Below are 72,089 nucleotides of genomic sequence, written 5' to 3'. Positions count from 1 at the left end.
TTCTCTTTCCTTTTATTTACAAATTTACCACCTCCTTTTGGTTAATTACAAAATTGGTCATTGTCACACAATAAGGCTTGTCACACCATAAGAAATGTGTCACACCTGATCTCTCATATATATGAATCTCAAAAGCACATCATCTAGGTGCCTCATCGACCTTCACACCACCGCCTCACTAACAATAAGGTAACTTTCTCCTTTTAAGGACATATTTACATTCTCTTACAATAATTTTTCTTATAATGATACTGACTATAGCATCGGAATGTACCCTAGGGCCCATCCTAGTGCAAGTCAACCTCTTTAGATCAAGTCAACAATCGAGCACTTGGGCTAGACCAACATTTGGTGCGGTGAGCCTGGATCCTACTTAGACAACCTTCATGCCCTTTCTCTTAGATTGACCACTCGAGAAACCCCCTTGCAGAAGGTCCTCGTAGGACATGGCGAGATTACCAGCCCAAACATCTCAACAGGGATCTGGAAAACACCCCAAAAGCAGTTGTAGGTGCCGCGCCCTCGCCCGGAAGACCCGGGGGGTGGACACCGTTGACGACAGATGCTATGATTGGCGCCGAAAGCAACCAATCATGGAATCAAGCTGCTCGGCAGGGCCAGAGCTCGGAGTATGGAAGAGTCGCCACCCACGAATGGGCCTTGGTAGTTAGCAAACTATTCGAGCTCGGATTGGTGAAAGCTCGATCAAAGCTCGACTCGCGTTTAGGATCGGCTCGAGTACTAACAAGCTGAGTCCGACTTTCCTCAGGTTCGGCTTGAAAGCTCGCGAGCAGGCTCGATTATTTTTAATTACTATATTATTTCATTATATATATATATATATTTCATTGGTTATTATTAGTTTTCATCATAATTCATAAGATTTAACCCATAAAAAAATGATACAAAAAAACTTAAATATGCGAGTCTTTAGTTAGGCAATTAGGTTTTGATAAGGAACAAAATACATTACAAACTTTAATATATATTTCATTATTTGAAAAATTTCTCCGAGTTTGTGTTTTCCGACAACAAGTATCATCTACTATTCTGGAATCTCGATAATAGCATGATTGTTTTTCTTTATAAATATTTTAAACTCATATGAAGTATGTTATAAAGCCTTTTTGTTTTCTACGCTACTTATTCTATGCATGTATGATGAATTTGGTTAAAGCTCGTTAGAATCTCGGCTCGGTCAAAGCTCGTCAAAGCTCGGTTCGAGAGGGCTCGACTCTAGATATTAACGAGCCAATACCGAACCTACCTAAGGTTCGGTTCGGCTCATTTACACCCCTACATGTGAGGTTACAACCCCCAAACTATCGAGCCGGTACTCGACTTCCTTGCCATAGACCAGTGTGCGCTGAAAATTGGTACCCAGCTCTTAGTTGAGTTGGAAGCCTCCATCGAAGACGTCCTGAGCGAGAATGCAGGGGCGTTAATATGGAGCAGATATAACAGGAGTTTCCCCCGAGCATGCCACCCACCAACTATATATCGACTCAGCTCATACCGCAGTCAAACAAACGAAGCAGCTTTACGCCAAGGACAAGCAATAGGCAATCAAGACGGAGATCAGCAAGCTCCTATAAGTTAAGTTTATTAGAGAAGTACACTATCAGGATTGACACTCTAATGTAGTACTTGTAAAAAAAAGCAACATAAACTATTGAATGTGTGTCGACTTCACAAATGTTAATAAAAGCTTGCTCGAAAGGTTGTTATTCTCTGCTAAATATCGATTAGCTCGCCGACTAGACAGTTGGTCAAAAAAATTGTCTCAATTTGATGCCATCGCGGGTTTCCAACAAATCCCCATGGACCTAGCCAATGTAGAAAAAACTTCTTTTATCACTCATGAAGGCTCATCAATACACCCAAGTCTATACCCATGGAGCAGACTCGATCCAATCAGACAATTCTATATAAAGACCTTCAATTTCCAATAAGAAGGTCTGCTTACTTTCTCTCTCCCCACTTAAGACTCTCTCTTTCTAGAATCAATACTAACTTGGACTTCAAAATGTTCATATGGATCGTTCCCTGCACATGCGACGTCCGATCTTCGAAGGTCAACACAAATTCTCACATCTCCATTAAAAGGTATGTACCATTCCAAATCACGGACAATCGATAGCTGAAAATGGGCATACAACTTCCCAATTCCTTGAAAGAAGTCATATATATAACCCTACTGAGTTTTGAGGATGTGTTCTCATGGAACTCCATGGAGGATTAAAAATAAATAATTAGAAATTCCAAATAAAAAATCAAGCACTTAATAAAAAAATGAAAGATGAGGAACTTAATTAGGGGTGTTAATATGGGTTCGCGGGTCGTAAACAGGTCATATCGACCTACTCAGATGACCCGTTTAGGTTAACCCTAACACGACCCGTTTAATAAACGGGTTGACACGATATGATCCGTTTATTAAACGGGTTTGACCTAGATAACTTCTTTACGTAAACAAATAAAATATGACTAAAAAATTAACATAACTCGTTTGGCCTATTAACATATTATATATCAAAATCTCTTAAATGTGTTGTATGACTCGTTAACCCATTATAACAAAAATCCAATACATAAACATAAAATGTTAATTAAAATGTATAATATTCAACAAATATCAAAATAAACTCAAACACAAGTAAAAAAAAAATCTTAAAATAAAGCCAGATTGTATCTTGTCCATAATAATATATAATATTTACAAGCATATACGGGTTAAACGAGTTATATGGGTTGGGTTAAATGAGTTCTCGGGTTGGATCGACACGACCCACCAATACGGTTAAAATTACACGGGTTACAATTAATTCGCAAGTCAACCCGCAACCCGACATGTTTCATAAACGAATTAAGTGAGTCTACCCATTTGACCCGTTTATCACTCAAATCCATTAAGACTCAATCCTAATTCGTTTAAGTTGCGGGCTACGCGACCCATCAATCCTAATTCATTTAAGTTGCGGGTTACGTGGGTCGTATTAGCAAGTCATGACCCATATTGACATTGATGTTTTTTTCCTTTATATTTTTGTTTTAATTAATAGATCTTTGCCCCCGAAGCCCAGCACGTGCACTAAATAATACCGATTTTCTGGTACGTCGGACCCAACAAACCCAGACCGACGGGTAAAGACAATCAAAGACAAAGATCAACGGGAAGGCAGAAAAGATAAGAATCCTGCAAATTCAAAATCAATATAAAAATTATCCCTAGTTTTTACTCGATTGGAGCTCCCAATCCTCACACTGTGTGATCATTGCCCGAAAGCAGTTCATCTTTGCCAATTAAGCGGTAAGGTCTTCAATTTACCAATTTCCTTTTACTGCTAGGCTCCTATTCTGGGTAAAGAATCAACTCTGCTTGAAATCTAGGGTTTCATTGCTTAATAATGAAACCCTAGGCCTTTAATATGCGTGCTTCGATTTTTTTGGATGCTTAGCGGTATTGATATTGTGAATTGTTGAGAATTCGTGGAGTGAATTTTCGGAGATGAAGTTGTTCCGTAGCTTGTACAGTTCTAAAAATTCCCAATTGAAAGGGGTTTTTAATGGAGTATGTAGTATTATCCTATTGTTTTTATTCTATAACCGGTTAGATATCTCTAGAGACCCTTATGCTGCTCAAAATTCAACCCTGGGAGCTGCTTTTGATAACGGGTCAAGCCGTGTTACTGCAATTCATAGGCAAATGATGGAATTCGTTGCTAATTCATCATCTTCAGCCAATGCGACTACTGATCAAAACGATGCGAGGGTGCAAAATCCTGCAATTTGTGGTAATTTGATTGATCATAAGGGTTATGCTAACTCATGCGAGTACTTGAAAGCAAACCCAGCCTGTTCATCTGGTGGATTCTTTGATTATATCAAATTTTTATACTGCGATTTTGGTGATTTTAAAGTATTGGCCTGTTTAATATTGGGTATTTGGCTCCTGGCTTTGTTTTATTTATTGGGGAATACTGCGGCAGACTACTTTTGTTGCTCATTGGAGAAGTTGTCTAATCTTTTGAAGCTGCCTCCTTCCGTGGCTGGTGTTGCCCTCCTTCCTCTCGGAAATGGAGCACCAGATGTCTTCGCTAGCATCGCTGCCTTTGTTGGCAAGGATGCAGGAGATGTGGGTCTTAATAGTGTGTTGGGTGGTGCAGTTTTTGTTACGTGCATTGTTGTTGGGGCGGTTTCATTATGTGTAGCAGAGAAGGGAGTTCAGGTTGATAAGAAATGCTTCATTAGAGATATCTGTTTCTTTCTCTTTACGATATTGTCTTTGGCGGTGATTTTGATGATTGGAAAGGTGAGCGTTGGAGGGGCAATTGCATTTGTCTTGATTTATGTAGTTTATGGGATTTCTGTTGCTGCTGGTGAGATCTTTAGGAAACATAAACGTATGTTTAAACTGGATGTTATAACGCCATTGATTCCTGTACGAGGAAGTTACGGAGATGATTCGAATGTTTACAGTTCTCTGCTAGATGTTGAGAGTGACAGTGATGTACCGCATCTACCTGCTTCCTTACCATCATGGATGTGGGCATCAAATGTGGCAATATACTCCAATCACTCATCTAAAGCCAATTCGCAAGATGACGAACGGCCTCCTTGGGGCTGGATTGATGGGGAATTCGATGTGAATAGCCCGTCGTTCTCATATTCCCAATTGTTTTCACTAATTGAGATGCCATTGACAATACCAAGAAGGTTAACAATCCCATTAGTTGATGAAGAAACATGGTCAAAACCATATGCTGTAGCCAGTGCTGCAATCTCGCCTATTCTCTTGGCATTTCTGTGGAACGGCCAGGACGACGTGGGACCTCAAAGTAGAATTGCAGTGTATTTTCTGGGGGTCATTGTTGGTTGCACACTTGGTTTTCTTGCATACCGCTATACGTTGCCTAATCACCCACCTCAAAAATTCTTGGTGGCCTGGGTTTTGGGGGGATTTGTGATGAGTATTGTGTGGTTCTACATGATAGCTAACGAGCTCGTTGCTTTACTAGTAGCATTTGGCGTGGTCTTGGGTATTAATCCATCAATCCTCGGATTAACTGTATTAGCATGGGGAAACTCGATGGGTGATTTAGTGTCGAACATTGCACTCGCGATTAATGGTGGTGACAGTTTGCAGATTGCCTTCTCCGGATGTTATGCAGGTCCTATGTTCAACACACTTGTCGGATTGGGGATCTCAATGCTTCTCGGAGCCTGGTCAGAAAGCAATGGTGTATACATAGTTCCCAAAGACAGTAGCTTGTTTTACACTATGGGGTTTCTCACAGCTGGATTAATCTGGGCACTCGTTATGCTTCCTCATAAAGATATGCGCCCGAGCAAGACATTAGGTGTCGGTCTTATAACCTTATACTTTATTTTTCTTTCACTAAGGATGACAATTGCCATGGGATATGTATGAAATTGATAAATTGGATATGGTTATGATCAAATGCATCTGTAAAGTTAGTCTTTCCGAACTGCTATTCTCCGCCTACCGTGCATTCGATTGTTAAAAAAATGGCGGTTTTATAGTACTGTATTGTTAGGATTGTTTTAGTAGTTAGATATTGAGGATTGATTCCCAGAAGAACAAGGCTTATACTAATGACATAATTGTCATCAATCATGGTAAAAAGATGATTCTTACTGTTCGATGTTTGCAGAAATTACATACCAGAAAGTTAAACATGATTATGGATTTGTGGTGTTTGAAATATTGCAACTCTGGTTTCCTTTTGTGAGTTCTCTGCAATCTGCTAGTAAAATTGGTGCTCTGTTAATGGAGTTGCTAGCTAGAATGCTTATTTTGCCAAATGGGTTGTGGAATAATGGCAGCTTCTGCTTAAAGGTCACAAACACGAATTTACGGTGAGGGTGACAATTCGGGTTATTATGTTAGAATTGTGTTTGTGTTATCTATATGTTTGTTAGTTATGACTATATATGGTATAAATTTAAGAAAAACAATAGTTGTGTTAAACGTGTCAATCAGATTAAATCATGTTATTGTATAGAAAATGGTCAACTTATAACTTGCAAAAATTGTTAGATTGTTTATTATTGGGCATTACATCCATTTGAGTCTCCAAACTAAAGCTTCAAAGTTAATTACGGTCCTAAACTATCAAAATAATCAATCAGATCCCTGAACTAAGCAAAAATCATCAAGTAAGTCTCTATCATATCCTAAAATCAGAAACTGTGATTTTGATATAGACTATAATAATATATGTGTTGGTTAAAAATGGGTTTGGGAAAAGAGGGTTTGAAACTATTCAACCGAATGAAGTTTGGCGAGGCCTCAATTGATGATTTTTGTTTAGAATAAGGATTCAATTGATGATTTTTGTTTAGTTTAAGGATCTGATTGATGATTTTGATAGTTTAAGGTCCTGATTGACTTTAGAGCTTTAGTTTGGAGAGCCAAATGGGTATTATACCTTTATTATTAGAAAGACCTTGGGCTATATTGCCTATAAATTTTTTTTTTTTTTTTTTTTTTTAGAAAATGGAAAATTTTACTCTTTAAAATTTTCAACATGGAGTAACATAATCTAAACCACTTCTTATAGGGTTGTTGGAAACTGGATGATTCAGCATCTTTGTTTTGTATTTTTTTTTTCCTTAATACATCACGAGTTTCATGTGTCTAAAATAGTAGATTGACTCTTTAAACTTTATAAGTGTCTCACCAGCTCTTTAAATTTGCTTATTTCGTATCACCAGCTCCCTAAACTTGTCCACAAAAATAGATTAGCTCCTTAAACTTTGCAAGTGTTCCAAACTTGCTTATTCTGTAACAATTAAATACAAAAACCATAATACTAACTCTCGATCCTCATCAATTCAATCTCTCGAACCTGCAACACTAAATCTTATAATAGGTTGAAAGGTAGGAGAAGCGAAAAAATTACCTCTCGAATGGATGAAGACATATTTTTAGAATTTAGATTTAATAATATTTTGTATTTAGTTGTTACAGAATAAGCAAGTTTAGGGAATTGGTGAGACACTTGCAAAGTTCGGAGCTAATCTATTTTTATGGACAAGTTTAAGGAGGTGGTGATACGCAATAAGCAAATTTAAGGAGCTTATGAGATATCTGCAAAGTCCAAAGAATCAATTTACTATTTTAGACAAGTTCAAAAAACTTATAATGTATTATGTTTTTTTTTTCAAAAGAAAAAGGGCTTAGTTATGATTTGTGCTGGAGCAAAATTTTGTTTTTCATATGGACTGGGTCTATTTTTAGCACTGAAATAGTTTTTTTTTTTTTCCTATAAAAGCCCTGAAAGTAGTTAAAGACTAAGACCCTGTTTGATAACAATAAAAATCATTTAAATTAATAGGTTAAGCACTTTTTTTAATTTAAATGTGTTTGATAATGATTTTTTATTAACCACTTAAATTATTCAATTAAGCTACATATCACTTATTCTGTTAAGTCAAAATATTTAACTTAAAATTTTAAGTTAAGCATTATCAACTAATATTTTAATATTCATCACTTATTTTTAATATTTATCACACTTATATCATTTAATAATTTCAGCACTTATAATATTCAACACTTAAAATTCAGTACTTATTTTTTCAGCACTTAATTTTCAGTTTTATTAAACGACACTTAACTTCAGCACCGTAAAATATTGTGAACAAAACTTTATCATTTTCTATGTTAGAAAATGCCTAAAATTGTCGGGTGAATTTAGATTTTGAAATTCATGTGAAGTTGAAACTTAAAATTAATTAATGTGTAGGGCCAACCCAAACAGATATTAGTAAAAGATATCGAACGGACTCTTATTGGGCCAAATTCAGACAAGGAAAATTACATAGAAATTCATCTTTGAAAAACTATTTACAACTATATCAAATCATAATTTTGGATTATGTCAAACTAGTAAAATCAGTACTTTTAATATACTTTAAGGATTTTAATTTATAAATTAGAAGTCTAAAATATATTTTTTAGGATTTATGATTTATGAATTTGAGTCTAGAATTTTTAAATTATGGTGTAAAATCATAATATATAGAGAATAATGACATATTAAGAATTAAGTTTGGTGATATGACTTAGTTGTAATTTTATACTTAATTATGATATTCATGTATTTGACCCATTTTTTAATTCGTAAAATGGGATGTTGGGCTTTGTTGAAGTTTGAAAATAGACTGTCTATTTATTTGCTTCGGCTGTTAGTTGATAATTGTTATAGTTTACTATTATTGTTAGTTTTATTAACTGATTAATTATTAGTACTTGATAAAAAAATACGATTAGTTGTTACCGTTATTTAGTATGTAAAATGTCTAATAGGATATATTTTAAATTAATTAATAAATAAATTATAAAAATAGAAAAGGTCAATAGGATATATATATATATATTTTTTTACAAAAAGAGGATTGGGGTGCATTTTCATTAGGAGAAAGAAAGCGCATATTTAGATAGAAAAAACTCTAAAAATTATAAATTTTGAAAATAAAAAATGTAGTTCCATAGTAAATATAATACTAAACAAATTTAATTTTTAGAATTTCCTAATTTGAGGTTTATTAACGGTCAAAATTGATGGTGTCAACTTAAAAAAAATTCAGTTTGCTGACCTTAGTCCTCTTTTAGCAATAAAAATACCACAAACACCATTTGTAAATTGGTGAAACCACATGATTATATTTGGAATTTACTTAATAAAAGAACAATGCAAATTATTAAAAAACAGATCAAATAACTAAATAATAATTTTATTGAATAAGGGTAGAAGGATAATTTTTGGAAACATCAAATATATACAAACTTTTTATAAAAAAGATTATATTTTGAGTTTTTTTTGTGAAAATTCCAAAACGCTGAAGTTTCTACAAAAAAAAAAAAGTTAAACGTTGCTGTTATATAAATCTAACCAAACACTGTATTTCCTGCGGTTTGGAGTGAAATGTTAAACACTGCTTCAAAAAGTTAAAACAAACACCCCTAAATGCATGGTTGTAATTTTTTTTAAACACTGCTTTGAAATGTCAAGCGGACATGAGATTAATCAGGGATTAGTCGGAATTAATCGGAGATTAATCAGATTTGTGTTTTTGTATTTTTTATTTGTTGATCAATAAATTATTATATAAATTCAATTAAAATATGTATTATACTATCTAAAAATAATAATATAAAATTATTTAATATAAAAAACATGTATATTTGTAACACATATCTTTAAAAATGTGCAAATATCAACATTTCAACAACTTAAAATTAAATTATAATAAATAAAAAAAATTCACAATAAAAAATACTTTTATTTATTGTCGCTTAGGCGGTGCCTAGGCAGTCTAGGCGGAGGCAAAATGACTAAAAATCATCTAGGAGTAAATAAAACGCATAAAGGGACTAATTGGAGAAAATCGCGACGGATTCTCAATTTCGAGTGCCTAAACGGAACCTAGACTGTCCAGACAGCCTACGTTTCGAACCATGCCTAAATGTCTAAAGCTTTATATATACCTTCTAGAGTCTTATACAGGGTAAAAAAAATGTTTAAAAATATCACATAGAAAACTTATTAAGAAAGGTTTATAAGTTGATGTCTCATACTCTTGGAGTTGTTGAAGAGAGAAGGCTGATATGATGTTGACCACCATACACGGTCGGTCGCAGTAGCGGAACCATAAATTTATATTGGGGGGCTAATTTTAGCCATACGGTTGGGGTAAATTTTTAAAAAGCAAATTTTTTTTAGCCTTCAGTACGATAAAACTTCTTCGTTTGGTGTGTTGGTTAAAAAATTAAAAGTGTCAAACGTGAAAAAAATTGAATATATTTAATTTTCTATAAGTTCAACGCTAATTTTTTAAAAATTATAGCATTTTTACTCCAAGAGTATGAGACATCAAGGAGTAAATAAAACGCATAAAGGGACTAATTGGAGAAAATCGCGACGGATTCTCAATTTCGAGTGCCTAAACGGAACCTAGACTGTCCAGACAGCCTACGTTTCGAACCATGCCTAAATGTCTAAAGCTTTATATATACCTTCTAGAGTCTTATACAGGGTAAAAAAAATGTTTAAAAATATCACATAGAAAACTTATTAAGAAAGGTTTATAAGTTGATGTCTCATACTCTTGGAGTTGTTGAAGAGAGAAGGCTGATATGATGTTGACCACCATACACGGTCGGTCGCAGTAGCGGAACCATAAATTTATATTGGGGGGCTAATTTTAGCCATACGGTTGGGGTAAATTTTTAAAAAGCAAATTTTTTTTAGCCTTCAGTACGATAAAACTTCTTCGTTTGGTGTGTTGGTTAAAAAATTAAAAGTGTCAAACGTGAAAAAAATTGAATATATTTAATTTTCTATAAGTTCAACGCTAATTTTTTAAAAATTATAGCATTTTTACATTTTTTTTTAATTTTCATAAATTAAGTTATTTAAGTCTCAAAAGTAAATATTTGATTTTTTTATGAAAAAAATGATATAATAAAAATGAGAATATTTGGTTAGATCGGGTTATAAAGTTGCTTGTCGTGCAATGACCTATATTTCAAATTTGGCTGCACCTAATGCTCCAGCAAAATTCATTCACACTGTTTGGAATGCGGCTAACAACATTCTATCAAGTTTTAATAATCTTTTTATGAAAGGAATTAATTTGGATGGTCGTTGCTGTTTTTGTGAATCACATTCAGAAACTTTGATTCACCTGTTTAAATTTTGCCCAGATACAAGATCATATCGGAGGTAGTCCAATCTGGTTTATCCTGTTTATAAACTTACGGGGTTGGATTGTTTTGAATGGTTTATTTATGTCTTATCTAAGCAGGAATTTGCTTTCTTTTACGGAAAGATTAATTTCATTTGGTTTGAAAGAAACCAAATTATTCACAGTCAAAAGCGGCTTAGAGTGGTAGAATCAGTAGAAGGAGTATGGGATTCAGTTATTGGGTTTGCAAGGGGTGTTTTTAAATATTTTATATTGCTAGGTAATTATTTTTGAACCAATCTTCAAATAACAAGAATTTTCACATGCACCTTAATAAGCAAGTGAATTTGCTCCTTCACCGTTAGATATAAGCTTATTAAATCTAAGTCTTAGGATGCTTTGAATCTCCACCTTAGGATTCTAATAAGCTTAGATCTAACGGTGAATGAGCAAATTCTACATGCTCATTAAAGTACATGCTCATAATTGGTTTGAACTAGTTTTTTTTTTTTTTTTGTTTTTTTTTTTTTAACAAATTGCACTTTTCTCTAACCTGCACGATTTAATCTTCTCTACATGTTGCTCTCTCACTTTTTCTCTTCCATAAAGACACTAAATTCTGCAAAGAAAATAGTGATAACAAAATTGAGAGCAGTTTCATTTTTAATTAGGATTATTAGAACGATTCTAAATCGTGTATATCATAATGGAACGATAGTGTTCAATTCTATTTTATTCGAAAGACGATCAACTGATTATCTGCTTTCACAGATTTGACTCAGTACCACAAATATCTTAAAGAGTACAACCTCGTCCGTGACTTACCCATGTTGTTTGAATTACTTTGATTCAATAAGATCAGGTGTTTAATATGATGAGATAAAAAAGATTAGGGTCAATTCCATAAATTATGATAAGTAGAGAGGCTGAAACCACCTTTTTATACTTTATGAACTGGTTGAACAGGTGAAGTCTGGTATACCTGAAAACAAGAAGATATAGGAACAGAACCTTTCCCATCCAATAAACAAGTGCCGAGAAAAACAAATCCAGCACAAAATTATATAATTTAGAGTTCCGATTTCTACCAAATCTATTTATTCAAGATTCGAATTATTCAGAATTTAAAAATTAATAGGAATCTCATTTTTTTTATTCAATCACTTTTCTGTCATTCAGATTCATAACTTATTAGTATTATATAATTAGTTAACAATTAATTTTTGCAATACTGGATCGAATAAAATAAAAAAAATACTATTGTTTATTGGTTCAACTATATAATTATTTCAATGAAACTATAGATCATATTTATATATGAATATTGAAGGTTCAGATTTTCTTAGGCTTTGCTGTATATTCCTAGGGAATAATAATAATTTTTTTTTTTTTGAAAAAGGGGAAAAATTGGTATACAATGACTTGTAAATTGATAGGTGAATTTACTTAGTAATAAATGGTTACTTGATATTGCTTACGTGTCCATACCGTTGGAGTAATCCAACGTCGTAAACCTGTAAAATAAAACATAGGTCAGACGGAACTAGAGCCCGCTCTGATGCCTAAGTCAGTTTATGACTACATCAAGGGTATGAACTAGTTGTGAATAGTAGTTAATGTACCGTAACTTGTACATGTTTGTTTATTTATAGGGTTTTTTAGGTTTAAAGTTGCCACATTTTTAGAAATCGTTATGGGACTAGGATTCTTTATGCTTCAAGGAGTCCAAATCCTAAGAGAAATCTTTTATTTCATAAGATTCCGGAAGATTTTTTGTGAACAGGGGTTAGAATCCCACTTGCCGGATTTGGGCCTCATAGATGTCTTTGGACTATCATCGTTGAACTTGAGTTGCTGTCGTTTAGACTTGGACCGCTAGTTCCGCATGTGGCCTTTTAATTCCAAGTAGGGTGGAAATGACATCATGCACATGATGTCAATTTACATGATATCACATAGCTTCAATACCGAAGAATATGGAGTATATTGTGTTCATTTCCTTCATTTCTAAAACAAAACATGAACATGAGAACTATGTTTTTCATCATTTTCTATTTTATCATTCGGATTTGAGAAAAGATGTGACGCTCTCTCCTAGCAATCAAATGTTATAGAATATTCAAAATTAATATTTCGTAACAACTTCTTTTACCATATAAAACTCGATTATAAGACTATTTTTAAATAACAATCATAACATTCAACTAATCAGATGCGTCATATGGACTAATCACACCTTCTCAATAAGAACAATGATGGAGAAGTAATTACATGGAATTAACGTGGACTATAGCCACATTGATCCCTGAAAGCTAATATTTCGATTTGCGTGTTTTGTAGTTAGTATAGGCCAAACCGAGATGGCCCCATTAGGCAACATGCTTCCAATACCATCACTACATATGTCCCAATATTTTCTAAAATTATCACTAAAACCTTATAAATAGAAAATGAAGTTGTGCAATCAAGGTTTCACATTATTAAACCCTAGAAATATAATAGTCTCATATCTTCTTCCTCAAAAACTATGCTAATTTACGCATTAGAGTGAAGTTGTTAGATCTCGACCCCATCATTTGACCAATTTATGTCTTATTTAAATCAGTGACTATGAGATCCATCCTAAGTTTTTCCACATCAAACAGGTGTGGTGACCATGGTTCGAATGCAACATCCATGACTCACCTCAAAGATACAACAACCCCTGCTAGCTCTTCATTTACCTTAATCCCCAACAAAGACCCTTATTCTAAATTCTAAATCTCCGTAAGAGCCTATAATGCTGCTGAATCTAATGGGAGGGTTATCCATTTTTAAGTCATAATCCTTGAGTTAGATCAACAAATGAATGAATGTTTAGGCTAACTTCATATAAAAAGAAGAAAGTTCTTCAAAGGCATTACCAAATAGCCAGGGAACCATCAACAAGTTAAGAGGGGAACATGTTGTCGAGATGCAACAAGTACAAGCCTAGCTTCAGGCAGTAGAGGTAGCCATTAACCTTTCAAGCCATGACGGGTTTACAACATGTTCTATCGGACACCATGTCATCTGTGATTTTCATGAACTCGAGGAGGTCTTACACACATCGAAGCATGCTGACCTTAAGAAATGGTCTAGGGAGCGAGAGCGTAGAACTCATAAATGTCGATATTAGTACTATAAATCGTATACTCTCTAGTGAAAGCAGGTGGAAAGAGTCATCCGAGGAAGTTCGCTCTTCCCGAGAAAGGTGTACCCATCACAAAGTATTGGTGGAGTCCGAATCTCACTAAAGTTGCTCCTCGAGGTCATTCTTCCCATAAGAAGACTCTACTTAAAGTAAATAAACTCTCAAATCTCGATGGACAAATAGGATATGGTCAACCTAATTAGTGATGGATGCAGGGATTAATGCTCAGATCTTGGAGGTTACAGATTCCATTTCCCCCCTATGTGCATGTATCTTGGAAGAACCAATGCCCCACAACTTCAAGTATCCATTGGTCAAGGAGGATAATGGATTTGGGATCTGATAGTCCATATCAAGAATTTTCGAAGGTCACTAAAAACTACTAGGACCACAAATGTCATCATGTGCATGATATTTCCCACCATACTAAAGGAAGAAACGACTTATTGGTATGAATATCTCCCCACGGGATCATCCGGAGCTTCAACCAGATGTCCACTAAGTTTATTAATCATTTCATAACTTCTATACTAGAGTATAAGACCATGTAGGATCTCTACTATTTGGTCAAAGATCAAACTAAACTCATCCATGAGTGGGTGGAAAGCTTTCGTGCGATTTCCATCCAAGTACAATACCTTAACATTGATGTGTTAGTTGATGTGATTGTTGCTAATTGTAGAAGCAAAAATCTATCCAAAGAGCTCATTACTGAACGACCCCGGTCATTCCTAAAACTCATTGAATAGGCTAGGACTTCGTGAAATGGGATGAGCATCATCTTAACCCACTACTTAAGGACAAGACAACGGAACTAGGCACAAAGCATCAACACCATATAGAGAAGGAGAAAGATAGATAAAACCACAGAACATCCAAAATAGGACTTTGCACTAGTCAGCGATCCATAGAAAAAGGTCGAATATTGGGTTTAAAAAGTGTGGAAACATATCGAATATGCCCTAAACCTCTAATGTATCGGAGAACAAAGTAATGACACCTATCCTGAGTTCCACAAAAGTGAACGACATGATACAAAAGATTGCAGATAGTTGGTCCTAGAATTATAAAAGATGGCTGAAAAGGGATGGCATCATTGCATGATTGCTTTGTCAAAAAAATGGCAAAAGAATTTGTACAAGACTAGAGAGACTTGCAGCCTTCGACTCGACCTCTCGTAGAGGTAATCAACATTATTTTTGGAAGACCTACTAAATATAGAAGGGCAAAGAGAAAGAGTAGCCTCGAAGATAGAGATAAGGTGTGTAAATACAGGTCGAAATATTCCTTCCACGACTTGAAAAAGCCCCTAGACAAACACATATGGATGCCTTGATAGTGCGGATGCAAATAAAGAATTTACGATTCGGTTGGTAATTGTTGACACATGAAGCTTAGCTAATATAATCACCCAAAAGGCCTATGAAGCACTTCGAGTGGATCTAGAGAGGATAATTCCCGTCTTAGCCATGCTAATGGGAATCAACAGACACAACATCCCAATCATATGGAGCATCATAATGAAGGTTGGTAGAGGATGAACACTAGAGTGCTGAGCTTGATAGTTGACACTACATTTTTTTATAATGTTATTGTAGGCCGATATCTTCTATTTGAATCAGTTAAAGACTTATGCATGTACCACTTAGCCTGGTAGATGTCTACGTAAATATATAATATGCAAACTGAAAAGATATATAAATTTTCTACGAGAAATTTTATGGTGGATCGGATGTAATGAGTCCAACCAATAAAAACTGAGATACATATTATTTCATTAAAAATAATTGACGCAAATTAAAGTTGTACACATTTTTATTTATTAATAAGTTCATTGTACCAAGATTACATGACAATTTCACATTTTGTACAAAGTCCTTTTTATTATTTTATATTTTCTAATATAATTTTTTATAATATTATAAATATTGATACTTTATACTCTTCAAAGTATTATATTATATCTATATAAAAGTAGAATTATCTAAATCTTTTAACATGTTGTCACATTAGAAATCAATGATATGATAAGTTATAAATTTTTCACTATTTTTCCACTACTCTCCCCAGAATTCGTTCATTCACTCTATTTATTATGTTATTATGTATTTAAATTAACTTTCACCAACTCTAGTGATTAATAGAGAATTAAATCTTATTAATTGAATTAAATGAAATAATAATTTTGTAAAAGGTTTTAATAGTTACACTAATTACATTTAAATTTTGAACTATAATAAATAATGTACATTATTCTACTAATAAATAAATAAATAAATAATGTACATTAAATCGATTGTGATAGCTCAATACAATTAAATACAAACACAAAATTAAAGAATTGAATATATGTACAAAAAAAGTACTAATAATTTAATATCAATGTTTACAATAAATGGAAGGTTTATAAAAAAGAGAGAGAAATAGATATAAAGAGAAAAGCTATAAAACCAGTGGGCCAAATAATGATATTATTGAGATAAATTCTAAATTTGTTGTTACATGCTTGAGAAAGTACAAATATACTTTCAATAAAAAAAAATGACAAAATTTTGTTTTTAGTGTTTATAATTTGGAATAATTTTAAATTTAGATAATGATATACAAAATAATTTTAGACTTAAATAATAAAATTTACAAAATACATTTTTGCTCTTCTTCGTATTGAGTAAATTTTTGGATTTTGTATATTTAGGTACTGTTTGATAAAACTGAAAATTAAATGTTGAAAAAATAAGTATCAAATTTTAAGTGCTGAATATTATAAATGCTGAAAATATTGAATGATTTAATTTTAAAAAAAATATTAGTTGATAATGTTTAACTTAAAATGATAAGTTAAATATTTTGACTTATCAAAATAAGTGATTTTAAACTTAATTAACTAATTTAAGTGATGGAAAAACAATCGTTATCAAACGCACTTAAATTAAATAAGTGCTTAACATTTTAATTTAAGCAATTAAGTGGTTTATCAAACAAGACCTTCGTAAGATCTTTTTTTTATCTGTAGTTTATTTATTTGTTTTTTTATGAGTAGTTATAACATGTCTTTCTATATGAATGGTCATGTTTTCCTTTTTATACGAACATTAACATGTTTTTTTTTATATAAAAAAGGTTTTGTTTATTATCATATTCATATAGAAAAAATTAAGCCATAAGGCTTTCTAAACTAAGGCTTTAAAGTTAATTGAGAATTTAAACTATCAAAATCATCAATAAGGTTCATGAACTAAACAAAAATCATCAATTGAGCTCATATTCTAAACAAAAATCATTAATTAAGCCCTCATCAAAATTCATTCGGTTGAACAGTTTTAGACTATATTCCCCAAACTCATTTTGAATCAACACAAAGATTATAGTCTATGTCAAATAGTCATATTTTCTGATTTTAAGATATGATAGAGACTTAATTGATAATTTTTGCTTAGTTCAGAGACCTGATTAATGATTTTGATAGTTTAAGATCTTAATTGACTTTGAAGCTTTAGTTTATAGATCAAATAAATGTAATACCTAAAATCAATACAGATATTTATTATATATATTTTTTGGCACTTTATTCTAATAAAATTTGACCATTTATTACATAATATAAAAAACGATATATTATATCTATTTAGCTCCATAAACTAATGTTTCAAAATCAATTAGAACTTTAAACTATCAAAATAATTAACCTGATGCCTAAACTAATAAAAAATCATCAACTGAGTCTACATTCTAAATAAAAATTATTAATTGAGACCTTATTGAAAATCATTCAGTTGAACAGTTTTAATAACCTCTTCCATAAATCCACTTTGAACCGATACAGAATTATTACCGATTATATCAAATAGTTATAGTTTCTGATTTTATGGTAAAATAGAGATTCAATTGATAATTGTTACTGGTGGTTCGTAACTTCATTAATCATTTTAATAATTTAAAGTTTAAAGTTTTAATTTAGGAACTTAAAATGGATGTAATGGCTGTAAAAAAGAGTGAGCAAAATTGAAAAGGAATAGGTTAAAAAGGGGGGAAAGGGTAGGTGAGGTGGCAATAAAAAAGAGCATGTGTAGTAATTACAAAAGCAACAGAAACAAATGGAAACAATGTGTGGTAATTGACAGTCACGTGTGGTCTGCCATCTCCCACGTTCCCAATTTTTTCAGTAAGACAAAACTTCCTTTCTCTTTACAAACAAAACCCAGTGACAGCAATGTTTTCTTTTCTTAAATTAAATCGAATGACTTCCTTATGTTTGTTTCATTTGTTGTTCATTTGAGGACGAGGATGACGATGGATGCTTCGTTAAAGTCTTGTTCATGTTCTTCTAATTCATCCTGTGGCTCTTCTTCCTCTTCTCTGTCTCCTACGCCGCCGTTTTGCCGGCCGAAGTCTCCACCTGCTGCCAGTGGTTTGGATTTGTATGGGAAGAGAAGACAGCTTGTTAAGATACAGATTTTGGAGAGAGAAATTGGGTTGCTTCAGGTTTCATCTCTTTCCATACTCATTTCTTTATGTTTCACCTTTTTAATGGATCAAAACTTTACTGTCTCCCAAAACAAGAATTTTAACGTGCACCTTAATAAGCAGTGAATTTGATCATTCACCGTTAGATATATACTTATTAAATCTAAGTCTCAGATGCTTTGAATCTTCACCTTAAAATTCTAATAAGCCTAAATTTAACGATAAATAAATAAATTCTACATGCTCGTTAAGATGAATGTGTTCAAGACTGTTCATCAAAACTCACAATTTTTTTTTTTCAAATCTAATTAATCAGTTTAAGATTTAATATTTGTTTTTTTTGGCAAGCTCTCTTCTAATTGCATTATTAATGAGATTCAAGATTTAGATGAAGGTGAAATTTCCATTAATAATGTAATATTATAATAAAGTTTGCAAAAACCTACTCCTTCAGTTTGTAAATTCAATGTCATTAATGAAAAACCTGTCTTTAGCTATTTTTTACTCCAAATTAAATTTTTATTTTTCCTGTCAAAATTTATTGGCCCTGTTTGGGAACTAACTGTTAGTTAATTACATTAGTTGATTTGACTAGCTGTTTGTGTAGACTTGTTTGGTAAAAATTAGCTGATTGATAATAGCGGTTTGTGCAAAAAAAAAAACAAATAAGGGCATTTTTTTAATACATAAAAGTACATTTAAAATAATTAGGGTTAAAAAAGTCCATTAATTTTAATATTGCAAAATGCTAATTGAAAAAACTTATAAAAAGAGTCTTTTCTAAATTAGCGTTTTCATCCCAAAACTCTCTCCCAAACCCCTTTCCACCAAACACTCAGCGTTTTTAGTGATCAAACCGCTAAAGTTGATCAAAACCGCTCTTTTTATCCCAAAACGCTCTTTACCAAACATGGTCATTAATTAAAACTATTTATATTTATATTTATTTGATTTTGATAAAATTATTTAAAAAAATATATATATAATTGTTTTAATATTATTCCGATCTTTTTAATACAATTGATAAAAAATAAACGTTTTTTTCCGATTTAATAAGTTATTATTACTCTATTATTTAGTTATTTTAGACTACTTTTTATTAACTTTGTATTATATTTTTACTTTTATAAATTATTCATTCTTTAATTTAAAATATGTTTATATTTAGGATAAGTAATCCGGGAGTGACATACCGAATCGATTAATTACCACTACATGCATATAATTTTTTATTTGTACCAATCATTTCCAATGTAATAAGTACTATGTAAAATCATTTTCATTAATAAAGTGTATTACTCGTGTAGTATCTTAAAATTTCTTTTACCCTTAAAGTTTGGATTAAAAATCTACTAAAAAAGACTCTTAGGGGGTGTTTGATAGCTACTTTTTGATCTCTTGTTTGCCTTTTCACTTTAAAAAGTAGAGTTTAAGGTGTTTGGTTAGACACCTCCTGTTTGCCTTTTGTAGCCGAAAAGTAGCTTTTTATAAAAGCAGGCAATCACTGCTTTTTGGAACAGCAGCCTTTTCAAACATCAAACAGCAAACCGTAACAGAAAACAGCAAACAGCAACAGCAAACAACAGATAAAACAAACGGACCCTTAATCTCTCTCTGCTCCTGGTTTACTCTTTATTCATTTTTTTTATTGATAATTCTCTTATATAACTATTGCTAAATATCTTAAATAATTAAGAGCCAATTGTTTAATGTTGCTCTAACAATTTGAACCAAATTAAATGTCCATTCGTTTTACATACTGTTTGCTGTTTGCTCTTTGAAAAGATTGATTTTCCAAGAAGACGAGATTCCTTACTTTTATAAAAAGTTACTTTTCAGTTACAAAAGACAATCAGAGATGTCTAACCAAACAACTAAAAGCAAACAAAAGATTAAAAAGCAGCAACCAAACACACCTAAGTAGTAAACTTTTTTATTTTATTTTATTTCAATGTATCATATTTATTATCATTTATTTTTTTTCCTTGATGCCACATTTATATTTTGATTGGTTAGGTGCATTAAAAGTAAAAAATTTTTACAATACTTATCAAATTAGTTAGTTGTTACTCATTTTATCTAGTTCGAGTTGTATTTTTTACAGTTTTAATTAACGCTTCATAAATCTATTAGCTTAATTGAAGATTTCATTGATGTGAACAGGAAGAGTTAAAATCTGTTGATGAACTTCAACCTGCTTCCAGATGTTGCAAAGAGTATGGTTTCTTTTACTACATTTATTTACTTTCATCGCTAATTCTTTTTCATAATTCCGTTATTTCCAGAATCCGTGACAAATTTGACGTCACTGGCGGAATTGGTGAAAATTTCCGTCGAATGTTTAATAATTTAAACATATAATTAGCAGGGTTGATGATTTTGTAGGAGCTAAAGTGGATCCTTTCATGGCACTGTATGTACTCTCTTTTTTGGCAAATTATTAGAAGGAACAGGTTTTCTATGTCAAATAAAAAACCTTCCATATATATTATGACACGTGTAATATAGACCCATAGATTTTTGAGTTCTTATATTAAGCACCGGGTCTTCTATGTCACTCGGAGGATCCACAATTCATATTTAGACACGTGTATTGTGACCCCACGTAATAATTAAAATAGTGGGGCCCCTTATAATATGTGTAGGTCCATATTACACGTGTCAAAATATGTATGAAAGGTCCTGCATTTAACATGAAGAACCGGGTGCTTCTAATAATTTGTCCAGATTTTAATGTAAATGTTTGTTTTGTCATAAAGCTTCAATTACTTTTAATTTCTTTGATGCAGAAACGACAAAAGCCATAAATCCAATCCTTGCTGGAAGAACCTCTGGTACTCTTTTCGGCCACCTTTATACGTGTTTTGTCTCGGTAAATTGCATGATGGTCAATTTTATAAAATTCACTTAATTTTATTTTATGCTAATAAAGTTATTCCAACATTTTAGAGATAAAAATTATTGGAATAGTAATATGCGACTGATTTATTTTTAAATATAACATGATAACTACGATTGTGACGTGAAATATGTTGATATGATTGTCATGTTATATTTAAAAAAAAAATTTAATATATTGGCTGAATTTGTTAAAAAGCTTGATTGATCCTTTTGAACTTTCAATCTGTTTCAATACTCATCAATTTGCATAAAATGTTTACTTAGCTTCTGAATTTGCATAAAATGTAATCAATTGATAACTCGATTGTAAAAAACTAAGTTAAATGCAGAAGATGTATTGCAGGTGTTTTAAAAAAGGCTTAATACATCACCGGCTCCCTGAACTCGTCCAAAATAATAGATTGACTCCCTGAACTTTGCAAGTATCTCACTTGCTCCCTAAACTTGTTTATTTCGTATCACCAGCTCCCTAAATTTGTCCATAAAAGTAGATTAGATCCCTGAACTTTGCAAGTGTCTCACCAACTCTCCAAATTTGCTTATTTTGTAACAACTAAATACAAAAACCATAATTGTTTAACTCTCAATCCTTATTCATTCAATCTCTCAAACCTGCAATACTAACATTTATAATAGGTTAAAAGTTAATAGAAGCGAAAAAATTACCTCTCAAATAGATGAAGACGTATTTTTAGAATTTAGATTTAATAAGTTTTTGCATTTAGTTGTTACAAAATAAACGAGTAAATTACACCAATAGTATCTAAACTTTATCCTAATTCACACTTTGGTACCTAGATTACATTTTGTCCCGAAAATATACCTAAACTAATGATGACCGGACAATTTAGTACATTTTACCGGTCAATGCGGGTTTGATGAGTAAATTACACTAATGGTACCTAAACTTTATCATAATTCACACTTTGATACCTAAATTTCATTTTGTCAAAAAAATACCCTTCAAGTAAAGATGAATCAATAATTTAGTATATTTGACCAGTCAACGTGAGTTTGACCATTTTAAATTAGAAATTTAGACTCATCATACACTCAATTAACATATGCAATACTACCCTTTAGCTCTTAGTATTATAATTTTATGTTAATTGAATGTATTGTAGGTCCTAATTTTTAATTCAAAATGGTCAAACTCTCGTTGATTGGTCACTAACCGATCAGATGTACTAAATTATCCGGTCACCTTCACTTGAGTTTTATTTTTAGGACAAAAAAATCCAGGTACCAAAGTGTGAATTAGGAAAAGTTCAGATACTATTAATGTAATTTACTCAGATAAACCTGCATTGAACGGTCATTTATCTGTAAAATTTACTAAATTGTCCGGTAATCGTTACTTCGGGTATTGTTTTGGGACAAAATGTAATCTAGGTACCAAAGTGTAAAATAGGTAAAGTTCAGGTACTATTGGTGTAATTTATCCAAAATAAGCAAGTTTAAGGAGTTGGTGAGACACTTGAAAAGTTCATGGAGCTAAGCTACTTTTTATGGACAAGTTTAGAGAGCTGGTGATACGAAATAAGCAAATTTAAGGAGCTGGTGAGACACTTGCAAAGTTCAGGGAGCCAATCTACTATTTTGGACAAGTTTAGGGAGCTGATGATGTATTAGGCCTTTAAAAAAAGTAAAATGTTTATGTTCGGGGTATGTGATTCTAATATTAGAGAAGATAAGTTTTATAGTTGAGTAAGTAAAAACGTTATTTTTTTTTATCTATTTTGTGAATCATGTAATAACATTATAAGACACGTGCAATACATCTTCTGCACTTAACTTACTTTTTTACATCCGAATGATCAATTGATTATATTTTATGTAAGTTCAGATGGTTAACTGAACTTTTATGTAAGTTGAAGGGCCATCGAAATATTTTAAAACTTTAAGGGATCAATCAAACTTTTTAGACAAATTTAGCAACAAATAATGTATTAAAAATAACATAAGCTTTTTCAATGCGGTGGCCACATTTATTATTCCAATATTTTTATTTCCTGTGAAATGATTCAAAAAAGAAAAGAAAATTTAAAATATGCTAACATTTTTAAAATATATGCAAAACTTCACTAACCATTATGAAATTTACACCATTTTGTCTCATATATGATTTTAGTAACAGTCTATTTTTGTAAAACAACCATTTGAACCAAAAATTACCTTAATTCTTGATTTTCTACATATATATTTGCACGTTGGATAGTAACAGATATAAAATATATTTAAATTTGAGCATAATACATTAATTCATATCTACTGAATTACAATGGTATTGAAATCATATGCCCTTAAACTTCATTTTATTTGTGAAATAAAAGACTTTGAACAAATCTAACCTTAACGTTTTAAAAGAACCGTAAATTTAGTCTTAACGTATAAAATTGAGTAAATTTAACCCTAACATTTCTAAGTGAGATCAATTTTGGCTCTATATTATCACAAATTAGAAAAAACTGTTTGATTGGTATTTAACTGTTACTTCAGACTTTCCAAATATAATCATGTCTAAGATATTTAGTATATTACCAATAAAATTATAATTTTTTTTGTTAAAATGCTTAAAACTAAATCTGCTACATATATATTAATCGGATTTTTTTTTTGTCAAACTGTCTAAATAGTTACAAAAAAATGAACAAAATTGCTTCAATTTATTGACAAATCTGTTTGGAAACTCCGATGTGATAGCAAAATAACAGTCAAACTAGTTTTTTTTTTTTCAATTTTTTCGATAGTACATGGCTAAAATTGGTTTTGCTTAGAAACGCTAGAGTTAAATTTACACAATTTCACACGTTAGGGTTGAATCTATATTTCACTTGAAATATCAGAGTTAAATTTGATACTTATCCCTGTTAACATTAAAGAAAAATCTGTTAAAAAAACATTAAAGAAATTTCGTTAAAAAACTTAAAAACTAATGACATGCAATTAAGTATTTGACCATAATTTATTGTGACACATAAAAATAATAATGATATAGTCAAAATTGTTTAGATTATTATTTCTTAAAACTTTTAAGCAGATTTTCTTTGATTTGGATTTTAATAATGTCATTGTAACCGTAAACTTCAAAAACTTTTATACCATCTTGACGAAGTTAAGTGCATAACATAAGTAGTGCTATATAGTTGATAGACCATTATATCATAGTTTAAAAACTTACAAACAAAAATCTGTGATTAATTGTGGGGTTTGTAAAATCTGTGATTAATTGTGGGGTTTGTAAATATATCCGTAAAAAATTGCTTGTATTTATCTTAAAAGTGATGTAGATTAAAATCGACCGGAGGTTTTAATCTTAAACCAACAAAGATTACAAACTCCTCAAGTTTAACTTGAAGGTTGAATAAACCCAAAAGGAATGAATCCTTGCTCCAATGGAGGCTTTAAAATATAATATTCATCAAAAGGTCCCTAACATTACAAAAGATGGAGAATATATACTCCTTCCAAATAAAAGATAAAGACTAAAAGGTCACCCCTAGGGTTACCAACAACTAAGGAGCCCTAGGGGTAAAATAGGAAAAGCATAAAGATAGATATTAGGGTAAATAAGTTCAATGGCAAAAAGGTAATTAGTAGAGTGGCAAAACAGTAATAAAGAAGGTGGCAGATCTTGTCCTCAACAAGAAGAACTTGGGAAGGAAGTATTCTCCAGGTCCGATACGCCCCGCGTGGATGTGCTCCTGAACTTGAGGATGCTGGCTCGAACTCAGTACGTGAGGCGCCAGTAGGTTACGCCCCGCGTCATAAGACATACGCCCCGCGTCTTGAGACATACGCCCCGCGTACTCGACCTCCTGGTCTGAACTCTCATCGGAGGCTGGATCCACGCCCCGCGCCTCGCCATACACGCCCCGCGTGTATGACCTCTTGGGTTGTTCCCCCGACTTCGAGTCCTTCACGCCTCGCGTCCCAGTGGACATGCTCCGCGTGCTCTGTTCTTCGCCCTTTCCTTCATCCCCCCCGGTTAGCTTTCTTCGGGTCCCATCCTTCAACTCCGGTTCAACCTTTAGGGACCGGATGTCCTCATCATACTCTCCTTCTTTAGAGGAGTTAGACCCCAACTCAATGATAGCACAAAGATTGACTCACCCCCAAGGTTGATGCTCCGCTCTTCCCACTAGCAGTACTCGTCTCTTGGGTCGGCTTACCCACACCTAACAATCCGACGGGCTGCTCAACATGGGTATCTTCTAGCGGCGTCGGTTCCCGGCTAGGGTACGCAATCAATGCCGCTTTCTTTTCTCCCTTAGTAGGACCCGTCAACGGTATGAGAATATACTTGGCCCCATCTTTGAAAACGGTGTACGTGTTGTCCCGTCCCGCATGTGAGGCGTCACAGTCGAATTGCCAAGGCCTCCCAAGAAGCAAGTGATACACATCCATATCAGCCACATCACACATGACCTCATCGTGGTAGGCCCCAATAGAGATAGGAACCTTGCACCGGTGAGTTACATTAAGCTTCTCCCCTTCTTTGATCCAGCCCACACGGTATGGCTTCGGGTGTGGCTCGGGCACTAAGCCAAATTTGCTCAAAGCGGCTTTACTAAGGATGTTCTCTTGGCTTCCACCATCAACAATCAATTCACATTTCAATCCGTGGATTAAACCTCTAGTTCTAAACAATTGGTGCCTCGGGTCATGCTCTTGCTCAACCGACATCAGTACCCTCTTCACTACATGGACCTTCCGCTCATCCCCGGATGATCCACTATCAATGGGCTCACAATACACCTCAGCATTACCCCCATAATCACCATCATCATATCGCTCAACCATGTTAGCGCTCCTCCTCCTTGGACACTCATTCGAACGATGGCCCGGTTCGTTGCATCGAAAACACTTAAACGGAGCCGGTTTTGTGTACGGGTTGTTGCCCTTAGGAAGGGCGGCTGTCCTAAAGGGTCGCACATCTCCGCTAGGTGATTTTCCCCCACTCAAGGTCTTGGTTCCACTTGAACAAACACCATTCTTATCTTTGCCTACCTCTTTGGACTCTTCCCCCTCTTCACAAACTTCCTCAATTCTCGGCCTCCGGTACCCGTCACGTGCACTAACATTCAATTGAGACTCGGCCTTCAAAGCTAGGTTCCTTGCATCCTGAATCTGGATTACCATTTGTGTCCCAATTCTGTCTTGAATATTATACCGTAGCCCCTCTAGATACCTTGAAGTCTTTTGGCTTTCGGTTTCCGACAAGTTAGCCCTTGCCGAAAGCCTTAAGAATTCCGAAGTATACTCGTGCACGCTCCTCGGTCCTTGCGAGCAATTCCGGTAGGAGCTGTAGATATACTGCTCGTAGTCAGGTGGTAAAAACCGCTCTCCCATCATCGATTTCATCCTCCTCCAAGACCTAATCGGTTCCCTTCCTCCTCTTCTCCGCTCTTCCTTCACATTATCCCACCATACCGAGGCTCCCCCTTTCAACCTATACGCCACTAACCGAACTCTCCTATCTTCCGGTATTCCCGCATAGTCGAAGAACCTCTCCACCTCAAGCAACCAATCAAGGAACCCCTCAATGTCAAGTTCCCCTCCAAATGAAGGTAGATCAACCTTGAGTTTGAAGGCATCATCCCTATCATAGTGTCCTCCATAATCCCCTCTCCCATTCATTCCGCCTCTATATCCGCCCCTATCAATAGCATGACCCCCATACGGATCATTCATCCCATAATTTACCCTTCCGTGACCACCTACATCATCATCATTCAAAATATCCAAATTCCCGGCACGCACATGCACGGGACCAACAACATCATGCATATTCATATCATTCACATGCCTAACATTCAACACATCATCATCCATTCTAATCCCCATAGTTCTAGCAATTTTAGGCATCTCAAAATCATCAAATAGATCTCCATTGCTATCACTATCAATGTTTCTAACGGCTATGGGATTAGTATGTCTTACCTCTTGAACCCGAGGGTTCTTGGCTTGGGGTGCATAAGTTATCCTTGGTGGTGATGTCGGTTGCCGTTCAAGTAGGGGGCGGGCTTGTTCATCTTGTCTCCGGTGAGGTTCTCCGGCGGGTTGGATGCGGCTATTTCGAAACTCGAGAATAAGCCTCTCCGTATCAAGACGCCTTTCTCTTCGTTCCGCTTCTTGTTTTTCTTCAAACTCATTCATCTTGTCATTGATTGCCTTCATGCTTGATTCTAGTGCTTCAAGCCTTTGCTCATGGGTTCCAATGGCTTCGGTGGTGATACGTGGTTGAACCATTTCCGAGAAGAAGTCTCCGGTCAAGGAAAACGACTCGGCTCTGATACCAACTGATGTAGATTAAAATCGACTGGAGGTTTTAATCTTTTTTTTTGATAATCGGAGGTTTTAATCTTAAACCAACAAAGATTACAAACTTCTCAAGCTTAACTTGAAGGTTGAATAAACCCAAAAGGAATGAATCCTTGCTCCAATGGAGGATTCAAAATATAATATTCATCAAAAGGTCCCTAACATTACAAAAGATGGAGAATATATACTCCTTCCAAATAAAAGATAAAGGCTAAAAGGTCACCCCTAGGGTTACCAACAACTAAGGAGCCCTAGGGGTAAAATAGGAAAAGCATAAAGATAGATATTAGGGTAAATAAGTTCAATGGCAAAAAGGTAAATAGTAGAGTAGCAAAACAGTAATAAAGAAGGTGGCAGATCTTGTCCTCAACAAGAAGAACTTGGGAAGGAAGTATTCTCCAGGTCCGATACGCCCCGCGCCTACGAGCTACGCCCCGCGTGGATGTGCTCCTGAACTTGAGGATGCTGGCTCGAACTCAGTACGTGAGGCGCCAGTAGGTTACGCCCCGCGTCATAAGACATACGCCCCGCGTCTTGAGACATACGCCCCGCGTACTCGACCTCCTGGTCTGAACTCTCATCGGAGGCTGGATCCATGCCCCGCGCCTCGCCATACACGCCCCGCGTGTATGACCTCTTGGGTTGTTCCCCCGACTTCGAGTCCTTCACGCCTCGCGTCCCAGTGGACACGCTCCGCGTGCTCTGTTCTTCACCCTTTCCTTCATCCCCCTCGGTTAGCTTTCTTCGGGTCCCATCCTTCAACTCCGATTCAACCTTTAAGGACCGGATGTCCTCATCAAAAAGAAAGTGATTTGAAACAAGGGTAAATTACATGAAACTCGTATTAGAATAAATATATACCAATTTCTCATAAGACCTTAATTACAACCAAAATTGTTAAAGAAGAAAAAACTATTTTGTTTTTGTCACTGAAAAGAATTCATAACTGCCACACACGTTTCTTCATTTAGATGGATATTATTACTTATTAATATCTTTTGATTAAAAAACAATAAAATGAAAAAAAACCAACCATGAAACAAATAATTCAAGCGAGTAACAATGGCAACCTTTCTCTTCCAAAAAAAATGGCAACCATTGAAGGAAACAAAAAAAATTAAATGGAAAAACAAAAAGAAAACGAAACCTGTAAAAGAAAATAGTGGAAATGTAAATTGAAAAGTGTTTTAATTATCTAATAGTAAATTTAGTATAAAAAATTATAGAATTTTACATATTATTTATTCTTGTAGTTAACAGTGCAGATACACTTGTAAAGAAGAAACTGTTCATAAAAAAAAAACTGAATATCTTGACAAAAGTAAAATAAAATATTAGCTTTTGAGAAAACAATTAAAAGAAATTAAGTTTTTGATAAAACTCAAAAAGAAACTTACATTAAATGTAAAACTAATTTGAGACATGATGTATAATGTAATTTTTTCTTGAAACAATTAAAAAACTGATTTTGCAAAAGACATAATTTTACAAACAATAATTATTTTTTAACCAAAAAATTGACTCACATATTTTTTTTTGCTGCAAACCCCACAAACGATTCGCTATCTCATATTTGCAAATTTTTAAAACTATGAAACTACTTTTGCAAAAAAATTGAACCCTAAGTTTTTTTTTACTCTTAAATTTATTAACTAATGTTTTGAATAAAGGTTTTCTTTTTGGTTACAAACGGATTTTTTTTTTAAAACATGAATAAAGGATTAAGAAAAAGGTTATTGTGATAGTATTATTTTTTAACTAAAGTTAGAAAAAATAATTGTTTTTCAGTTATCCATGGAGATGGAGTTGGTGCTCGAGATGTTTTAAAATGCCAAAATGGTGTAGCTGCAGTCAACTTTGTAAGAAAATGCCTTGTAAGAATTGTTGCAAGTCTACCTGTGGAGTTTCATGTTCGGTCTGTTGTTTCAATTCATCCATCTGCAAATGTAAAAACCTCAATTTTTGTTGTAATTGAGTATCCCATATGGGGTACTATTCCGGTGGCCACCGATGATAAAGTTAGTAGGAGAATATAATGTAGAGAGGTGAAGTAGATAGAAGAGTATTATCCTTTACATAAAAGGTTGGAAACATCTTTATTTATAATGATGTAGAATTTTGTATGAAAGACTAATTTACCCTTAAACTACGACGGTGGGGTGAGGTAGGGTGAAGTATGGATGTAAAATAGGGTGGGAGAATCTTCATTTAGAATCTCCGCGGAGCAGGGACGGGGATAGGTATCTCCACTCCGTGGAGATCTTCGTACACGTTCCCGATAATATCCCCACAGGGATCTTTGAGTAATTTTTTGTTTCATTTATTATATATGGTGAGATCCAGTGTGACAAAGAGTTAGGGTGTGACAATGAGCTTATTGTGTGACATAACAAAACTACGTAGTTTTGATGATAATTAAAAAGGGTAAGGTGACAAATTTGTAAATAAAAAGAAAGAGAGGATAGAGAAAATTGTTTTATTTCTTTTCTTTAAAATACATTTTCCCGACATCTCTAACATCGTTTTCCGAAATTTTTTATACTATTAGACTCATCTAAATTAGACGGTCATTTTAAGATCCCTGAAGCTCAAGTAAAAAAAATTCCGGTGAACGGAATCCGGATGGACGTTTTCCGGCAAGAAACAAAGTACCTTGAAAATTCTCAAAAAAATCTAGAAAATTTAAAACATTATTCTAAGAAACTTTAATTCTTGGATCGAAGCTTGATTTCTTACGGTTTAGTCCCAATAAAACCTTTTCTTTAATTTTATCCATTTTACATGCTTCAACAATTTGTTGGGTCAAAACTGTAAGGAATCTCGCTTTAAGCCAAGAATTAAAGTTTCTTAAAATGATGTTTTAAATGTTTTGAAATTTTTTGATAATTTTCTGGGAGCGTTTTTTATCCTACTTACATTGTTCCAAATCATTGTACAATTTGTTCCAACATAATACTTATATTGTTCCAACAGAAAATTGTTTTGTTTCTTTTCTTTAAAATACATTTTTCCGACATTTCTAACCTCGTTTTTCGAAAAATTTTATACTATTAAACTGATCTAAATTAGACGGTAATTTTAAGATCCTTAAAGTTCAAGTAAAAAAAATTTCGGTAAACAGAATCCGGGTGAACGTTTTTTAGGTTGAAGCGGGATTTCTTACGGGTTTGACCCAATAAATTGTTGAAGGATGTAAAATTGATAAAATTAAGGAAACAATTTTATTGGGACTAAACTGTAAGAAATCCTACTTCGACTCAAGAATTAAAGTTTCTCCAAATAATATTTTACATTTTCTAAAATTGTTTGAGAATTTTCTGGATACTTTCAGTTTTTTTTATCGAAAAACGCTCATCTAACCGTCAGATTCCGTTTATTTGGAACTAAACCGCATAGAATCTCATTTTGAGTCAAGAACTAAAGTTTTCTCAGAATAATGTTTTACATTTTTTGGAATTTTTTGAGAAGTTTTTGGCTATTTTTTTCTTACAGAAAAACAGATCACCGGATTCCATTCACCAAATTTTTTTTACCCGAGCTTCTGGGATCTTGAAATGACCGTCTAATTAAGACGAGTCCAACGGTATAAAAGTTTTTAAAAAAAAAGGTTGGAAAAGTTGAGAAAATGCATTTTAAAGAAAAGAAATAAAACAATTTTCTATTTCATTTTATTTACAAATTTGCCACATTTCCCTGATTAATTACAAAATTGGTCATTGTCATATAATAAGGTTTGTCACACCATAAGAGATGTGTCACACCTGATCTCTTATATATATATATATATATATATAGGGGTGAGATCCAGTGTGACAAGGGGGTTAGGGTGTGATAAAGAGCTTATTGTGTGACATAACAAAACTACATAGTTTTGATGATAATTGAAAAGGGCAAGGTGGCAAATTTGTAAATAAAAGGAAAAAGAGGATAGAGAAAATTGTTTTATTTCTTTTCTTTAAAATATATTTTCCCGACATTTCTAACATCGACTTTCGAAATTTTTTATACTATTAGACTCGTCTAAATTAGACGGTCATTTTAAGATCTCTGAAGCTCCGGCAAAAAAAATTCTGGTGAACGGAATCTGGGTGGGCGTTTTCTGGCGAAAACAAAAGTTCTCAGAAAATTCTCAAATAATTTCAGAAAATGTAAAACATTATTCTGAGAAACTTTAATTCTTGAGTCAAAGCAAAATTTCTTACGGTTTAGTACCAATAAAACTTGTTCCTTAATTTTATCAATTTTACATGTTACAACAATTTGTTGGGTCAAAACTGTAAGAGATCTCGTTTTGAGCCAAGAATTAAAGTTTCTTAAAATGATGTTTTAAATGTTTTGAAATTTTTTGATAATTTTCTGGGAGCGTTTTTTGTCCTACTTACATTGTTCCAAATCATTGTACAATTTGTTCCAACATAATACTTATATTGTTCCAACAGAAAATTGTTTTATTTCTTTTCTTTAAAATACATTTTTCCGACATTTCTAACCTCGTTTTTCGAAAAATTTTATACTATTAAACTGGTCTAAATTAGACGGTAATTTTAAGATCCCTGAAGTTCAAGTAAAAAAATTCCGGTAAACGGAATCCGGGTGGGCGTTTTCTGGGAAGAAAAAATACCCAGAAAATTCTCAAAATATTCCAAAAAATGTAAAAAATTATTCTAAGAAACTTTAATTCTTGGGCTGAAGCGGGATTTCTTACGGGTTTGACCCAATAAATTGTTGAAGGATGTAAAATTGATAAAATTAAGGAAACAATTTTATTGGGACTAAACTGTAAGAAATCCTACTTCGACTCAAGAATTAAAGTTTCTCCAAATAATATATTACATTTTCTGAAATTGTTTGAGAATTTTCTGGATACTTTCAGGTTTTTTTATCGAAAAACGCTCATCTAACCGCCGGATTCCGTTTATTTGGAACTAAACCGTATAGAATCTCATTTTGAGTCAAGAACTAAAGTTTCTCAGAATAATGTTTTACATTTTTTGGAATTTTTTGAGAATGTTTTGGATATTTTTTTCTTACAGAAAAACAGATCACCGGATTCCATTCACCAAATTTTTTTTACCCGAGCTTCTGGGATCTTGAAATGACCGTCTAATTAAGACGAGTCCAACGGTATAAAAGTTTTTAAAAAACAAGATTGGAAAAGTTGAGAAAATGCATTTTAAAGAAAAGAAATAAAATAATTTTCTATTTCATTTTATTTACAAATTTGCCACCTTTCCCTGGTTAATTACAAAATTGGTCATTGTCATATAATAAGGTTTGTCACACTATAAGAGATGTGTCACACCTGATCTCTCATATATATATAGGGGTGAGATCCAGTATGACAAGGGGTTAGGGTGTGATAAGGAGCTTTATTGTGTGACATAACAAATCTACATAGTTTTGATGATAATTGAAAATGGCAAGGTGGTAAATTTGTAAATAAAAGGAAAGAGAAGATAGAGAAAATTGTTTTATTTCTTTTCTTTAAAATACATTTTCCCGACATTTCTAACCTCGACTTTCGAAATTTTTTATACTATTAGACTCGTCTAAATTAGACGGTCATTTTAAGATCCCTGAAGCTCAAGTAAAAAGAATTATGCTGAACGGAATCCGGGTGGGCGTTTTCTGGCGAAAACAAAAGTCCTTAGAAAATTCTCAAAGAATTCCAGAAAATGTAAAACATTATTCTGAGAAACTTTAATTCTTGAGTCAAAGCAAAATTTCTTACAGTTTAGTCCCAATAAAACTTGTTCCTTAATTTTATCCATTTTACATGTTACAACAATTTGTTGGGTTAAAACTGTAAGAGATCTCGTTTTGAGCCAAGAATTAAAATTTCTTAAAATGATGATTTACATGTTTTGAAATTTTTTGATAATTTTCTAGGCACGTTTTTTTGTCCTACTTACATTTTTCCAACATTGTACGAAATTGTTTCAAATCAGTATACCATTTGTTCCAACATAATACTTATATTGTTCCAACAGAATAAATCAGCGTACCAATTTTTCCAACAAAATAGTTTTATTATTCCAGCATAATAATTATATTGTTCCAATATAATAAATCAGTTTACCAATTGTTCCAAATCAATTTTATTATCTATGTATTCAATTTCATTTTTGTTTCTTAGTATTTAATATAGTATCTTCAAATTTATATTATTTATATTATTTAGAAAATAATTTTAATTCTTATATTCTTCCAACAGAATAGTTATATTGTTCCAACAGAATAGTTATATTGTTCCAACAGAATTATTATATTGTTGCAACAAAATATTGCAACACATAGTTTTGAAAGGTAAGGCCAAAAATTGCTCAGAAAATTATCAAAAAATTCTAAAATATGTAAACCATTATTTTAAGAAACTTTAATTCTTGGCTCAAAACGAGATTTCTTACGGTTTTTACCCAATAAATTATTGAAGCATGTAAAATGGATAAAATTAAGGAAATTGTTTTATTGGGACTAAACCGTACGAAATCCTGCTTCGACTCAAGAATTACAGTTTCTCAAAATAATGTTTTATATTTTCTGGATTTTTTTGAGAATTTTCTGGGTATTTCTGTTTTCTCGCCGAAAAATGCCAACCTAATCGTCGGATTCCGTTAATTTGGGACTAAACCATAAGGAATCTCACTTTGAGTCAAGAATTAACGTTTCTCAGAATGATGTTTTACATTTTCTGAAAATTTTTGAAAATTTTCTGGGCATTTTATTTCTCACAGAAAAACAAATCGCCAGATTCTATTCACCAGAATTTTTTTTACCTGAGCTTCTGGGATCTTAAAATGACCATCTAATTAAGACGAGTCTAACGGTATAATTTTTTTTGAAAAACGAGGTTGTAAAAGTCGGAAAAACGCCTTTTAAAGAAAAGAAATAAAACAATTTTCTCTTTCCTTTTATTTACAAATTTGCCACATTCCCCTAGTTAATTACAAAATTGGTCATTGTCACACAATAAGACTTGTCAAACCATAAGAAATATATCACACCTGATCTCTTATCTCTCTCTCTCTCTCTATATATATATATATAAAATTCTTTTTAGAGTTATTAGGTTAGATCAATTTTATTCTTTCAACTGAAATTTAATCTAATTATTTATCATTATACTATGTCAAATACAAAAAAAAAAAATGGAGAAACAATATATAGAATTAAAGTTATATATATATATATATATATATATATATATCCCGAAGGGCATGACTATATAAGGTAAGAGTTAATACCGAAAGGGGTGCGGAATGGGCAAATCTCTAGAGGTTGTCCGGGTGCTTTTCCTCCCTACCTAAAAAAATGTTGCGAAGCTTCTGCACTTCTTTCTCTATCTTTTCCATGAGTAGAGGATGGAACCTTCCATAAATAAAAAATATGATTTATCTAGATCGAGTATTGATAAGTGTCAAATTCAACGTTCAAATGTCCACTTTAGTGCTAGGTTATTTAATTAATTTGGTGTTATTTTGGGTATTATTGCTTGTTTTGGTTTGATTTGTCTCCACAGGACTCAAATGATTAAAAGGAGCAGAATTGGATTTAATTGAAGAAACTTTGGACCAGAAAGGAATTTGGTGCTGAATTAAATGAGCTGAAACGAAAATGGAGTTAGTCTAGCCCAAAACTAAGGACCTCTGAATCTGCTGATGTTCAAATTGACTAGGACTTTTTCCAACTCGAAAAAGAAGGCAAAAAATCAGGGATTTGAGATTATAGAAAATATTGTTGATTTAGATAAATATTATTTGGTTACCTAACTTTTAGGAAATGGTTTTCTCTATAAAAATATCAGAACTTACGCTTTGGAGGAAGAAGTTCTTTTTAGGTTTTATTTTTCAGTATCATTTTGTTCTCTTTTTGAAACAGAAACATGTGTTCTTCCATGGCTATTCGTAGCTAAACTTCTATATTCGGTTAAGGGTTAATTCAAAGGAGGTTTTTCTTCATTATCATGAGACTGTTGTGCTTTAATTATTCTTATTAATCTACCGTTTATTTGTTCATTGTATTTAAGGATTTATTCTCAATTGATTATTCAATCTTCGAATGATAACTGAAGGCCGTTCTTTGAATTGGATTGTCATACGACTGAATTGGTAAAGTTAGAGTTTTACCTAAATGAACCAATCATAGTAGCAATCGATAATATAAATTGAGTTAGTTTTTTATTTGAAAGAATAGATTCAGATTTGACAACCTGAGATTGTCTTTCATGTGACATTAATATAAAAGTAATTAGCTTTATTTGAGTCGAATGAACAAGTAATTTAAATTCTAAATCGTCGATGCTGAGTGTCGGTTGGCTAAGGTCGGGTTCTTCTAATTCATCAGGCTTTCAATAGATTAAATCTTGACCGCTGAGGCAGGATTATTTATTGATTAGGAACTGGTTATTTACCGTGCTTGACCAGTTTAATATTAAGGAAGAATACTCCAAACCAATTCGGTATGTGTATAAGAGTCTATTTTATCTGTCTGTGATCGATACTGAGTGAATTACCTACCTGCGAACCCCTTGATCGAATTTCTCCAAACATTGTTTACAAAATCATATTTACTCTTGCTGATTTTATTTTATTTAAAATTCTCTTCACAATTGGTTAAATCTCATAAATCAAAACCCCCTGTTTATTTACTTTGTTTATTTATCAAGCCATTATTGTTTTGAGTCAGTAATATTCCCTTGGGTTCGACCTTTGCTTACCCTTTTTACAAATCCATATTTCGGTAAAGTAAAGTTATATTTATCTTTGGTGGATTCGACACCCATCAAATTTTGGCACCGTTACCGGGGAATATTCTAACTTGATTTAAAGCAATTTATGACCAGGTCTGAAACTTCAGAGCAACTTCTTTTTAATTCAGAAATAGAAAAAACAGCAAGAACACTTCGTAAAGAAGTGAGGTTGCAGAAATTACAAGGTGCTGAAACTTCCAGTTCTAGTGAAGAAGAGGAAATTTCCAGCGAGGAAAGTGAGTCATCTGAAGCAGAAACGATGGCAGACAGAACCTTAAGACAGCTTCATGTGCATCAGGGTGATCAGCAGCCCTTATGCATCAGTTACCCAATCTTGGATGCAACTTTTGAACTTAAATCAGGGTTGATTCATTATTTACTTAAGTTTCATGGAATGGAAAGTGAAAATCCGCATAATCATATCAAAGAATTTCACACAGTCTACTCAGGTATGAGTCCCCAAGGAATAACTGAGGAACAAGTGAAATTAAGAGCCTTTCCATTTTCTTTGCAGGATGCAGCTAAAGACTAGTTTCTCAACCTGCCCTCTGGATCCATCACAACATGGATGGGTATGGCACAAGAATTCCTAGAAAAGTATTTTCCAGCTTCTCGAGCAACAATGATTCGAAGGGAGATTAGTGGAATAAAGCAGAAAGATATTGAGACACTCCATGACCATTGGGAGAGGTTCAAAAGGCTATGTGCAAGCTGTCCCCAACATGGGATAACTGAACATTCTCTTATTCAATATCTTTATGAGGGATGTTAGGCATGGAAAGAAAGATGATAGATGCTGCTAGTGGGGGAAGCCTTATTGATAAAACACCAAATGCGGCTAAAGATTTGATCAAAAGCATGGCAGAAACTTCCCAACAATTTGGGAAGCAACAAGATGGTCCAAGGAAAGCTCATGAGGTAAGTACTTCTTCCATTGAAGAAAAAATAAATGCTTTGACATCGCTTGTACAAAATTTGGTTGTAGGAAAGGTAGTCCAAGTTAAGGCATGTGGGATCTGTACAGTTACTGGACACGCCACTGATGAATGCCCCACATTGCATAAAGGCACACCGGAGCAAATCAATGTCGTCTTTGGATATCAAGGGCAACCTCCACGGAAATATGATTCTTACTCCAACACGTATAACCCAGGATTGTGTGATCGCCCATATCTCAGCTACAATCAGCAAAATAATGTGCTTCAACTGAATGCAACCCAACAATATCAGCAAAGACCTCTACAATATAGACATGTTCAAACAGATCCAAATTCAAGTATGCTACCAGATCCGAATGACCAACCTGTTCTTTCTAACTTGTTGAAATTTCAGGAAGAACAAAGCAAGATCAATGTAAATGTTCAAGCAAATTTCCAAAATTTAGAGAAGCAAATGAGTCAGATAGCGACCATTCTGAGTGCAATACAATCCCAATGGAAGTTACCTTCATAAACCGAAGCGAATCCGAGACAGAATGTGAGCGCAATCTCACTCCGTAGCGGAAAATATTTAGTCTTGCCCAAGACTAAGTCCGCTTCCAAATCAGAACAGACTGTGTCAGAGAAATCTGCAAGAAAAGAGGAGGTATTCGAAAAAGAAATGAAAGGTTTAGCTACAGAAGGTTCAGTTGGTAAGTCATCCGGAGAGCAAGACATGCCTTTTGTAATTAAGGTCCCTTTCCCTAAACGTTTAGCCAAATTAAAGAAGGAAAAAGAAGAGAAAGACATCTTTGAGGTATTTCGTAAGGTTGAGGTGAATATTCCATTGCTTAATGTTATTAGACAAATCCCTCGATATGCTAAATTCTTTAAAGAATTGTGTGCTAACAAGATTAAAAAAATTGGGCATGAAAAGATTACCATGGGTGAGAATGTGTATGCTGTCCTAAAAGGAAAAATGCCCCAAAAATGTAAGGATAAAGGTATGTTTGCCATTTCTTGTCAAATTGGAAATACTAGCATTAAGATGGCAATGTGTGATTTAGGAGCGTCCATAAATATCATGCCTAAATCAATTTATTCATCTTTAAATGCTGGTCTTTTAGAGGAAACAGGAGTAGTAATCCAACTTGCTAACCGATCTATTATTTACCCTGAAGGGTTGTTGGAAGATGTTTTTGTGCAGGTTGATGGATTAATTTTTCTAGCCGACTTCTTTGTTATCGACATGGAAGATGATGATCATTCCTCAAAGGCATCAGAAATCTTGTTAGGGAGACCATTCCTAACAACTTCTCAGACGAAGATATATGTTCATAAAGGGACACTGACTATGGAATTTGATGGTAAAATAGTTCAATTTAATGTTTATGATGCCATGAAATTTCCTAACGAAGTGCATTTCGTTTGTGGTATAGATGTTGTCAAACCAATAACACAACATGATTTTGAGTTCAATAGGGAAGATGAATTACATATGGTTGTTCAAAAAGGAATCGAAATCGAAAGTGTCAGGAAGCTGCAAGTACAGGAGCTTGAAGAGTTGAAGAATGAAGCTTACAAAAGCCCGAGAATCAATAAGTTGAAGACCAAGAAATTTTATGATGATATGATTATCCAGAAACAATTTCGAATAGGATCGAAGGTATTTTTACACCATTATCGATTGAGATTGTTTTCCAGAAAATTAAAGTCCAAATGGATAGGACCTTTCATGGTCATGAAGATATACCCTCAAGGTGCTGTGGAAATTAAGAGCCTGGAGAATGGGAAAGTGAAAAAAGTAAATGGTCACAGACTCAAGCCATTTTACAAGAATATCCCAATTGGAGTCTCTGGAGAAGTTCAATATCTTGACACAGGAGACTAGCCTTCGAGCTCAAGAGTGTCTAGCCAAAGACGTTAACTAGCGGTGCTATTGGGAGGCAGCCCAAGTTGGTATTGCTCCAGACCCAAGTTATCCTTTATTTTTGTTTTGTTTTATTTTGTTCTCACCCATTTCAGACCCATCTCACCAAGGCAGTGCCACCGTTGACTTCGACGTCGACAACCTCCTTCTTCTCTGAAATCCTCCTCAAAACAGGGCAGTAAGCACACTTTTCTTTTTAATTCATTTTTCTCTTATCTGCTGCCTTTCTCCCCTAATTGTTTGAATTCCGCATTGAGGACAATACGAGGAGAAAAGTGAGGGAGGGATCTTTGCTATAGAAGTGCTGGATTTCATGGTTAATTGGCTGATTAATTTGTTGAAAGGCTTCTAACTGTTTTTGAAAATTTACTGATGCTGAAATTTCCTTATTTTACTGCTACAATTTTCTGGGTTTAATTTTATGAAATGTGTGCTAAATTAGTGTGAGGTGTCCACCTCAAGTGAAAAAAAAACAGAAAATATGCTCGAGTCTAGTGTGGGGTGTCCACCCTTTGTTTTGTCCCTAGAAATAACAATGCTAGCTCTCAATTTTGCACTCGGTTGAAACTAGGTTGCCAACTTAGTATTGAAACCCCTAAGTCTTGTTTTGAGTAAAGCTGTCGATTTCAAAAGGTCAGGGTTGCACAATTGTCTTGAGCATGCATATGAACCACTTGACTAATTTCCCATTACATGACATATGTTTTGAATGAAACAACACCACTTTTTGGAAAGTTTTTGAGCCTAAATGCAAGAACAAAAACATTACACTTTGTTCTATTTTTTCTGAGTGTTGTCCAATTCTAGTTTGGAATTCTAGAACTTTCCATGTTATACATTTCGAGACCACATTGATGTATTCGAGCATTAAAAATGATAAGGGCAGTAGGTTTCTTTTCTTAGCCATTTCAAATATAATTCGAATCCTTAGTCTTGCTCAAGACTAACAAAAATAACAGTACCATCCCTTAGTTAGCCACATTTGAGCCTTTTTCCATTCTCGACACACCTTTGTTCGAGTCCCTTGGCCAGGGACGTTCTAGCCATTAGAATTTGTACATTCTTTCATTTATTTCTATGTTTAGTTGTTGCTTTGAGCAATTTCCATATTCAAATTAACCGGAAGTTCATCAAAGTACGAGGATTCAACTAAATGATCCTTTAGATATATGTGGTTGTGCTTCAAAGGTGTTTAAATGGACATTAGCTCGCAAACAAAAAAAGCGTAGCTTCCTTGTTCTAGTATTATCTTCTTCAAGTATGAAAAAAAGGAGCCTCAGAAAAGAAAAAAAAAATATACCAGAGGCAAAAAGAAAAGAAAAAAAAGGAAAAATTCTTGTTAGTTTGTTTATTTCAATTTGTTTATAATTAATTAAGATCGTCTCATTTATTCATTATGAAGTTTGAGAACTGTAAGTAGTTTGTACATAATCGTGTTTTGGTTTTCATTTTGGCCATTTCCACTATCATCGGTTTCCCTTTCTCCTCATTTCCTTTCCAAACATTTATCCTAGCCTATGTTACATCCTATTTTAAGTCCCTTTGATTTAGTCTCTTGAATTCATACTAAGTGGTGGAGATTTGAAATATTGGCAAGCTTATGGTAATTTCATTCTAGGTTGCGACTTGAGTGATTCCTTGAAAACTAATCATAGCCTAAACACTTGAGTGCAATGAGTGGCTTCCGTGACGGTGCTGTTGATTTTAATTCACACCTTATGTACATGGTCAAAAGCTTGTTTGCTGAGATTTTTCAAGTGGTTACATTGTATGTTCAAACATGAATAATGTCTTGGCTTTGAGAGTTGATGGTTGATAATCTTCACATTATGAGGGGGGATTGGGAAAGGTTGGTTAACACGAAATCATAAGAGTAAAGAGCTGTTGACATGATCTGATATGCTTAGGGACAAGCATTGGGTAAGTGTGGGGTATTTGATAAGTGTCCAATTCAACGTTCAAATGTCCACTTTAGTGCTAGGTTATTTAATTAATTTGGTGTTATTTTGGGTATTATTGCTTGTTTTGGTTTGATTTGCCTCCACAGGACTCAAATGATTAAAAGGAGCAGAATTGGACTTAATTGAAAAAACTTTGGACCAGAAAGGAATTTGGTGCTGAATTAAATGAGCTGAAACGAAAATGGAGTTAGTCTTGCCCAAGACTAAGGACCTCTGAATCTGCTGATGTTCAAATTGACTAGGACTTTTTCCAACTCGAAAAAGAAGGCAGAAAATCAGGGATTTGAGATTATAGAAAAGATTATTGATTTAGATAAATATTATTTGGTTACCTAACTTTTAGGAAAGGGTTTTCTCTATAAAAATATCAGAACTTACGCTTTGGAGGAAGAAGTTCTTTTTAGGTTTTATTTTTCAGTATCATTTGGTTCTCTTTTTGAAACAGAAACATGTGTTCTTCTATGGCTATTCGTGGCTAAACTTCTATATTCGGTTAAGGGTTAATTCAAAGGAGGTTTTTCTTCATTATCGTGAGACTGTTGTGCTTTAATTATTCTTATTAATCTATCGTTTATTTGTTCATTGCATTTAGGGATTTATTCTCAATTGATTATTCAATCTTCGAATGATAACTACAGGTCGTTCTTTGAATTGGATTGTCATACGGCTGAATTGGTAAAGTTAGAGTTTTACCTAAATGAACCAATCATAGTAGCAATCGATAATATAAATTGAGTTAGTTTTGTATTTGAAAGAATAGATTCAGATTTGACAACCTGAGATTGTCTTTCATGTGACATTAATACAAAAGTAATTAGCTTTATTTGAGTCGAATGAACAAGTAATTTAGTTTCTAAATCGTCGAAGCTGAGTGTCGGTTGGCTAAGGTTGGGTTCTTCTAATTCATCAGGCTGTCAATAGATTAAATCTTGACCGCTGAGGGAGAATTATTTATTGATTAGGAACTGGTTATTTGCCGTGCTTGACCAGTTTAATATTAAGGAAGAATACTCCAAACCAATCCGGTATGTGTATAAGAGTCTATTTTATCTGTCTATGATCGATACTGAGTGAATTACTTACATGCGAACCCCCTTGATCGGATTTCTCCAAACATTGTTTACAAAATCATATTTACTCTTGCTGATTTTATTTAAAATTCTCTTCACAATTGGTTAAATCTCATAAATCAAAACCTCCTGTTTATTTACTTTGTTTATTTATCAAGTCATTATTGTTTTGAGTCAGTAATATTCCATTGGGTTCGACCTTTGCTTACCCTTTTTACAAATCCATATTTCGGTCAAGTAAAGTTATATTTATCTTTGGTGAATTCGATACCCATCAAGTATCATTCTTTGGAAAGGTAAAGCCTTTCAAGGAAGGCAAGAAAGATTCTTTCTTTATTACTATATTATATATATATATGAAAGGATCCAATTTTTTTACTAAGGTTGGAAAAGATTCCCGAGGCCGCCCCCTATGGGATCACTTTTTTATTCTTCCTTATGAATTTCTTTTCTTTGGCTACGTCTACCACCTATCGAGAAGCTAGTTTTCATCTGTCAGCCTTCACCGCTTTCTTTCCTCTCGGCCCACATTAAAAAGATTGGGCTCACCAGACTACTTCAGGGCTAGAGTGAAGAGCCACATTTGCCCTGTTAGGGAAAAAAGACCGAGAACTACATTTGGTTTGGTTCTCACTCCCTAAAAATGATGGAACCTGTGATATGTAGGCATCTCCCCGTTCAAAAGTAGCAGAAGATCAACCATTTTGGTAAAAAAAAGAGCTATAGCCCTCGCTTCCTAGCAAAAAGAAAGAAAGCTAAATATGAATAAAGAAATAATTGGTAAGCTTTGCTGGAAAGAAGCTACTCGACTAATTCAGGAGGCTGCTAGTGGCGAAGTTTGCTTCGGGCCTTTGCTTTATAGCTGCGTAGCTCAAGGGAAGATCAGAGAGCTACTAAGTCAAGCAACAAGATAATATGAGTTAGTTAGTAAAGGAATTGGGTAAGTAGGCAAGATTGATGCTTATATCCTTCATGCCAAGGAAAGACCCGTCCGATCGCCTCTTCCACAGGGACCTTCTACATAAACGGAATGGAATTCGATCAAAATATCATAAGATAAGAGACCTAAGAGATGGGCATAAAGACTTTTTCCATGGTACTAAGAAAGGCTCACAGATTGCTACTAGTGACAATGGGTATGTAGGTAAGATGGATATTCAAGTTTTTCACAACAATAGAATATAAAATAACCCCTGATCAAGAAGTTCCTTGCCTTACCCTTACTTTATTAATAAGGTCGAATAAAATAAAAGTTCCTGAACTGAGCTCATTGCCTTCATTAAAGAAAGGTAACCCACTTCCTTCAAGCTCTCTTCCCGTGTCGATGAAGCGGAAGGAAACACTAGCATTTCAATCTGCCCTCTTATCCATCATTATTATTTAACCTCTAATTACCAAAAAGGCCCGGTTATGTTTTGATGAGCACGCCTTTAATCCTTGATGGCAGTTAAATGCCATCGCTTGGTATTGGTTTTGTTTCGAAACCCTCACAAAAAAGATATTGTTATTCCATTATTTCTATGCTGTGCCACAACTCCATTTGTTTTGCCGCCTCAAGAGAGATGAGATTCCATCCCCGAGGTTGGGTTGCCGAAAAGAAGACTAAAGTCCTTGATTGTCAATGGTCCTAACTAACGACCTAACTAAAGAAAAAGAGCATTGAATGCTAGGCAGTTGCCAGTCATAGCAAAAATCAAAATAGGATGTAAAAAAAAGGACATCATCGACGCGCGAACGGGTAAGACAAAGGCAAGAATAGCATATCCAAACAGCTTCCCCAAGTCGTAGGAAGACCACGGAATTAAACAAACAGCTAATTACGTAATCAATCCCAATTCATGTTTTCCCCGAAAAGGCTATAATCGTAGACCCACAATCAGCCAAGTTCATTTAGTAGACATCAATACCTTATCTTATCGCACGAGGAAAGAGATTCCCAGCCCAGAGTGGAGAAACTCATCAAATCCATCTTGACTGTTGAATCTAGCTTACTCCTTTCCTCGAGTGAGTTTTTTTAGTCGCTCCTTAGCTCCTTTCATTGAGACCTCGTTGCGCTACAGATTAAAAGAGTGGAAATTCCGTGACTAAAAAAGAGGAGATTGAAAATTATCAATACTTTATCTGATACCTTCCCCGAATCTAGTTACCGAGTGAGCAAGAAAAACCTGCTCTTGGCGTGAGAAAAGGTCTGCTAAGGCTAAGGGGAGCTCATTCCTCTTCGTTAAAGTAAAGGCTGACTCCTCGACAACTGAGGAAGAAAAGAAAGCTTTCGACTTAAAAATTCACTCTTTAACGCTACTTAGAAATCAAGCTAAAGCTTTTTCACCTCCCCTGTTTAAGAACCTGCTTTTTTACCTGTTGCAAGCGAAAAATTTCTTCTAATTACTTATTCTGAAACCAAAATGGATTATCAAAGCCCATTATACTTATCCTATTCTTCATCCATTTCTAGCCCATCACTTCCTTGACAGATCACAAAGGCAACACAGGATTGTTTAGATGAACTCAACTCACTTCAGGCGGCATGGTTTAGATCCCAAGCAAACGGAGACCGCTCTATCCGCCCTTCTCAACCTTCTCCCTTACCACTCGTCCGATCTCCTCTCCCAAGTCGATCAGCCACTCTAGGTATTTTCACTCGTTTGCTTTCTGATTCAACTTATCACAACTTATATCTGCAATTTATCGTTTTACCGGGATTTTGGATTATCTTTATGTGCTACTTCTGTGGTGCGAGTTCATATTTTTGGTTGTGAATTGTTTTTAATTGTGTTAGGTTTTAACTCATTTCTGTTTGGTATGCGAGAAAAGGAGGCCATATTGTGGAAGATAGGGTTGCGCTTTTTAATAAGTTTTTCTGCTTCTTAGGAACTGCACTCATCCGTATAACACTGCACTCATCCATCTCTTAACTCTGCTGCTTTTTTTTTTGTGTGACCCTTGCTCTCCAATATACACAGATTACATGTAATTTTATTTTTAATTTCTTTTTGTAGCTTGTTGGTTGTTTATAGTTAGATCAATTTACACTTTGTTGTTGCCTCTATTATTTCAGGTGAAGCTGCTCTGTTTTTGTGTAAACTTCTTTTTTAATCTTTTATACTCAATTAAAAAAGTTAAGAGTTTTACAGTCTTAGTAGTCTCTTTATTGACATTTGTATTTGTGTAAACTTCTGGTTTGCTTCTATAATTTCAAAGTAATTTTTGATTTTTATTTACGGTTCTGTATGCATATCTTTTGTTAATAAATGTTCGGCCACCATAGGGGAGTCATCATGTCCACTCCAGCTGTTTCTGCTGTAATCCGAGAGAGGAAGGTCAGCTCATGCTTCTGTTCTATATTTTGAGCAGTGATCATTTGACTGTCATCTAATGCTAATAGTTTGTAAACAAATGTTTTGACAGGTCAATGATGGATTTGTAACGAGTGCAAGCCACAATCCTGGGGGACCTGAATATGACTGGGGTATCAAGGTAGTTATTCATGGATTTTTCTACTCATCATGTTAGATTTCGAGGAAAATTAGTTCTGACTTTGAAATATAGGCCCCTTCTGATGACAAAATGGAAAATATACGTTGTGAATTTATGTCCAAGACTAATTCACGTCCATCGACATATTCATTACTACCAGCTGTATGGAACTATAGACAGTGTTGAAAAAATTCCATCAAATGTTGTTGTCCGACTCATATAGTTATCAGTTACACTCCTTTCCTGATTTTTTCATTTTAGTGTTCATCTATTTTTAATTTCTTGTTAGCTTGTTACTCTGACACTTTCTCTTCCCATGTTTCTGTGTTTTCATCTCTGTTTAGTTGATACAAAAATGGGTTCTTTTGATTTCCTGTAAAGTTACTTGTAAAAGAAATGAGACGTTGTTTATCTATTAATAAGAGAGAACTTATCTTTACTGTATTCTAACTAATTCGTTAACATTAGCTCCTGCCTTCTCTACTGCCAATTTAACCCGTCAAGTCTCTCTCTTTGAATCTCTATTATTCTTTCTTTCTGATCATTGCATTTTCAGCAATTAATATTTATAAAAGAAGTTATACTAAGTTGGGTGTTTTTTAGACAGATGCCAAATGATACTTCTCAAACATAAAAGGACATACCTTCTTTCTCAGAGTGTATTAAATCAAAATGGTTTGCTATTACATCCAGGTTAATATACACAATTTATTTTATTCAATAATTATTGTTTTTCTTCATCACTGATACTTAATTTTCCGAATGTATCACAACAGGTACGAGAAGTCTACTTCTAAAAGTACTCTAGGTATAAAGGAAAAGCTACTTGCACGCAATACCTTAGTCAAAGAGGCCAGCTAAGGAGTTCAGAGAGAGATGAGTGCAGGAATCCGTGGCGTTGCAAGGACGATTGATCACCTAGATCGTACAAGGTGTTGAGGAAATTAACTATTAATTTAAAACAATTAAATAAAAAAAAGGAATTGTTGTTAAGTTTTAATTAATGAGGGATTATTTTTATAATTTATAATAATTAAGGATTGTTTTTGTAATATGTAAAAAAAAAAAAATTATATAAAAGTGTGAAAATTGACCACCGAATTCGGTGGTGGTCAATGATCAATTAATTGTGCCAGCATTGTGTTGGCACAATTATTTGGGTGCATACCTTGACTTATAAAAAGCCAAGGATGCTCAATTTCATTTAGGGGAGTGAGTTGAGAGTATTAAGAGAGGGTAAATTATATAATACATCCTGTATTGTGTATTTGCTTTCTAATGGAGAGGGTAGTCAATTGTTTTGGGGAGAGACAAAATAGTAACATAATTATTTCGGAGTATTTTCGGAAAACACCTGAGTGCTACTATTTTTGTTTTATCCCATTGTAACTCTAGAAAGTTTCTACAGAATACTCTCTTGTACACTTCCACCTCATAAATTCAATAAAATTGCCTTCAAGTTTTAAGCTATCATTTTTCTTTAGCAATATATTGCTTGTGCTTTGAGATTTATTGCTTCTGCTAAATTGTCGCAACCCTGAAAAATTCCCAACAACTGGTATCAGAGCTTCAATGATCTTAAGGGATCAGTGAGTTTTGAAAATGGCAGCCCACCAATCATCATCAGTTTTTCCTCCTCCAAGTTTCAATGGCGAAAATTATCAAATTTGGGCTATCAAAATGAAAACTCATTTAAAAGGGTTGGGCTTGTGGCAGTGAGTTGAATCTAAGAAGGAGGTAACACCTCTTGGAGACAATCCAACTCTAAATCAAATAAGGGCTCATGAAGAGGAATCATTGAAAGCTCCAAGAGCTTTATCTATCATTAATGGTGCTGTTTCAGAGTCAATTTTCACGAGAATTATGACTTGTGAAACAAGAAATGAAGCTAGGGAAAAGTTGAAAGAACTTTATGAAGGCAATGAACGAACAAAGAGGATGCAAGTCTTGAAGTTCAAAAGAGATTTTGAGACTCTAAAAATGAAAGAAAATGAGTCGATACATGTGTATTATGACAGGTTGATGGCGGTCGTGAACAAAATCCGGCTAATGGGAGAAGATCTGCCTGATAGCAGAGTTGTTGAAAAATTGTTCGTGAGCTTGCCCGAAAGGTTTGAGACAAAACTTTCATCTCTTGAAGATTCAAGAGATATAAGTCAATTACCCTTATCCGAATTAATTAATTCTTTGCAAGCTCAAGAACAAAGAAGAGCAATGAGAAATGGAAAAAATGAGGAAGCAGTTGAGGGAGTTTTCCTTGCCCAAGGTTCAAAAGGAAAAAGGGAAATTCCTCAACGTGGTCATTGCAAAAAACATGGTCATGATGAGAAGGACTGTTGGCACAAGGGGAAGCCTAAATGTTTCAAGTGCAAGAAGTTTGGGCACGTGCAACGGGATTGCAGAAACAAGAAAGAAGAAAGTGTCAATTTGGCAAATCATGTTGACGAAGGAGAATTTGCTTAATTTGGAGAGAAGTGCTCCAATAGTTGAAGGTTGATGAGAAGTGCATCAACAAATCGATTCGGTGAGAAGTGCTCCGAGAAGTTGTTTGCGGAGAGAAGTGCTCCGGTATGAAAAAAAATGAAAGTTTTAAATTGATAGTTAAGGGGAAGATTGTTGAGGAAATTAACTATTAATTTAAAACAATTAAATAAAAAAAAGGAATTGTTGTGAAGTTTCAATTAATGAGGGATTATTTTTGTAATTTGTAATAATTAAGGATTGTTTTTATAATATGTAAAAAAAATTATATAAAAGTGTGAAAATTGACCATCGAATTCGGTGGTGGTCAATGATCAATTAATTTGTGCCAGCACAAGTTGCTGGCACAATTATTTGGGTGCATACCTTGGCTTATAAAAAGCCAAGGATGCTCAATTTCATTTAGGGGAGTGAGTTGAGAGTATTAAGAGAGGGTAAATTATATAATACATCTTGTATTGTGTATTTGCTTTCTAATTGAGAAAAGGTAGTCAATTGTTTTGGGAGAGACAAAATAGTAAGATAATTATTTCGGGGTATTTTCGGGAAACACCCGAGTGCTACTATTTTTGTTTTATCTCATTGTAACTCTAGAAAGTTTCTAGAGAATACACTCTTGTACACCTCCACCTCATAAATTCAATAAAATTGCCTTCAAGTTTTAAGCTATCATTTTTCTTTAGCAATATATTGCTTCCGCTAAATTGTCGTAACCCTGAAAAATTCCCAACACAAGGAACCTATTTGTTAGTTTTATAGAATGTTTGACAAGTGAGTTTGTGTGTGTGTGTTTTCCCTTGAATGCAGACAGTGAATAGTGTATTTTGAGTCTTACTTTTTAGTTTTGTTTGTTTGCATTGGCAGGTAAAGGCTTCATTTCCTTATCCAGTGGAGTGGAGGCTTTTTGCATCATTACGAGGTAGATGGTATTTTAGGCAAAGATTTTAACTTGGAAAAATTTAGAATTTTGGTCTGAAACATCTAGAATTTTGTTCATTCACGGTTTCACGGTTTCACGATTGATATAATGTTAATGCTGGCAGTGGGTGGATTTACAGGGGTCATGGAGGATCCGTTGATCCCCCGACTTGGGGAGAAATAAAGAAAATGTATAGTTTTCAATGGGTTTTAGTTCCAAAATAATTGTACTTTTTAACACATTTCGTCCATTGACCCTTAGAGTGTTTTGCTCTGGCTCTGCCAATGACTACAGCTGCTTGGAGATGTAATAGAATCTCTTGCGGGTGCTATATTTGTTGATTTGGGGTACGATAAAGAGGTTGAAATGGGACGTAAAGGTGTTAGAAGACTACACGTGCAAGATGAAATGCTTGTGTAATACTAAATAACAATAGGTACTGTTGGATTGTATCTAGAATGTTCTAAGTTTTCCTTATATAAGGATATAGGCTGTACTTTTAACTTCACTTTTCCAGAATATACTTTCTCTTTTCTTCTTGATATATGAAGGTTTATATGGTATCAGAGCATGATTAGGAAGAAGAAGAGAAAGGGAAAAAAAATCTAAATCCGAATTTCAGTCAAGCTTCATTTCTGATTATGAAGTAGAAGACGAAGATCAGTTTATACAATTTGAAGATACAATACCTAGTTTTTCATAGACTCAGAATTCAGATCGTGAAGTTTCAGATCCAGATCGTGAAATTTCAGATCCAGATCAAGATCTTGATCCCAATCAAGAACACAAATCTCCTAATCCAGGTTCCAAAACATTTAATTCAAGTCCAGAAATTCCTATTATCGATTTCGATCATCAATCCACTATGAATCGAGGAAATTCTTGCGGCAACAATGACAATCCAGGTGCGATTTTAGTAAGCACTTTTCTTACTAATTGCAATTATTTTACCTGGAGTCATGCAATGGAGAGAGCATTAACTGTTAAGAAGAAGCTTAAATTAACTGTTAAGAAGAAGCTTAAATTCATTCACTCTGATGATCCTCCTCCATCGAAAACTAATATTGCGGCATATGATGAATGGAAAGAAAATGATTGTTTAGTCACTGCTTGGATTGCTAATTCTATTCATAAGGATTTCTCGGAGTCTTTCACTTTTGCTACATTGGCAAGATCACTTTGGAAGGAACTTGAACAAAGATTTGGGGAAAACAACTCACCGATGTTATTCCATCTCAAACGACAGATCACTTCTACGATGCAAGGTAATCAAACTATTTGTGCTTATTTTACAGTCTTAAAGAAGTTATGGGACGAAATATGTCTGTTACAACCATTACCTGATTGTCAATGTGGAGCCGTGAAAGAATGTACCTGTAATGCGTTCAAGAAAATACGAGAAATACAAGATGAGGAAATGTTGATGCAGTTTCTCAATGGCTTACATGAAGGATACGAGCATGTTATCAATCAGATATTGCTTATGGAGCCTTTGCCAAATGTGAACAAAGCCTTTTCCATGATATTGAAGATTGAGAAACAGAAGGAGCTTGCCATGGATCAACCTCCTCTTGAGATTGCAAATTATTCTGCTTCTAGGTTCAATAATGACAAGTCTAAAAATGTTGAATCAGAATGTAAAGAGGACAAATATTGCAATTATTGTCGCAAAGGAGGTCATATAAAAATAGATTGTTTCAAGTTGATTGGCTATCCGGATTGGTTCAAGGATCCACGGATAGGGAAAGGTCGAGGCAGGGATACACAATCTCATCTCAAATCTGCACCAGTGTTAAGGGAAAATAATGTAATTGGCAGTGACTCTAAGCAGACTCCATTAGACAATGAGCCTGAAGATAATGGAGAGGATACTATGGATGCAAAAACAATGACACACATGATCCAAGAAGTCTACAAAATGTTGAAATCCAAGAATCAACAGACGCACTCAAGCTCAAATGACTTTTCCGCTTTTGCAGGCTTCTCTGGTTTTACTGGTAATGTATATACTAAACCTTTTTCTCCTATTAAGTCTTCAACTTGTTGGATAGTTGATAGTGGTGCTACTAGTCATATGTGCTCCAATCTATCATTGTTCAAAAATCACAAACAGGTAAAATGCAAAAGGCCTGTAGTTATGCCAGATGGAAATACTCAGATTGTTGAACATATAGGAGATGTTGATTTATCTTCTACAATACAACTGCAAGATGTGCTGCATTTACCTTCTTTCAAATACAATTTACTGTCTGTAGGGCAATTGTTACGACAGTCAAAGATCGTTGTGATTTTCTATCAGGACTATTGTTGTTTGCAGGATCAGAGTACACATGATGTCATAGCAGTGGGATGGCTTTCAGAAGGGTTGTACAAGCTAAACAATAGGTCCTTTATACCTTCAGTTTTGAAAAATGTTACAACAGATATGAACAGTTCATGTTTGTTTTCGTTTAGTGAGAACAATGGTATGGATATTTGGCACTCAAAATTAGGACATGTCTCTAATGAAGTGCTGAGTCATATTCCAAATATTACAGTTGTAAATAAGAATGTTGTTTGTGAGGTTTGTCCAAAAGCCAAGCAACATAGACTTGCTTTTCCCTTAAGTTCAATAACAACTAAGCACAAATTACAGTTGTTGCATTGTGATGTTTGGGGACCTTATGCTATTACTTCTGTTACAGGGGCTCGTTATTTTTTAACCATTGTTGACGATTTTACTCGGGCTACATGGTTAATACTCTTACAGCACAAATCACAAGTTAGTACGACAATTGAGGTTTTCATTACAATGGCAGAAAAACAATTTGATCAATCAGTAAAACAAGTGCGAAGTGACAACGGCACCGAGTTTGTGAACTCCCAGTGTCGATCTTATTTTCAGTCAAAGGGAATTATTCATCAAACGACTTGTGCATATACTCCACAACAAAACAGAGTGGTTGAACGCAAGCATCGACAACTTCTTAATATAGCTCGTGCTCTACTTTTTCAATCTGGGATATCAACAAAATATTGGGGAGAAGCAGTACTTTTAGCAGTAACTATCATAAATGTTTTGCCATCAAAGGTCTTACATTGGAAAACACCTTTTGAAGGGTTATACAACAAACCACCTGATTATACAATGTTTCATATTTTTGGGTGTTTGTGTTTTTATGCAAATGTGATACCACAAAAAGGGAAGTTTGAAGCAAGGGGGAACCCAGCTGTTTTTATGGGATTTGAAGTTGGCAAGAAGGGATACAAGGTTTTGGATATTAAGACAAATAAATTGCTGGTATCAAGGGATGTACTTTTTGAAGATAAGTTATTACCTTTTCTATAAAGTGATGGGTCATCTGACAAGTTGGATGAATTCCAATCTTTCCCAATTTCCCAACAGTGTCCCGCAAATACTATTTATAATTTGTCTGACTCACAAAACTCTTCACTTTGAACCCACTCATACAAAACTCTTCTCCAAATGAGATATCTTCTCCCAATGAGCCTATTGTTATTACTCCTATATCACCACAAATACCTCCTATATCACCACAAATACCAACTACAAATCCCACGCCAACCAGAAGAGAGACCACTCGAGTGGTTTCTAAACCACATTGGTTAAAGGATTTTATTTGTACTGCTCAAGAAAATGACAACACACAAATTTCTTCCTTACCCACAAACACTGTCTTCTCCATTGAGCATTCACATTATGTGTCAAATATTTCAGCTGTTAAGGAGCCCAAGAATTATGCAGAAGCAAGTAAAGATCCTAGATGGGTCAAGGCTATGGAGATGGAACTTGAAGCATTGGAGAATAACAATACTTGGAAATTTGTCAAATTACCACCTGACAAGAAGAGTTTAGATTCTAAATGGGTGTTTCGAGTAAAGTTTCTACCTAATGGAGAGGTTGATCGGTTCAAGGCTCGATTGGTAGCCAAGGGCTACAATCAGACACATGGAGTCGATTATCAAGAGTCGTTTAGTCCGGTGGCCAAAAACGTCACTGTTCGAATGTTTTTAGCCATTGCAGCAGCAAAACGATGGCCTATACATCAAATCGACGTGAATAATGCATACTTACACGGGTTCCTAGAGGAGGATCTTTACTTAACACCAGTTGTTGGTTACACCAAATGTCCTCAAGGGCATGTTTGTCAGCTAGTCAAGTCGTTATACGGTCTGAAACAGGCCGGGAGGCAGTGGCATAAAGAAATTTCGAGTAAGTTGATTGCTTTCGGCTTTAGGCGATCTTTACATGATCATTGTTTGTTCATTAAAGATGGTCTAAATGGTGATGCTTCTATTTTTCTAGTTATATATGTGGATGACATATTAATTAGCAGTGCTTGTGAGAAGAATATCGTGGATGTTAAGACTTTTCTCTATGATCTGTTCACAATTAAAGACCTCGGTCTTGTGAAGTATTTTTTGGGCATCGAGGTTGCAAGGTCAGAAGCTGGTATGATTTTATCTCAAACTAAATATATTTCAGATATATTAGTTGATGCTGGAATGGAAAAAGCTACACCAGTTTCTAGCCCCATGTCACGCGGTATTGTGTTAACTGATGCTGGGGAAAAATTAGAAAATCTAGAAGTATATCGACGCATTGTTGGTCGATTATTATATCTGGGATTTACACGTCCCGACATTGCATATGCTAGTCAACAATTGAGCCAATTTATGCAAACGCCAGCTAAACATCATCTACAAGCGGCTGTGCATGTTTTGAAGTATTTGAAGGGAACAATGCATTACGGTTTGTTCTTCCCTGTGCAATCTGATACACAATTACAGATTTCTGCATTTTGTGATGCAGACCGGGGTACTTGTAGATCTACAAGGCGTTCATTGACTGGTTATTGTGTACTCATGGGGAAGTCACTCGTATCTTGGAAAACAAAGAAGCAAACTGTAGCCAGCCGGTCTTCAGCAGAAGCAGAGTATCGAAGTATGGCTCAAGCGAGTTGTGAAGTAAAATGGGTGAATTATTTGTTGGAAGAATTTGGGTTTAAATGTGTCAAGCCGATTGCCTTACATTGTGATAATAAGGCAGCTATATCGATAGCCAAAAATCCGGTGTTTCATGACAAAATAAAACATGTAGAGATTGATTGTCATGTTGTAAGGGACTTTATTACTTCCGGGTTTCTGTTTACTCCACATGTGTATTCCAAAGATCACATGGCAGATTTATTGACAAAAGCTTTAAGCCATCAGTCTATGATACCGGCTATGAACAAGATGGGAATGGTTCAACTCAGAGACATTTCATCTTGAGGGAGGAATGTTAGAAGACTACACGTGCAAGATGAAATGCTTGTGTAATACTAAATAACAATAGGTACTGTTGGATTGTATCTAGAATGTTCTATATTTTCCTTATATAAGGATATAGGCTGTACTTTTAACTTCACTTTTCCAGAATATACTTTCTCTTTTCTTCTTGATACATGAAGGTTTATAAAAGGGTCTGAAATGTGATTTTTTTTTTTGATAAAATGAATATGCATCATTGCTATGTATTTCACTTTTTTTTCCTTTTCTTGGGTTCTATGATTTTACTGAACTCCAAATTCAGTCACAGAGAGATTAAACAAGAGGAATTATGTATGCCGAATTAAGCTTGATAATGCTGCCCAGTTACTGATTTTAATAATTATAGGTGTGTTTGTATTGAGTATATTTGTTTCCAGCTCAGAATTGAATGCTTGGTTGTGTTTTCTAACTTGATTTATGATGCAGAATTTTCGTAGCAACATGGAATGTTGCTAGAAAATCTCCTCGGAATTATTTGAATCTTGAAGAGTGGCTTTATACCTCTCCTCCTGCAGACATTTATGTTCTTGGGTATGCTAAGCTAATCACTACTCTTTTTCTGTTTTTATTATTGTATCAGTTGTTTGATAATGATAAGTTAATTCCAATTGATGTTATTGACTTAAGGTGTCAAGAAATTGTCCCTCTAAATGCTGGCAATGTCTTGGGTACAAAAGATAATGGATAACCACATGACAACGCCACAACCTAGACTTGATCGAGGCTTCAGTGTTTGTGATCGAGCTATCTTTGGTCATAGATGAAGTGATTATGACCCTAATTTTAGATGGGGTTCCCCTGATGATGAGAATGGAAATGGGGATTCGTCTGGTACTAATTTTCATCGGTTGATTACAGCGGATCCTTCTCAATATGGGATGTTAGAGATAGGCAAATGGGACAGTGAAGATACTGTTTGGTTGCCAGTAAGCAAATGGTTGGGATATGATACTATGATATCTATCAAATGTAATTCAATCATTTCTATGATATCTGTCAAATGTAATTCAATTATTTCTATGAAATGAAAATTGATTTCATTTCATAATATATGAAAGCATATATTTTATTAATTTAATTAATTTGATGGATTTATTGAAGAAATTTTGCAATTATATATTTTAGGCCTAAATCATACGCAGCCCCCTGAACTTGTCTCTTTTAGTCATTTTGCCCCCTGAACTTACGGGACGACCTATTTGCCCCTTCAACTATTTAAAAGTGGTATTAGCAACCCTCTGTTTTCACTATAACGGAAACAATTATGACATTTCACATTGCAAGCACCAAGATCATAATAAAAAAGCACTACAACAAATGTGATCTATAGCTACAAATGTTAGCTATGAAAAATATTTTTGTAGCTAATGTATACTAATAGCTACAGATATACCACTTTTATAGCTGTTAACCAATTTTTGCTTTGGTAAATATATTTTTGTAGCAGTACGTAATGTATTAGCTACAACTATTCAACTATAATAAAAATATTGTAGCTAATTAATATTTAGCTACAAAGTTTACCCAACTATAGCAATATTAATAATTAGCAGCTACAAAAATTAGCTATGAAATAATCTTTGTAGCTAATATATACAAATATCTACAATTATAACACTTTCATAGCTATTTACTAGTTTTTGCTTCAATAAATATATTTTATAGCCGTATGCAATGTATCAGCTATAACCGCTTTACTATGATAAAAATATTGTAACAAATTGAATTATTTAACAACAAAATCTACTTATTTATTGCAGTTTTATATAAAAAAAACTATAGGAAGTAATAATGAATGATTTTCTTAGAAGTAATAAAATGTTAAGTAAAAAAAAGTCAAAATACATCATTATAAAAAAATACATATCAAAACATATGATTAACTCCTTGAACTTTTAAGATTTCAAGAATTAAATTTCTATTTTTTTTATTTTCACACACATTGAGGGGTCAATGTGTGTGAAAATTATATTTAAAGACTCAATTTAGAAAAATAAATAATTAGAGAATCAATTTTTAAAATCCTAAAAGTTGAAGAGTTGAATGATGTGTTTAGCCTTAAATTAATTTTTTTTTATTTATTTCTATTGGCGTATCACATTTGTTTTTACAGGTTTATTTTCTTTTCTATAAAACAAAAAGAAATTAATAAAAGTATTTTTACAAGTTTATTTTCTTTTAATATATCTATATAGATTAAAAGTATAATAAATTACAGGTAATGAAAAAAATCATCTACTAAAAATAATTCTTTGTAAATTAATAAAAAAAAGATCAGAGTTCCTTCAAATGTATTAAAGATATCAATAGTAAAGATAAATTATAGATTTTATTTAATTTTAATACCTGGAATAAGCTACAAAACACACCTAACATTTACAGTCAAGAGTAATTTTACACTTAATATCTAAAATTGTACGATTTTACTCTTAACATTAGTAGGCAGAATATTTGACAAGTTGGGTTAATTTCAAATATTATTATAAGATACTGATATTTTATTTTTTATTCTGCACCAATTGTGTATCAGTTGGTTCTAAAAAAACATATTTTTTATGATTTAATAATCGCATTAGAAGTTAATATTTATGAATTCGGCAAAATATTTAAATTTTTTTTCAGATCATAAAAAATATGGTATGTTTTTTTAATTTTTTTCACGTTTAATCATATGTTTATAAACTATTACTAATAATTGATAAAATAACGCACATATAAAATTTAGATGGTAAGATTCATGATCGAGAAAACAACTTTATGAATTATTTTTCAATTTTTTTCTCAATTTATCTACTTTAGGGATAAAATTTCTCTTGACTACCAAAAATTAGGGGTAAAATTACTCCTAATTGTAAACGTTATGAATATTTTTACATTTTATCTCTTAATACTTAAAAACTAATTAATCAAATAAATTAAATATTAAAAAGTATAATATCGATTGTTTTTTCATAACTATGTTTTTATTATCAATTTGAGAATATATATATATATATATATATATATATATATATATATATATATATTAGCTTTCCTACTGTATCACGATCTAAAGATCAAAATTCAATGATCTTAAATCTGTTAGGTAATGTTAAGTTTGATTTATTCAGAATTTATAAAATAACTATAACATAAAAGTCACTTAATAGTAAAATTAAATAATTAAAAAAACAAATGCTGGAGATTCATTCCAACTTACAAGATTCAGTCCAAATTATAAGGAATAGCTTTTTTTTTACTATAAATCAATGTAATATCATGCTCTAAATATAATGACAATTGTGAAATTCAAGGTTTAGTTTTGTACTTTCATATCTAATTAATAATATTTATTTTCCTTAGTGGTGAAGCTCTTAACATAGTGGTTGAGAGCTTACCTATGTCTTGGGAGGTCATGGGTTCGAATCACATCTGGGTCTGGTGGAGATTTTTCGTTCTTCTTTAATATAAGCGTATTGTGCGCAATTTTTTTTTTAAAAAATAATATTTATTTTCCTTAATTTATCAATGCTATGATAAAAATGAATATTTATTTTTTTGAAGATATAAAAATGAATATTTTTAAATAGGATTTAAAAGAATTAAGGGATGGAACGTGGATATTATTGCACCTAGATCTCATTTTAAATCAATAACCTACCAACTTAAATCTTATTGAATCAACTTCTTCTTCAAAAAAATTTGTTTTGTTGTTATATATAATAAAAACTCATATCATATTAAATAACGTAACGTAACTCAGAGTAACGTAACGTAACTTAGCGTAACGTAACGTGATGTAACATAATGTAACTTAGAGTAATGTAGCGAAACTCAGAGTAACGTAACGTAACTCATAGTAACATAATGTAATGTAACTCATAGTAATGCAGTTCAACTCGGAGTAACATAACGCAACTCATAGTAACGTAACATAACGTAACTCATAGTAACGTAATATAATGTAACTCATAGTAACGTAACGTAACGTAACGTAACGTAATGTAACGTAACGTAACGTAACGTAACGTAACGTAACGTAACGTAACGTAACGTAACGTAATATAACGTAACATAATGTAACTCATAGTAACGTGACGTAACATAACATAACTCATAGTAACGTAACGTATCATAACTTATAGTAACGTAACGTAACTTAGAGTAACATAACATAACTTATAGTACCATAACATAATGTAACTGTAATGTTCTGGAATGATCCAATTGTGTTTCAGTTAGTTACAATTATGTTATAGGTTGTTTGTGAAAGACTTTTGTAATGTTCTGGAATGATCCAGTTCAGCTTCAGTTACTTATAGTTATGTTACAAGTTGTTTGTGAAAGACTTCTGTAATATTTTGGATGATCCAGTTCTGTTCCAGTTGGTTACATTTTTGTTACAAGTTGTTTGTGAAAGAGTTTTGTAATGTTCTGGAATGATCCAGTTCTGTTTTAATTAGTTACACTTATGTTAGAGGTTGTTTGTGAAAGACTTCCGTAATGTTCTGGAATGATCTAGTTCTATTTCAGTTAGTTGCAGTTATGTTACAGGTTGATTATGAAAGACTTCTGTAATGTTCTGGAATGATCCAGTTGTGTTTCAGTTAGATACATTTATGTTATAGGTTGTTTGTGAAAGACTACTGTAATTTTCTAGAATGATCCAGTTGTGTTCAGTTAGATACAGTTATGTTACAGGTTGTTTGTGAAATACTTCTGTAATATTCTGGAATGATCCAGTTCTATTTCAGTTAGTTACAGTTATGTTATAGGTTGATTGTGAAAGACTTCTGTAATGTTCTGGAATGATCTAGTTCTGTTTCAGTTAGTTACACTTATGTTACAGGTTGATTATGAAAGACTTCTGTAATGTTCTGGAATGATCCAGTTCTGTTTCAGTTAGTTACACTTATGTTACAGGTTGTTTGTGAAAGACTTTTGTAATGTTCTAGAATGATCCAGTTCTATTTCAGTTAGTTACAGTTATGTTATATGTTGATTCTGAAAGACTTCTGCAACGTTCTAGAATGATCCAGTTGTGTTTCAATTAGATACAGTTATGTTACATGTTGTTTGTGAAAGACTTCTGTAATATTCTGGAACGATCCAGTTCTCTTTCAGTTAGTTACAGTTATGTTATACGTTGATTTTGAAAGACTTCTGTAATGTTTTGGAATGATCCAGTTGTGTTTCAGTTAGTTACACTTATGTTATAGGTTGATTGTGAAAGACTTGTGTAATGTTCTGGAATGATCTAGTTTTGTTTCAGTTAGTTACACTTATGTTACAGGTTGTTTCTAAAAGACTTATGTAATGTTCTGGAATGATCCAGTTCTATTTCAGTTAGTTACAGTTATGTTATAGGTTGATTATGAAAGACTTCTGTAATGTTCTGGAATGATCCAATTGTGTTTCAATTAGATACAGTTATGTTACAGGTTGTTTGTGAAAGACGTCTATAATATTCTGGAACGATCCAGTTATGTTTCAGTTAGTTACAGTTATATTATAGGTTGATTGTGAAAGACTTCTGTAATGTTTTGGAATGATCCAGTTATGTTTCAGTTAGTTACACTTATGTTACAGGTTGTTTGTGAAAGACTTCTGCAATGTTCTGGAATGATTCAGTTCTGTTTCAGTTAGTTATAGTTATATTGCAGGTTGTTTGTGAAAGACTTCTATAATGTTCTGGAATGATCCAGTTCTGTTTTAGGTAGTTATAGTTATGTTACAGGTTGTTTGTGAAAGACTTTTGTAATGTTCTGGAATGATCCAGTTCTATTTGAGTTAGTTACAGTTATGTTATAGGTTGTTTACGGAAGACTTCTGCAATGTTCTCGAATGATCGAGTTCTGTTTAGGTTAGTTACAGTTATGTTACAGGTTGTTTGTGAAAGACTTCTGTACTTTTCTACAATGATACAGTTCTGTTTTAGTGTATTTCATTTATGTTACAGGTTGTTTGTAAAAGACTTATGTAATGTTCTGGAATAATCCAGTTCTATTTGAGTTAGTTACAGTTATGTTACAGGTTGTTTATGAAAGACTTCTGCAATGTTCTCGAATGGCCGGGTTCTATTTAAGTTAGTTACAGTTATGTTACAGGTTGATTTTGAAAGACTTCTGTAATGTTGTGGAATGATCTAGTTCTATTTGAGTTAGTTACAATTATGTTATAGGTTGTTTATGAAAGACTTCTGTAATGTTCTAGAATGATCCAGTTCTGTTTCAGTTAGTTAGAGTTATGATACAAGTTGATTGTGAAAGTCTTATGTAATGTTCTAGAATGATCCAGTTCTATTTGAGTTAGTTACAGTTATGTTACAAATTGTTTGTGAAAGACTTCTGTAATGTTCTGGAATGATCAAGTTCTATTTGAGTAAGTTACAGTTATGTTACAGGTTGTTTGTGAAAGACTTCTGTAATGTTTTGGAATGATCGAATTATATTTCAGTTAGTTACAGTTATGTTATAGGCTGATTATGAAAGACTTCTGTAATATTCTAGAATGATCCAGTTGTGTTTCAATTAGATACAGTTATGTTACAGGTTGTTTGTGAAAGACTTTTGTAATATTCCAGAACGATCCGTTTCTGTTTCATTTAGTTACAGTCATATTATAGGTTGATTGTGAAACACTTCTGTAATGTTCTGGAATGATCCAGTTGTGTTTCAATTAGTTACACTTATGTTACAGGTTGTTTGTGAAAGACTTCTGTAATGTTCTGGAATGATCCAGTTCTGTTTCAGTTGGTTACAATTATGTTAGAGGTTGTTTATGAAAGACTTCTATAATGTTCTGGAATGAGCCAGTTCTGTTTCAGTTAGTTACAGTTATGTTATAGGTTCCTTGTGAAAGACTTCTGTAATGTTATGGAATGGTCCAGTTTTGTTTGAGTTAGTTACAATTATGTTACAGGTTGTTTGCGGAAGACTTCTGCAATGTTCTCGAATGATCGAGTTTTGTTTAAGTTAGTTACAGTTATGTTACAGGTTGTTTGTGAAAGACTTCTGTACTTTCGTAGAATGATCCTGTTATGTTTAAGTTAGTTTCATTTATGTTACAGGTTGTTTCTGAAAGACTTTTGTAACGTTCTGGAATGATCCAGTTCTGTTTGAGTTAGTTACAGTTATTTTACAAGTTGTTTGTGAAAAACTTTTGTAATGTTCTAGAGTGATCCAGTTCTGTTTCAGTTAGTTATGGTTATGTTACAGGTTGATTTTGAAAGACTTCTGAAATGTTCTGGAATGATCTAGTTCTGTTTGAGTTAGTTACAGTTATGTTACAAGTTGTTTATGAAAGACTTCTGTAATGTTCTAGAATGATCCAGTTCTGTTTCAGTTAGTGAGAGTTATGTTACAAGTTGATTGTGAAAGTCTTCAGCAATGTTATAGAATGATCCAGTTCTATTTGGGTTAGTTACACTTATGTTACAGGTTGTCTGTGAAAGACTTCTGTAATGTTTTGGAATGATCCAGTTCTGTTTGAGTAAGTTAAAGTTATGTTACAGGTTGTTTATGAAAGACTTTTGTAATGTTCTGGAATGATCTAGTTCTATTTCAGTTAGTTACACTTATTTTATAGGTTGATTGTGAAAGACTTCTGTAATGTTCTGGAATGATCCAGTTGTGTTTCAGTTAGTTACACTTATGTTACAGGTTGATTGTGAAAGACTTCTGTAATGTTTTGGAATGATCCAGTTCTGTTTCAGTTAGTTACAGTTACGTTATAGGTTGTTTGTGAAAGACTTCTGTATTTTTCTGGAATGATCCAGTTCTATTTCAGTTAGTTACACTTATGTTACTTGTTGATTGTGAAAGACTTATGTAATGTTCTAGAATGATCTAGTTCTGTTTCAGTTAGTTAGAGTTATGTTACAGGTCGATTGTGAAAGTCTTCTATATTGTTCTAGAATGATCCAGATCTATTTGAGTTAGTTACAGTTATGTTACAGTTTGTTTGTGAAAGACTTCTGTAATATTCTCGAATGATCCAGTTCTATTTGAGTTAGTTACAGTTATGTTACAGGTTGTTTACGGAAGACTTTTGCAATGTTCTCGAATGATCGAGTTCTGTTTAGGTTAGTTACAGTTATGTTACAGGTTGTTTGTGAAAGACTTCTGTACTTTTCTGCAATGATCCAGTTCTGTTTCAGTGTGTTTTATTTATGTTACATGTTTTTTGTAAAAGTCTTTTGTAATGTTCTGGAATAATCCAGTTCTATTTGAGTTAGTTACAGTTATGTTACAGGTTGTTTGTGAAAGACTTCTGCAATGTTCTCGAATGATCGGGTTCTATTTAAGTTAGTTACAGTTATCTTACAGGTTGTTTGTGAAAGACTTCTATACTTTTCTGGAATGATCCAGTTCTGTTTCAGTTAGTTTCATTTATATTACAGGTAGTTTGTGAAAGACTTCTGTAATGTTCTGGAATGATCAAGTTCTATTTGAGTTAGTTACAGATATGTTACAAGTTGTTTGTGAAAGACTTTTGTAATGTTCTGGAATGATCTAGTTCTATTTCAGTTAGTTACAGTTATGTTACATGTTGATTATAAAAGACTTCTGTAATGTTCTCGAATGATCCAGTTGTGTTTCAATTAGATATAGTTATGTTACAGGTTGTTTGTGAAAGACTTCTGTAATATTCTGGAAAGATCCAGTTCTGTTTCAGTTAGTTACAGTTATGTTATAGGTTGATTGTGAAAGACTTTTGTAATGTTCTGGAATGATCCAGTTGTGTTTCATCTAGTTACACTTATGTTACATGTTGTTTGTGAAAGACTTGTGTAATGTTCTGGAATGATCCATTTTTGTTTTAGTTAGTTATAGTTATGTTACACGTTGTTTGTGAAAGACTTCTATAATGTTCTGGAATGATCCAGTTCTGTTTCAGTTAGTTACAGTTATGTTACAGGTTGTTTGTGAAAGACTTCTGCAATGTTCTAGAATGGTGCAGTTTTGTTTGAGTTAGTTACAATTATGTTACAGGTTGTTTGCGGAAGACTTCTGTAATGTTCTCGAATGATCGAGTTCTATTTAAGTTAGTTACAGTTATGTTACAGGTTGTTTGTGAAAGACTTCTGTACTTTTCTAGAATGTCCAGTTCTATTTCAGTTAGTTTCATTTATGTTACAGGTTGTTTGTGAAAAACTTCTGTAATGTTCTTGAATGATCCAGTTCTGTTTGAGCTAGTTACAGTTATGTTACAAGTTGTTTGTGAAAGACTTTTGTAATGTTCTAAAATGATCCAGTTCTATTTCAGTTAGTTACAGTTATGTTACAGGTTGATTTTGAAAGACTTCTGTAATGTTATGGAATGATCTAGTTTTGTTTGAGTTAGTTACAGTTAAGTTACAGGTTGTTTATGAAAGTCTTCTGTAATGTTCTAGAATGATCTAGTTCTGTTTCAGTTAGTTAGAGTTATGTTACAGGTTGATTGTGAAAGTCTGCTGTAATGTTCTAGAATGATCCAGTTATATTTGAGTTAGTTACAGTTATGTTACAGGTTGCTTATGAAAGACTTATGTAATGTTCTGGAATGATCTTCTGTTTGCATAAGTTACAGTTATGTTACAGATTGTTTGCGAAAGACTTTTGTATGTTCTGGAATGATCCACTTCTATTTCAGTTAGTTATAGTTATGTTACAGGTTGATTATGAAAGACTTCTGTAATGTTCTAGAATGATCCAGTTGTGTTTCTGTTAGATACATTTATGTTACAGGTTGTTTGTGAAAGACTTCTTTAATGTTCTGGAATGATCCAGTCTGTCTTAGTTAGTTAGAGTTATGTTACAGGTTGATTGTGAAAGTCTTCTGTAATGTTCTAGAATGATCCAGTTCTATTTGAGTTAGTTACAATTATGTTACATGTTGTTTGTGAAAGACTTTTGTAATGTTCTGGAATGATCCAGTTCTGTTTGAGTAAGTTACAGTTATGTTACAGGTTGTTTGTGAAAGACTTTTGAATGTTCTGGAATGATCCAGTTCTATTTCAGTTAGTTATAGTTATGTTACAGGTTGATTGTGAAAGACTTCTGTAATGTTCTGGAATGATCCAGTTGTGTTTCTGTTAGATACAGTTATGTTACAAGTTGTTTGTGAAAGACTTCTTTAATGTTCTGTAATGATCCAGTTCTGTTTCAGTTAGTTAGAGTTATGTTACAGGTTGATTGTGAAAGTCTTCTGTAATGTTCTAGAATGATCCAGTTCTATTTGAGTTAGTTACAGTTATGTTACAGGTTGTTTGTGAATGTATATTGTAATGTTCTGGAATGATCCAGTTCTGTTTGAGTAAGTTACAATTATGTTACAGGTTGTTTGTGAAAGACTTTTGTATGTTCTGGAATGATCTAGTTCTATTTCAGTTAGTTATAGTTATGTTAGAGGTTGATTGTGAAAGACTTCTGTAATGTTCTGGAATGATCTAGTTGTGTTTCTGTTAGATACAGTTATGTTACAGGTTGTTTATGAAAGACTTCTGTAATGTTCTGGAATGATCCAGTTCTGTTTCAGTTAGTTACAGGTTGTTTATCAAAGACTTCTGTAATATTCTAGAATGATCCCGTTTTGTTTCATTTATATTAATAGTTTTTATAAAAAAAGTACTAAAGTACGTACTTATATAATAAAAGTACTAAAATGGTTGTGGCGCCCGGTCTAGACCCATGCCAAAACGGTTGCGACGCACCAATCGATCCTAGGGCCTACTGGTGCGCTGCAACCGTTTCGCCCTACGGCCAAACGGACGTGGCATTCATTTGGCCGTAGCGCCAAACATCCGGGGCACCATGTTCCACCATTCCGTGGAACGGTTGCGCCACCACATTCCACCATTAGGTGTAACGGGTGGCGATCCCGTTCCACCTAATGGTGGAACGAGTGTGCCACTCTTTCCACCTAACGGTGGAACGAGTGGCGCTCCCGTTGCCACCATGGGCGGAACGCGAAGTTCAAGCATTCCGCCTATGGTGGTAATGGGAGCCGCATCTGTTTAGGCAAAAAAAGACAAGTTCCGCCTCCGATTTCAGAGACGGAATTCCTTTTTTTTGAAAAAAAACTTACCGGAATTATGATGAAGCCTTTTCCCTTTCCTTGTTTTGGTGCCATATTGTTTTATGTCCGGTTTTTTAAAATTCAAAAAAGCTTGGGAGGATTTGAAAGGTTTTGATTTTTTGGATTCAAATTGTGAGAAGGGCAAAAATGTCACAAGGGAATGGTGATAAGTAATTTAGGAACGGTAAATAGCAGTTCACATTTCTATAACAGTGGAAGTAAAATCAACAATTCAAAAATACATTAATTTTTTAATTACTTAATAAACAAATAACATAACCTCACGTGGATAGAATTCTAGCTTTGTTCCACCTTCGCCACTATCTGTAATCCCGCTAGATTTTCATTGGAAATTTTCTTTCACACCAAAATATCCCGCTCTAAATTTTCGACTAAGTATGATAGTTCCTCTTTATCCTTTTCTTCTCCAAAATACGATTTTCTTCTCATTTTTTCTCTCCCATTTATACGTTCGCTTTCTTTTCCAGGCCCGACGACGGCGACCACCAGGACTCAACCATCATCCACATCGGTTTCTCTCACAACCTATATTCTTCGTCGGAATTGATCTCCAACCAGGTTAGTTTAGTTTTCAATTTTTATATTAAATCCCTAACCCTAGCTTAGTTAGTCTATTGTATTTACTTGAGTTTTCTTTCAATTTTTCTTTCAATTCGTCTTTCAGTAGGTTTTTTCTTTCAATTTGACTTTCAAATTTTCTTTCTTCACTTATTACTTTGATTACTATTCTGAATTGAAGGTTTTTCAATTTATCTTTCAATTTATTGTACTATTTTTCTCCCAATTGAGACTCAGATACTATAAAGTTTTGCTTTTGGTGAGGGCTTTTCATGATTACTCAGATATTGTAAATTTTATAACCATTCGGAATTGAGGGCTTTTGATGATTATTGTACTGTTTTGCTTTATTTTAATTCATTAGTTTCACTTGTGATGTATTCACCTCAATCTAATTAAGCACTTTTTAGCTGCAGGTGCTACAATTTATTGATCTAAGTGCTAAGTTGATGTATGAAAGGAATTTCCTTTTTTATTTAATTTTGTTCTAAAGGGGTTTGATCTTGTGAATTCATTAGACTAGAATAAAAATGTGTAATGTTTAAAACAGAAATCGATTGGGTTCAAATTGGTGTTTGTGACTTCAAATTATGAATCTGAATTCTAGTGGGATATGCCTATTATATGAATTTAACTCTCTGTTAATTTGACTTGTGTTCTTTATATTCTCACTACATTTTGTTACATCTCCAAGAATATCTATCTTGTTTAAAAGTCTACTTCACTGCCTGCTAACTTCTTTGCTTCTTAACATTATGGAACTTTTGTTGTTAAATATTTGAGTCCTGGGTTATCCACTATCCTGGTTCCGCCACTGTATATCATTATTGGTTTATTTCGTTCCATTGTATATCATTAATTGTTTCTAATTTCAAAAGTTTTCTTTATCTCTGTATTACATATAAACTGATTCTTTATTTTGATTTGACAATTTACAGAATTTTTTCTAAAGAAATCAGAAGAGGTTAACATGCCTAGGCGTGGAGGGTTGAGAAAAATAAAAGTTAATGATATTATCTATGGAAGACTCAGATGAACAAATATAGCTATAACAATTGTTTTTTACCCGTATTGTTGTTTAGATTTTTTAGGTTTACAAGTTGACTCTGTTTTTAAAATTCACTCTTGAAAGTTGTAATAGTTTTACAGAGATTCAACTTGGCTTGTTTTAACTCCATCAAGATCATGTCAGGAGAGGACTTATGGCGATGTCAAGGGTTCGAAACGCCCTTGTTCGTGACAGGAAATAAGATACAACTTTCTTTGTTCATTTCCTTGATAATCTTAGAGGTTCTTTCTGCAACTGAAGCTTCAATTCCTTGATGATCTGTTTCATTATCCTGAGTTCTTCAAGAACATTAACTGTTTCGAGTTCTTTTAAGATCTTTCTCTAACTCTGCTGCTTGTTCCTCTAATTTTTTCTATGTCTATGTCCACAAATCCTTGCTGCCCGTCGAAATGTTCATCAGCAATATTAAAACAATATTTAATAGTTCATTGAACACTTAAGAAAATTTTCATGTTCATTAAATGGTTAAGCTGGTGATTAACCAGATGCTGAAATTATCTAATACTAATTTGAAATTACCATATATTTAAAAAAACGAAATCATGTTCAATTGTGAAGAATAGATTTAGATGCTGAAATTATCTTCTACCAATTTGAAGTTATCTAGCTTAGCTCTGTGACTAGATTTAGAGTTTGGGCACATAGAAATTCAGAATATTCTTGATCATTTGGCATTTGTATTTCTTTTTTTTTTAAATTAAAATTTGTTTTATTCTGGCATTTATCCTTAAACTTCTACATCTTTGGGCTTCTGATTTTTTAGTGTTATTATAAGATTATAATGTTTGTCTTTATCCTTCTAGTCTCAGTGTGAATCCCTTTTATTACCATATCTTGAGTTGAGTTGTGATTGACATATTTTAAATTTGTTAGCAGCAAAGATGGTGAGAGTTAGTGTTTTGAGCTATTCTCTGATGTGCAAGTATAATGCTGAAAAGCGAGGGAAGCGCTAGGCCATGATTATGCCTTCCTCGAAAGTCATCATCAAATTTCTACTTGTGATGCAAAGACATGGTATCAGTTTTGTTTTGCTTTTTACTCTTGATGTAAAAGATTAATAAACTGTTTATGATTTTTGCTTGAGCCTTTGTTCTTGCTGTGTAAGATAAATTGGTGAGCTTCAATATGCTGATAATCACGGATGCGGTAAAATTATGGTCGAATTAATTGGTAGATTGGACAAATGTGGTGTTACCAGCCCTCGTTCTGCATCGGTGTCAAGGAGACTGAAGGATGGACTGCAAGGTTGCTTCCCTCAAGACAGGTTATAGCAAATGAATCTAGATACCCTTTTTGAAACATATATTTTCATTTGTGTCATTGAATATTTTGGTGCTCACACAACAAAATCGAATCTTTTGGTAATATATTTAAGTCTTTGTCTAGTGATATGATTCCATTGGATTATATGGAGGTTTAATTCATATTGATACATATAGGTATGTCCATGTTCAGCAATCTTTAAGTAATTATAAAGATCAATTGTATAATTTATGTAAGCTCAATTATTTTTATATATTGTCTTGAAGGTGTTGTTTAATTTTTGCAGTCAATGGACGATCTTTAAGGTGATATAGAAGATTTTATCGGATCTGAAGCTTCACTTTAGAGAAACATGTATTTGAATATATATATTGATTAATATAATTTTAATTTTAAGCATTGTATATTTTAAATATTACTTCTTTCATATTTATTGTTTAGAACAATTAAAAATTGTAAAACTATTCTATTTAGATAATTGTTCATATTATTTATGGATATGAATTTATCTTTCCCTTGTCAATTGGCATGGTTTGCTAGTTTAAATTAAAAAATTACATATTCACGTATATAATATTATTATTTTTCTCCTTAAAAAGATTATTATTATTTTTCAACTACAAATTTAAAATTTATAGCTAATACTAAATTGATTTTTCTATGTTACTTTTCATTTAAATCAATAAATTTTAATTTTGCTACAAAATCAATTTTAAATCTATAAATTTAAGTTTTAGCCATGGTTTTTAAATCTTATGACGGCTTATATTACTATTTTGCTACAAGTTAAATACTTGTGGTAAAAAAGTCAATTTTTTAGCTACAAACATTGTTATAAGTAGCTAAAGTAAAATTTATCCGAAACTTAATTTTTTGTAGCTAATTACATTAATATTTAGCTACAAGTTAATATTTTCATTGCAATAAATAATATTATTATAGTTATATTTTTTTAATTTGTGTAGCTATATGTATCTATTATTAGTTACGGGTAACCTAAATTACGTAGCTAAATCTTTAGCTACGCCACTTCTAGCTACGACAAGCTACGGAATATTTTATCATAGCTGAATCATTTTGTCACGGAACTTTTACACTTTAGTTACAAATTTACCCGTGACTATAAATGATATTTGTTGTAGTGAAGGGTTATGCACTACTAAAATAAGCTGCAAATGAGGTTAATATAGATAGCACACAAGTTCTCTTGTAAAAATTGCATATATCATTATGCACTACTAAAACAAGCTGTAAATGAGGTTATACATATGTGGACTCGTTCCAATACTTTCAACACTTGTACTAATGTTAGAATTTCATTTTGTTTCCGTTATAATGAAAATATGGGGTTACTAATATCACTTTTAAGTAGTTGAATGGACAAATAGGTCGTCCCGTAAGTTCAGTGGGAAAAATGACCAAAATTGACAAGTTCATGGGGCTGGGTATGGTTTAGGCCTATATTTTATTATACAAACTATTCAAATATTACATATAAAATAAAAAAAAATTATTTAAAATATATAAATGTTGTTACTATTGAAAATTCTGCAAAACCGTTGAAAACCGTCGCAAAATCGTTCAAACCGTCAGTTGTAAACCGTTGCAAAACTATAAAAAACGGTCGGAAAAACCACGAGAAAACAGCCTTAAAGTAGCCATCCCTACAGAAACTTACCTTGCCGCCTTATAAAAACCGTCACTAGTGTAGCAACGCTTGTTTTACTGACGCTTTTCCGACGCTTTTGAAAACCGTCCGTACAAACTTTAGCGACAGTTATAACCGTCGCTACAATAAACAAATTCCGTCGATAAAGACATTGTTTTTTTGTAGTGTTACAAATTTAAGAAAATATAAATTTAATAAATCATCATTCTAAATACCGAACAAATTAAACCTTAATCAATAAGAATAAGGTAGGTTAATGTATCAGAGAAGAACAAAAGGTTGGGGTTTGAATCCATCATCCTACATCTTAAAAAACAATAATATTTTTTAATATATAGAAGATTTATGATGGGTACCGAGTACCGTGGGTATTCGGAAACTCGTCAGATGTAATAGTTTTGATCCCATACCCGTCCCATACCCTTTTATATAGGGTACGGATAGTCGTATTAAGTTCGAGTAGTATATGGTACCCGCCATATAATACCTGTTGTCATATCTGATTGGTATGTTAGTTATTTTTGTTATTCTTGTATAGGTGTAAGTGGAAGTAACAAACTTCACTAGACTTGCTCTCATGTCTAGGAGAATTAGTGAGATTAGGTAATTCAACTAATTTGGCAGCTACATAGTTGCTTTCTTTTAGGATTCCTGCATTTACGGGATTGGAATCTGATAAATGAAGACCATATATAAAGAGTAATAAAATCTTATTATAAAATTGTCAAACAGTTCTAAAATTTGTCATTCACTTCAAAGTGTAGAGTCTTTGGATAGGATTGAAACCAAACAACCCAACTAATTTACAATTTTCAGAAACCTCAATCCAAGGAAGTGATGTTGGCCAGCTCGGTTGAACAAACATAATACAGTGAATAACATAATGACTCATAATAGTAAAATAATTGAGCTTCTTCATTTTTCTGCTCTTTATATTGAGTGAGTAAATTCTATGGACGTAATCAGAACCACACACATAGGGAGAAAGATACAAGATATTACAATTGATGGGATCAATGGCCAATACCTCCCAAATGATATTCTCAAAGAAAGAATAGCAATAAAACATCCAATAAAAAGGAGTCAATCTTCGTTTAAACATGTCATCAATCCAATCCAAATCCAATCTTCTATAAACATTCCAAGTATATTCTCCTTCGAACTCGTCACATCTCCACATAATACAGGAAGTTCTAAATAGAAAATCATAATCAAAATAGTAGTGATCTCTGAAGCACGGATACGTGAACAACCTAACGTATCACGTTTCTTATACGTATCCAATACGGAAACGCCTGGCAACTGCTGGGATACTTTTCGGGCCGTTTCCGTAATATCAAAAAGTTAGACACGCGAATCAGTGAAGGATACGCGTTTCCCAGCCAAAAAAAACTAGTGGATTCTTTTTCCAGAAAAAAACAGAGGTAATCAGTGAAGGATACGCGTTTCCCAGCCAAAAAAACCAGTGGATTCTTTTTCAAGAAAAAAAACAGAGGTTCAACAGGTTCAACAACAAGATCATTGTGTTTTTTCAAGGTAGTAAAGAGCACGAATATGCAAAGGATTGTCTTATCTGTATGTGCAGAAAAATTAAAATCACAGGTAAACCAAAAGATATAGATTTAGAGAGCAGTTACAGATAAATTAAAATCACAGGTAAACCAAAAGACAGAGTTAGAGAGCAGTTACAGATTCACCAATCGTATAAAAAAACAGAGTGAAACAGAGTATCTGTATTCACTGCAGATAACCAAAGGATATGGGGAATCAATGCCAGAAACTCCTAATTAATACAAAAAATGACTCTCACTTTAGATGAACCGGAGCTAGAATCCCTACTTGTTGCTGAAGATAGAAATGAAAACATTGAAGAAATAGGTTTTTAGTGTTAAGAAGGAAAGCTTTTATTATGTTTAGTTAAGAGTTTTATAATTTCGTTTATATGTATTTATTTAGTTATATTACAAAAATTCATATATAAAAAAATATTTTTAATATTTATAAATGTGCTCCAATATTTTTAATATTTACACGTTTCCCCCACGTTTTCGTGTCCAATGTTTTATAGAAATGGCGTTTCC

At 33.4% G+C, this 72,089-nt stretch overlaps 2 protein-coding genes and 1 long non-coding RNA gene across 7 annotated transcripts; all 3 read left to right on the top strand.

The window, feature by feature from the left end:
* Positions 1–3,092: 3,092 nt before the first annotated feature.
* Positions 3,093–5,478, top strand: LOC136223080 (cation/calcium exchanger 4-like). Its single transcript, XM_066010875.1, has one exon. The coding sequence runs from the start codon at positions 3,509–3,511 to the stop codon at positions 5,429–5,431; it is 1,923 nt and encodes a 640-aa protein (XP_065866947.1). The 5' UTR covers positions 3,093–3,508; the 3' UTR covers positions 5,432–5,478.
* Positions 5,479–17,996: 12,518 nt separating this feature from the next.
* On the top strand, positions 17,997–29,683 carry LOC136224341 (guanine nucleotide-binding protein subunit gamma 3-like). Of its 4 annotated transcripts, XM_066012659.1 has the most exons (6): positions 17,997–18,050; positions 18,166–18,370; positions 20,516–20,568; positions 20,718–20,765; positions 21,142–21,186; positions 29,366–29,683. In XM_066012659.1, exons 2-6 carry the CDS (start codon positions 18,173–18,175, stop codon positions 29,550–29,552), a joined length of 531 nt encoding a protein of 176 aa, XP_065868731.1. In that variant the 5' UTR covers positions 17,997–18,050; positions 18,166–18,172; the 3' UTR covers positions 29,553–29,683. The 4 variants fall into 4 exon arrangements, with proteins under 4 accessions (XP_065868731.1, XP_065868730.1, XP_065868729.1 ...); XM_066012658.1 differs by lacking the exon at positions 17,997–18,050 and having other exon boundaries at positions 18,100–18,370; positions 20,721–20,765; XM_066012657.1 differs by lacking the exon at positions 17,997–18,050 and having other exon boundaries at positions 18,100–18,370.
* A 14,961-nt stretch (positions 29,684–44,644) lies between these two features.
* Positions 44,645–47,144, top strand: LOC136221605 (uncharacterized). 2 transcript variants are annotated; one of them, XR_010685214.1, is made up of 5 exons: positions 44,645–44,832; positions 45,470–45,521; positions 45,610–45,678; positions 46,286–46,371; positions 46,455–47,144. It is a non-coding gene; the product is annotated as an uncharacterized lncRNA (long non-coding RNA). The 2 variants fall into 2 exon arrangements; XR_010685213.1 differs by having other exon boundaries at positions 46,282–46,371.
* Positions 47,145–72,089: the final 24,945 nt, after the last annotated feature.

This window comes from Euphorbia lathyris, chromosome 3 (genome assembly GCF_963576675.1).
Source record: "Euphorbia lathyris chromosome 3, ddEupLath1.1, whole genome shotgun sequence".
NCBI classification, from domain to species: domain Eukaryota; kingdom Viridiplantae; phylum Streptophyta; class Magnoliopsida; order Malpighiales; family Euphorbiaceae; genus Euphorbia; species Euphorbia lathyris.
The sequence above is the reverse complement of the archived record's forward strand: the minus strand, read 5'-3'. Positions and strand labels throughout refer to the sequence as shown.

Excerpts from the sequence above, each read along its gene's own strand:
- LOC136223080 (XM_066010875.1), top strand. The coding sequence starts at position 3,509 with ATGAAGTTGTTCCGTAGCTTGTACAGTTCTAAAAATTCCCAATTGAAA.
- LOC136224341 (XM_066012657.1), top strand. The coding sequence starts at position 18,137 with ATGTTTGTTTCATTTGTTGTTCATTTGAGGACGAGGATGACGATGGAT. Across the intron at positions 20,569-20,717 it reads GCTTCCAGATGTTGCAAAGA|CAGGGTTGATGATTTTGTAG; the intron begins GTATGGTTTCTT and ends ACATATAATTAG. Across the intron at positions 20,766-21,141 it reads GTGGATCCTTTCATGGCACT|AAACGACAAAAGCCATAAAT; the intron begins GTATGTACTCTC and ends TCTTTGATGCAG.